Source organism: Helicoverpa armigera, chromosome 13, assembly GCF_030705265.1.
Source record: "Helicoverpa armigera isolate CAAS_96S chromosome 13, ASM3070526v1, whole genome shotgun sequence".
In the NCBI taxonomy this organism is placed as follows: Eukaryota; Metazoa; Arthropoda; class Insecta; order Lepidoptera; family Noctuidae; genus Helicoverpa; species Helicoverpa armigera.
This window is the reverse complement of record NC_087132.1, coordinates 9,987,209-10,059,297: the sequence shown is the minus strand read 5'-3', so window position 1 is coordinate 10,059,297 and position 72,089 is coordinate 9,987,209. Positions and strand designations below refer to the sequence as shown.

The 72,089-nt window shown below is 35.0% G+C and overlaps 2 protein-coding genes and 1 long non-coding RNA gene across 6 annotated transcripts in view; 2 read left to right on the top strand and 1 right to left on the bottom strand.

Moving 5' to 3' along the window:
• Nucleotides 1-4,252, bottom strand: part of LOC110373336 (CUGBP Elav-like family member 1) — a 376,248-nt gene extending 371,996 nt beyond the window's left edge. For all 3 annotated transcript variants that reach the window (XM_021330583.3, XM_021330594.3, XM_049840472.2), the window contains exon 1: nucleotides 4,050-4,252. The gene's annotated coding sequence lies outside the window, so the exon portion shown is untranslated. The remainder of the gene's footprint in view (nucleotides 1-4,049) is intronic.
• Nucleotides 4,253-41,537: 37,285 nt separating this feature from the next.
• On the top strand, nucleotides 41,538-60,360 carry LOC110373358 (sodium- and chloride-dependent neutral and basic amino acid transporter B(0+)). Of its 2 annotated transcripts, XM_021330620.3 has the most exons (11): nucleotides 41,538-41,718; nucleotides 52,457-52,700; nucleotides 54,508-54,650; nucleotides 55,052-55,092; nucleotides 55,898-55,990; nucleotides 56,815-57,078; nucleotides 57,548-57,755; nucleotides 58,628-58,844; nucleotides 59,179-59,435; nucleotides 59,757-60,066; nucleotides 60,184-60,360. In XM_021330620.3, the coding sequence occupies exons 1-11, from the start codon at nucleotides 41,635-41,637 to the stop codon at nucleotides 60,216-60,218; spliced, it is 1,896 nt and encodes a 631-aa protein (XP_021186295.3). In that variant the 5' UTR covers nucleotides 41,538-41,634; the 3' UTR covers nucleotides 60,219-60,360. The 2 variants fall into 2 exon arrangements, with proteins under 2 accessions (XP_021186295.3, XP_021186294.3); XM_021330619.3 differs by having other exon boundaries at nucleotides 59,757-60,360.
• Nucleotides 53,740-54,407, top strand: LOC135117721 (uncharacterized). Its single transcript, XR_010277077.1, has 2 exons — nucleotides 53,740-53,829; nucleotides 54,195-54,407. It is a non-coding gene; the product is annotated as an uncharacterized LOC135117721 (long non-coding RNA).
• Nucleotides 60,361-72,089: the final 11,729 nt, after the last annotated feature.

Here is a 72,089-nt window from a genome sequence, read left to right as displayed (position 1 = left end):
TGCTTGGCGGAATACCAGCTGAAGTTCGCGAAACTTACAGAATTCAGGCCAGCTTTTAATTTGTGGAAAATTCCAAGAAGACACAAAGTTGGGATTGGATTGAACTATTTCATTGCCATTAAGTGAGTTATTGTAATTAGCAGAGGGAGGTTCAATGACCTTTGCCACGTGGAGAGTATAACTCATCCTTGAAAGTTTCTGAGAGAAAATTCTTAAGGTAAAATCATTTATGCACATTCTTTCATTTATTTAAATAAAAGTGTGTTATAGATTTTTACTGAAGCTGTGTTACGGCACACTTTAGAACAGAATAGGCTAATGATGATTTTGTAAAGCATATACGTTTAATTTTCAAAGTAAACACATGTTTTCAGAAAAAACGGCCGTTTATTTATACGATAGTAAAGTGTCTTGTATTATTACGAAAATCAATGATGATGTGATAAGATACATTGAACTTTTGTTATAAAAGTTCAATACGTCTTCGCACTATACATTCAGTATTCATATTTATGCCTTCAACAATGTTTTGAAACCCACAGGATTAAGAATTTGGTACACAGCCAACAATTCGGTCACTTACTGAATCGTTTTAATTAAAATGCATCTCAACTAATTCCAGTTTTTGTTACAAAATTAACTCTTTAAGACTTGAGATGATGGAAAAAACACAATTTTTCAATGAAAATTATAGAAGCAGGTGTTTTTCAAATTGCATTGTTTTCAATGTGACCGCAACCTATTTATAAGATTAAAATAATTTTCTAAGAAAAAAATGTTTGTGATCTGAGATTTCTGCATTTATTTCGTTGACTATTTTTTCAAACTCAGGTTTTTAATGTGGTCTACGTCTAATTTATTAGTGTAGGATTTATGCTCGGTGCATTAAAACTGTCTGGGGAAGTGAAGATACATCTGTTAATCTAACGCATTCGAGCGTTGGGTATCTGGTACATTCTAATTTTTTATATCAACATATCACTAAAGCAACAAAACAAATCTAGCATCAACGAAAGCTATTTCACGCAAGTGAATAATAAAAAGTAAATGAATTTTTCAAATCGGGACAGCAGTTTCTATGATTTGTGCGTTCAACCAAAAAAAATTGTTAAGTGCAGCTGCATATTGATTCCCCGTGCAGTTAAGATACATAGATTTGCATACAGTCATATGACTTACAACCACAGGTACATACTCAATATCATCTTCATCAATATCACTAGTTACTTATCAATATGTTTTATACAAATGTTTCGTATGATATAACATAACCAGCGATCAAGGAATAAAGATAAAGATAGACGGCCACGACAGAAATGCGTTGACCTATGTGACGGGCGACGATAACCTGCAGGTCGGTTGGACTTGCTAATGGAGCTTGCATATTGGTTTTTTGCATAAGCATATTCATACTGTTAATTATTGATTCTACTTGATTCAAAATCGGAGAGTACGGAAAATTCTCCTGTCATATCGGATTGCCGTTCCAACGGCATAAGGGAAAAGGGAGTGCACAGCGTTTGCGTATGCATTAGATAATTATATCCTGCGCACCACATGTTTGGTGGATCTCGATCGTCCAGACCATACAGGCTCATAATTATTTTTGATACAAGTAACATAGAATGGGCATCTGAGTCCCTACCTCAGAATCTACCCGGAACCACCGACACCCGGTGTACTTTCTGGTAACGACTGCTAAAGATTTACCAGCGTCAGGTATGGGCCGAGACCAATAAGTTTGACAAGCCTTCCGAAACGAAGAAAAACTCTTCATGACATGATGGACCACGGACTGACTCGCGCCACATTGCTTTATCTTATGAAAGTCGAAGATTCACGAAATTATATTAGAATCAGTATGACAAACAGTTTAGTCCCCGATTAATTACTGGAAACGAATGACTCAGTTTTCATTCATTAGTTAAGGTGAGCTTTCTTGCCAAAGTCAACAGAAGACATGGGCCTAAAGATTGATATAGTGAGCTGTAATTATTGAAATAGGTTTATTACTTTTAAGGTAGCAACAAAATTAAGAGAAATACTGCCAGAATTTCTAGATAGGTAGAGTATAAAAAAATATCAATCATCACCCTATACATATTCATACATTTAATTAAAAGGCTCAGGCAAGGTTCCAAGGAGTGGGTCTCACGGAGAAGAACCACCAAGAAACTCTACTAGAGATTCTATTTATGCGATGCAAGTATTTAAAATAATTTTCTTACAATAAAGATTTCAATTAGGTGATGTTATACATATACAAAAAAAAATGTATTTACTTAAATTGAAGCATAGGGTTCAAGATGTCCTGCAAAAATATAGTAGTCCATTTAGTTTCAAAGATGTGTGATATACAAAGTGGCATCAAAGTACATAATTATGTGTATATTTCCAACCCTTAGACGAACAAAGCAGACGAAGAAAACTTGAACCAACTATCACATATAATTACCCATCCATAAACTACTATTTAAGAGAGAACAAATGGCTGGAAGTAAAATTAGTATTATGAATAGTCAATAGTTTTAATGTAATGCCGCCATAATGGCCCACTTTGGGCTCACTTGCAGGTTTGCGCGGGAAAATATACACGTGACGACGCAACTGTGTCTATGGAGTATGTATTTATTGTCTTTGGTATATGAATATTTTAAAGGAGGCTTAATAACAGTTTTCATGTTTCTGCTGATATAGCAAAGTGGTAGTAAAGTAACTTTACTGGTTTGAAGTTGGATACAAGTGACAGCGTATAAACTATTACACAGCGTACAGCGTGTAAGCTATTGCGCATGCGTGAGGCATCCAATACTTATAGTAACTTCAGAACGGTAAAGTTAAATGATGAGAAGTCTATAAAGGAAGTTGTTATTATAGGTAAGGGTTGTTGAGACAGAAAAATGAAAAAATGAAAAATGAAAAACTGAAAAATGGATCCTTGGAATCAGGTACCCCTGATTCTACCTACACTAGTTTCCATTAGCGGTTTACCTACGATCCGAGCTCCTTCGCGCACCTGGACAAAAAGTAGCCTATATATTATTTCCTCGATAAATGGCTATCGAATGCTGAAAGTAGTTCAGAAATTTAACATCTGTTGTAACCACTAAATAACAGATCCATAGTAGGAAGATAACCTTGATAAATTTAGGTCGATTTTCGTGAAATATTGATAACCAACCTTCGAATTTTGTTATAATTACAGGTTACGTTGTTATGAATAACTTTATTCCTAAATTCAAGAAAGGCCATGATTCTATTTAAGATATATAATAACTACAGGCTGATAAACACCCTCATGGCTGTTTGCACCAAATGACCTCGGACAGTTCTTCACGCACCTGATTAAAACCTATTTTATGTCCTCCAACATAGACTTCAAAATCAAAACTTTCTTATGAGACAGTGCTTTAAGTTTTATTGTTGTTATAAGTAGGTCAAAATAATTAAATGTATTATGCATGAGTGTAGTATGTATTCTCCTTTACAACTATATAAGTATGCATTAGATACGCCGTTTTAAGTTTTAAAGGTCAATAGAGGGTAACTTATTAATTAATTAATTAATATTTATTTAAAGTATTAGAAAACTAATAATAAAAAACTAATAGTAAAAAGTAAAATTGACCGGCCAACTATCTAAATGTAGGTACGCAAAATAATGTTAATACTTCAAATTAACTTGTCAACACTTCACTCAATACATAACCATTTCATAAAAAAGTCATATAAAAGTCACATCACCTTTCGCATAAAAACATTCTGAACTAACACGACTCCCTATCAAAACTTACTAACTTAGATAACTATTTAACTAGAACTAACTTCTGAACTATCAAAAATGTTGATCCACTTTTTATATTACATCACTGACAATTCTACTATCCACATTTTAATATAACAACGTAATAAGCAATATAAGCATCAATAATAAAGGAATTAAGAACAAATATCGCTCTAAAAACTACACATAACGACAATAAAACTACATAATACAGTGAAAGCTATACAAAACAATAATAAAAATTAGCATTATACTCCGCACTCACCTCTTGAATCAGATAAACATGTACCTACACACACAAACACAATTTGCACTATAACACACCACGTAATTAGCACGAAACCCGTTGAAAAGTTTCGCTAATCAGCCGAATTGTTACCGAACTTTCCCTACCACGTGTTGCGTCGTACGCGGGAAAAACAATTTTATTTCATGAGCACCGTTCGTCCGGCCCTCTTTCCCGCAAGTAACTGACAACTGAGTGACCGTATTTTCTTGTACATATACATATAAACAATTTATTTTCATAGCGCATCGATGCGACTAATGTATGGACGGCGTCGGATTTTTGATTTTAGAAATGATGATGCTATTTTGGTTTCGCTGTGACGCGACTGTCGGCGTTTGTGTGGATAGTTTTGATGGTTTTTTAGTATCAGATTTATTGAATTAGGTTATTAAGATTTGTATTTTTTTTTTGTGGGAAGTAATTCTTTGATAAATAAACGTTTGGCTACATTTGTAATACATATAGTTTGTTTTTAATGCTATTTACTAAATTAGAAAGCTTTTTTATTTTATTTGTTTACTTACACGTAAATATTAATTCTTGCAAAAAGTTTTTTTATTACTATCAATAATTAAAAAACTTTTTATGTAAATATTTTAATTTACAAGTCAAAAGATTTAGAGTATCTAAAATATTTTTAGGAAAATATACCCATACCTAAACATAATGTATACATATTTAATCATAGTTTTACAACCTTTTAACATGACCATTATTTTTATTTATTTACCTACAAAACTTGGACAATAAAAAATAATATGACATACATCAAAAAGGGTCAATTTCAAAAGCTCCTTTTGAAAATAAAGGGACATACAGACACGCGAAGAGCACATTATCTCTACAACAATAAAAAACACAATAGAGGCATTATTACCCAATATTGGGTTAACAATAAGCAGTTCATTTATTGTAAATGACAATAAAATACTACATTTTTCAAATATGATTAGAAAAATAAATCGGTATATAATAATTGCGGTAGAAAATTAAGGACATGACAGAAAAAAAAAAAATAATAAAACCATACCAAATTTTATAACCATTTTTTGTTGATCGATATCGATCTATGATTACTAGTGATCGATCTGGGAATGGCTGAAGTCTACAACACGTCAAGTTCCCAACAACCAAACACCTTAAAGCTTGATATTTAAGACTGGTAAAAATGTATTGTTCAAAATTTTTATCGGTTTTTACCTCGTATTTTACTCTACAGACTTTTACTTCGTTAGTCTATTACAAAGGGTTTAAACCTAAACAACTGAAAGTGAGCTTGTACCAACGTAATGGATGACATACCTGTGTGTCTCGTAAAAAACAATCTCAAAAAACAAAAACAACTCCACGTTTGCACACCCAAAATAATCTTTTAACACACGCCAAAAATTGAGGAAGACATTTTTAAGCCGGGTGCACACTCCAATTTTTCGTCCCCCGCAAACAAAACAAAACTCTTCTACATAATTATGTTCCGTCAGTGTACCCCTAGCTTTACAAAGGTAGCTAAAAGCAAATGACCAAATCGATAGACGGCCTTAAATAATTGATACGGCAGTGGACGTTGGCTCGGAATTTACTTTTACATGTCTTATCGACCCGACTAGTTTCGATATAATTGCTGTAAGTTTCGTGAGGGGAGGCAAAATCATTAATATGACAGTCTATGTTAAAAGTTTTACTATAAATCATTTGGTATTAGGTGCGACAGACTTGTTTTTTTTATGTCGATTAATCATAAATCTTTGTCAAGTAAATGGTGGAGCTTAAGTGCAGGACTCGCAATTAGGGTCTCTATGAACCGTATTTTATTCGTGTTCATATTATTTTATTCATGCGTGAATGCGTTATATAGTACATAGAAAATACCTTGGATTGTAAAATACGAGCACATTTTTACACTCTAAAAACCGAATGCAAGTATAAGTAGTGATGTTTTTTTTAATCACTACGAATTGGCACTTTCTCACAAAAACAATCTGCATTTAAATTCAGAACACTGCAAGAAAAATGCACCAGCAAACAACAGTGTAAATTCAATTAATTCTAACAACGAGCAAATTGGAGGACATCCAGACTTTAGTTGTCACAAACAATACCGATTCAAATTAAAACACGAAAGCTCATTATGCTTATTAGTTTCCATTTCTTTATTTGAAGCAACCTTCAATACAATGGTCATATCGAACGACTGTCCGTTTGAAACAAAGGGTTGTGCGAGTCGAGTATCGATATAATTCTATAAATAGAGCTGCTAGTTGCATTCTACGGGCTTCTAACAATGAGCATCGATAAGTAAGACGTACATGTTTGTAGGGCATGCGATGACACAGAAAATGAAGATGTGAATGTGGTATGTTAGGTAGTAATATGATATTGTATCTGTTAGTGGATTTTATTTGAAGAAGAAGTTATCAGTCGTTACAAATAGTTCGAATCCAGAAAGTCTGACAAAGGGGTATTGGGTTGCCCTGGTACCAGGGTTGAGGAGGTCAAATAGGCAGTCGCTCCTTGTAAAACACTAGTAGCGTCGTCAGTGATTTAGTTTTGAAAGCCATCATTGTGAGGATTATGTGACATGATCACAAGCCTTCTTTTAATGTTACGTTTTTGACTTATAACGTGAAAAAAATGTTCAAGCCTAAGTTATTATGTCACGAATATCGATTATATTTTTATTGTATAGCAACATTTATTACTCAAAGAAAAAAAAACAGAAACTTTATCTTCAAATGTAGTACAAAGTTCACAGCAATATATGAAATTCCCTGGATTGAGTCGACGTACGGCAGAGCGTTTGTTGAAAGCTCCGACAAGTAAAAGGTCAAAAAGTATTGAAAGGATTCGTCGAAGTAGCATGTCGGCTTTTAAATTCATATGCTTCTATTGCCAGTCAATTTTATTAGCCTAGTAACATGCTTTTGTGGAAACTTCTAGGAAGTAAGTACGGAGAATTTACTCACCTTACTTAAGTAATATTAAGCGTAATATGCAAGGTTAACTATGGCGTTTTGTTTACCGTCTGCTTTGAAGACAACAAACACTGAAATGTGTTTAATTTATAGTTAACTAAATAATTTAAAAAAATATCTATTTATCACATCAAACACTACTACATAGCTTCTGTTTAACTGGAAGCCGACTCCAATGTAGATAAGAAAAGGCTTGGCAAATGATAATGATGTAATATGTAACATATATCTACTTAGATTGAAATATAATATTACAGGTATATTTGTAAGAGTGGAGGCAAAACCTCTCAAGACGCAGGTAAAGTCAGGAGATACAGCTAGTTAAGCAAACAATGACAATCAGGACTCCCTGCGTGCGGTTATAAGCCACCGCAATGGCTTGTGGTCTATTCGACAACATAGCCAATATTGCATCTATAGACTTCTGATGACAAACACCTTGACTACTGTGGATATTAGATAGGAAAGGGTAAGTCTGGTTCTCTTTTTTTATTTAACATGCCTCGCTATATTTACTTACGCCTTCTTTTTAAAATAATATTCGAAATCTTCTTCATATCGTAAACCTTTTTTTTTTTAAACTAGCCGTATTCCCGCGTTTAGTGGGAACTATTGTCTGTACCGGGATAAAATAATACCTATAGCCTTTGTTACTCGGGAAAAGTGTAGCTTCCCACAGTGAAAGAATTTAAAAAATCAGTCCAGTAGTTCTTAGATCTATCTTCGATTCTTAGATCTATCAACAAACAAACAAAAATGCAAAGTTTTCTTCTATATAAAATTAGTATAGAAAAACAAGGATTCCACATTATAATGTTATTAATTAACACGTATGTTCAATTAAATATACACCTAAAACTAGGTCATTTGCTAATGTCGTTACGGGCTATTACTCTGAAAATAATTCATTCATATTTAGCCTATATTGCTTGAATATTTTGTTCTGCAGTTCTGGCTAACTGCCAAGAGTGTGTTGGTGCATGGTCACTTTATAACTGGCATCTCGGAAACTATCTTGTGCTGGAAATAAAAAATATAACCTTGATTTTAATCTGTGATTATGATCGTTGCAAATGGTAGCTGCTGCATGTTTTTCAAATGTTGACGACTTTTCATAGCCTGATAACTAGACTTACTAAACGGGTGGGTTACCCAGGTAACTGGGTTGAGGAGGACAGATAGGCAGTCGGTCCATGGAAAACACAGGTATGAAGCTGCATCTGGTTAGACTGGAAGCTATATTCCCAATATAGTTGGAAAAAGACTAGAGACATGATGATGACCCCTTCAACTTGTTCAGCGGGAGGAAGTATCAGATTTTTACTGGTAAAACCCACCTCTGTTCCTTCTGGAGCCCTTTGTGTACCAGAGCCAAATGATAACTCTTTCGAACAGTACCGCAGCACCAGTTTTTATTCCCCACCATGTTATTCCACGCACCTAGAAATTAAAAAAAAAGGTAATTTATCAGATGTTTTAGCTCGAATTCTAGCGCTGTTACTGTCATTTCATATGCAAATTCAGTTTTAAAGCTCATAATTATCTGTTAGTGACACACACATTTTGTAAACACATACAATATATTACTCATTTATATTACATAACAATTAAATATAAGTTCTGTCGCACTATATTTCACTATTTACCTAAAACGTTACAACACTGAAAAATAGAATTCTTTGTCCTCATAAAGCCGCGTACGCACGTACGAACAAATTTGTTGCGTTACATGATATGCAACAACTTGGTTCGCACGTGCGTACCACTATCGAACATCGAACACTCTGTTCGTCAAACATGTTCGCGGCGATCCTTGTAGTGTGTTCTGTATGGACGGTGTTCGAAGCGCTTTAATAACTTCACAATCGACCACTTCCAACGGCGCCGTCATGGCTACTAAGATAGAGTTCACGACTGTTGTTCGCGAACTCGACTCGAACTATGTTTGCGTTCGTGTTCGAATATGCCGTCCATACGTACGAACCAAATGTTCGGGTCTGGTGTTTGTGTTCGCTATGTTCGTGTTCGTACGTGCGTACGCGCCTTAATATACGAGTATTATGTGTGGGACAATATTTAATGTTTGCGACATAGAACAGTTATTTGCATAAACGTTCAATATCAACTGAAAATAAAGCTGTTCTATTTGCTTTTTTTATATTGAAAATTCAGAGTAGTCTCATGTTAAAGTGCGGAAATAAAACAACGATTGTACATTTTAAACGTTTATACCAAAATCTTTAATAACTGTTTAGTTGGTTGTGGTCCCGGGTTCACTGTAGGTTTTAGAAACTTTCACGAAGCAGGCCGAAATCTGAAAGTTGGATTTGTTACACAGTCATGCCTGTTAGGGTACTAGAACAAGGAGCCAATTCTTCTTAAGTAAATTTTTTCTTAGATAACTTTCATTTTTACTTGTGTTTAATAAAATCTGTTAAGCAGTATTGTTATAGAATTTACCCACTATTGAAAAATCAGCCTTAACTATTTACACTAGTCTGTATAAATTCTGTACCTATAGACATTTACAATGTAAGCTCATACATACAAACACTGATTCATCGTCAGAACGAAGCCCGTTGTAGATGGAAATTATGACATAAAGTATCTGTGAACTTGCCATTTGCATAACTTTAGGAATATTTTACGATCTTGCATGTGACTGTACCTATGACTGTAAGCTGCATGTGAGTGTATCTATGACTCTAAGCTGCATGTTTGGTTTCGTAAAAGACGGTGAATATATGCATTTAGATTTTAGGTTGTCTGCTGTCACAGTTTAGAAGAAAAGTTTGGTATTGTCACGCTTGAAATAGGTACTTTTTTCTTTGTAGGTAGGGAAATAAATAACCCGATGGTTCACTGGTAGAGAATACCATTATTTGTGGCATTAAGTACACTAATGTAAACATTTTTATACAATTTGTCTATAAATAAATACAATCTTAATGGTTATTGACTAAAAAAAGATATGGTTTCAGGGAAAACTTTCGTACATGTTAGTTCATATTTTAACACCTGCTCTATAAACCCAAACTTTTGAAATAAACTATGATGATGATAGTTTTAGAAAGATTCAATAGCAGGTTGGCATTTGGATTTCTATCTCATTGATATCAATAAAATTTGTTATCACACTATTAAACATACTTTACTGTTTAACAGTTCATATTTTCACACACTATTGAACAAATAAATGTTATTACTACACATGAGGTGCCGGTTGTTTGGAAAGCTACTACTTGAATTGAAAACAAAGTACAAATGGAACATGAGTGCATTTTAGTAAGCTTTCCCTACAGTCCCGTCTATAGAGAAACAAGTATTTTTTATGGATTCAGCCCTAAAAATATAAACATATAGGTATCTCTGAACTTAACTCTGTCAGAAAAATATCCCGAACCTAATGTCATGTCCCACTATTTGTCGAGTAATCACTTCCTACACACAACCCATAGAAAAAAGCCCTCCAATATTTTTTCCGTAACACATTATTTTAGAGGAAACACAGGGTGGTTGAAAAACGATCGGGAGACGGGACACAGCGATCAGGAGAAACAACATCCTGTTGGCACATGGCCAGCAATCTCGATTGATAAATACTTCAGTTAGAATTGTAAAGTACGTGCAAGCTTTGCTTGGAAACGAAATTATTTCTATCACAGCGCATTTTGTGTTCATTGACAGGTCATTTGTCTGTGTTTGCAAATGAAGGGGGTTAAATTTGAATGAAAACAAAAATAACTAAAAGTTTGTATTTGTTAGGTAAATCACAATATGACGGAGGCTGCACCATATAGTGTTGCCTTTTTGTAAGGGCAGCATTACTGCTAAAAACGAAATCCAAGATTCACAATCCAGTCTTGCGAAAAGTGGTGACTTTTTAGGATGTGGTTTAGTTTAGTGCAAAGGGAAAATATCTGATGGATGGCAATAAACTCTCATAATTTACGACTGATGAAACACCATAGAATAACATTAAAGAAACCTGCAAAACAACGAAGTTTCCTACCGAAACTTTCACGAACAATCATTTTAAGAAAAACAAAATCTTCCTTTCAAAAAGAATCCCAGACAATATTCTTCAACCTGACAAAACATAAGCGCCGTTTTTATTTCTGTCTAGATGCTAGATTTAAGCCTAGTATATGTGCGATACATTTTTGTCAACGTACCTACTGATTTGTAACAGTGGGCCGTTTTGGCGGGAGGCCAAATGACACTCAATTTCGAATGAGTGACGTAGGCACACTCCTCCGAGTAGATTATTATCATATGGGATCGTAGAAATTAGACAGAGGTGTCACAAACATGTTGTGTTCATAAATATCGGTCAAAGGTCTATTTAATATAAACCTACTAAACGAATTTCTCTATATGAATGAGCGTTTGTTTCTTACGCTTTCTTTGGACAATCGTGGAACCAGAATTGATATATTAATTTATAGATAAATAGAGCTGTAGACAAAAATACATTTTATACAGGTACGTCAAGAAATTTCCTGATTTTTTTTTTTATTTTAAGTTAATATTAAGTTTAATTTATTTACTTTAAATTATGTATAAATGCATAGAAGGCACAAAATTTTGCCAAATATAATATTCCCCTCAATTGTTTTTTCAAAAATCAGACAGGAAGAAAAAATGCAGGACAAGTGTTCAAAATATCGAACTAAAAATGCATGATGGATGTCATTCAGGCATTCACCTCTTGTGCTTCTTGGTTCACTAACCGATACCTATTTCTGTCCAAATTCATACCCAAAACGAAAATAAATATTGGCAAATATGAAATAGTTCTGTTCAAATTCGACGAGGTAAATAGTCGTGCAGTATCAAAATTTTATATTTTATGTTCCAATATATTTTTTAGGCATGAATGAATTCCTAGAAATGAATTTTTAGAGGTAGACTCAATTAAAGCTCACAGATTAATCGGGCTTTGAGAGTCTTTGTATAAGAGACTTCGTTATTTTTAAACGGTTTTATTTAGCTCACCCCGTTTGTTATTTTATTTATTATTTATTCATTGTTGGGTCAAATTTAGAAATTGAAATTTCAGTGCCTTCCTGTTGTCAGATTGATCTGAAATTTGGTACACAAATTTATTTCCGATGACATTACAATATAGTACTATCAATAACATTGCAAATCCAAGATGGCCGCCGGTACAAAATGGCGGATAACGTAGGTTTTATCAATCCCATCGATGTGGGTACCAAATGAAAGTGCTCAACCAGTAGAATACAATGTACTATATAAAATTCAAATCCAAGATGGCGGCCTCTACAAAATGGCGGATAACTTAGGTTTTATCAATCCCATCAACATGGGTATCAAATGAAAAGTCTCAACAAGTAGAATACAATATACTATGCAAAATTGAAATCTAAGATGGCCGCCGCTACCAAATGGCTGATAACAATTTTTAAACGGTTTTATTTAGCTCATCCCGTTTGTTTTATTCTTGGGTCAAATTTAGTAATTCAAATTTCACCCTCTTCCTGTCAACCGATTAATCTGAAATTTTGTATACACCTTTAATTCCGATGACAATACAATATAGTAATATCAATAACATTGTAAATCTAATATGGCCGCCGGCACAAAATGGCGGATTACATATTTTTCCACAACCCCCTTAATATGGGTATCAAATGAAAGGGCTACACAAGTAGAATACTGTCAGCAACCTCAGCGGGGCCCAACAGGGCCAAGGCCTGCCTGGGCTGCGGGATTGTTCGAAAGAGTTACCGTGGCCCTGGTACCTACATAAAAGGCCTACGACGAAACATAACTATTTTTAGTCAGTAAGAGTCTGGCACTCCCTTACCGCTGCTGACCCAGGGAGGTGTCACTTGATGATATTTGGCGTCGTGAAAAAAATTGACTTTTTAAAAAATTAGATTGTAATAAATTATCAGGTAAGGGACCGTGTAATAATGATGCACTAAATGAATTAGATAGAATGAGGAATATTCGGTAGGCATTTTCATTAAATACTAAAAACTAGAAAATAAAAAATCGGTAAAAAAACTTTTAAGTCAAACGGTTTTATCTTATGTGCACTGAAAACTAGAAAATAAAAAAATAGTTACTTACCTGTCAACCTACGTAGGTAATCTTGGTCATATTAGACTAAAATAAAAACGTGGGGCCCCTCTGAAATCCTACCTACGGCAAAGCCTATCTTTATACTTTGGTAGATCATGAGCTCGGCGTTCGCTGGTGAAGCCGCTACGGCTGATTATTATTGATTGTCAAAATCTCCAGTTACGATTATAGTAAGTCGATGCAATCCACACCTATTATACCTCTAGAAGAAAGTACTACAGCAATAGTTAATGGGCCCCACGTTTTTATTTTAGTCTAATATGACCAAGATTACCTACGTAGGTTGACAGGTAAGTAACTATTTTTTTTATTTTCTAGTTTTCAGTGCACATAAGATAAAACCGTTTGACTTAAAAGTTTTTTTACCGATTTTTTTTTAAAACATAAATACATATATCATCTGCCCCTTGCTATCAATATACAAAAAATATTTAAATGTAGTATTTTTATATGGGGCTATGATACGATATATTATAGTTTGGCTACGTGACTACTTTATGCCTCGTATCGTAAAAATATAATCAAAAATGTTGTGCCAAAGATTTATCATCAAAAGATTCTTAGAGATGATGAGGTAGATTTTTATCTGCTTTGGAATGACCTGAATTAACTAATTTTGGAGGTTAGTTGTCCCAGATGTTGATTTCAAAGTCTGGATGTAGCCAAATAAATCATAATTTTGATTGGCTGAGCACATTATTACTAGGGACTTCAGTCTAACCAAAATAGTTATCAGTGTTTACATGAATCGGTACAGCAATAAATTATCTATCAATATCTGGAGTATTTTTTGATTTCAGTATACTTTGTGACTAAATAAATATCTAGCTACTAAACCCAATTCAAAATGTATTTTCTCGTAATATTCAACTTCATATTACACATTTCTAGCTAAAACAAAAACATTACGGCGAAATATCAAAATTCTCAGTTATTTTAGTGTTTCACATCACAAAGGAACAGCTAGAAATTTTACCGCGATAAAATTCTTAGAAGAGAGCTAAAATTATTCTTGTATAGTTTCTTAACGCACGGGCTATGTATTTTTATATAAAACTTACTGATGATATTATGTGAAGAATTTTGGAAAATAATGTGAGCTAAAAGTTTGATTTTCATTTATCTAGTCTCTGCAAAAAAGACATTTATGACAAATAGGCTTCGTGACCCAATATGGGGCATCAGATTCCAGTTACTCGTATTTTTACAAACCCTCATAAGTAAGTTAAAAAAATGCCTGCAAAAAGCCACTCATAATTGCAGATAATTACATTGTTCAATACTCAGCTTAATTTCGGTCTATAATTATAATAGCCCATTCACAATGGAACAAGTTAAGCAATATTCCACATTTTCCTTGAAGATGGAAATTGCCGTAAATAACCATTGAGTGGCGACGAGAGGGCGTGAGTGCGCCGTCATTTTATAAAGTCCCCAGTCTAGAGGATAATCGGTCTTCAGATGCCTTGAATTGAATGTTTAGCGTAAAACAATTGTAAGTACATTTTACGTTGAAATTCCATCTGAAGTACGTCTTACCTTACTTACTTAAAATTGTTCAATGTATTCTTAAAATTGTTGAATGTATTTTTGGCCCTTAAGCTCTTATTTTTAGTAAGTCGTAGAAATAATACTGTGATTTGTTTCTTTGTTATTAACTTGGTCAAAGTTAAGCTTTGTGTAATCAACATTTTGGCTTGAGGCAAGCTTTGTTTAAGTCCAACTTATGGGACACCATTTTTTAAATTAAAATTTGAAGTATTTTTTTCCCATTTAATTGTCAATAACAGAGTAGGTGCCTGTTATTTTTAGTTTCGCCGAATGTTTTATGCAATATGTTCAGAAAATAATATATTATGCACGACTCATTATACCCAAAAACTTCCGTACACAGCAGGCCAATTTACACAAAACAATATGTCTTCTAAAATCGAAACATTTGTTCATTTGAAACTCAGAGGTCGTTATGGTCTACCTAAAGCATAAATTCATTGTAACACAAATCGTTTTCGCTCGGTGCGCCTTCGAAAATGGTCTTTAACGTCTACGGGGCTTTGTGTAAATAATGTTCTTTAAAATTTATCGCCATAATAAATGTTGGGCTACCCCTTTTTCTATGAAAATAAGTTTAAATTTACTGGACAGTAAGGTCAAGTTATATTTGTTTTCATATTGTTCGATATTTGCGTGATTTCTGTTTATTGTCAATGTTTTGCAAAGTTTTTTGATTTATTGAAATATGTTGGTGGGGTTTGTATTCAAAAAAGTTGGTTTATATTTTATGTGCGACAATGATAAAAATGGAGCAAATGAAAATGTTATTTCGTAGTTTTTGATTTTATTTTTCATTTTTGTGTCAGAAGTATGATTAAATATTTGTCAATCATTTTATTTTTTTAACATGAAGCAATATATACTTCCTATTATATGATAGACGCTTGTATTATATGATAGAAATATCATCATCCTTCTCATCCGCGTTTTTGCAAAAGTCAATCTCGCCCCAACTAGGTGCGTGTGTAACATATTCGTAGATAATTTAGATAATAAACCTTATTAAACCCAGTAGGGTTGGGTTTTGTTATAGATGTTATCACGCCCTAATCATTGTCAACCCTCTTTTAGGGATATTTTGATGTCAATATCAGGGTCCGAGCCAAAACTTGTTACAATGAGATTGTTTGCAACTTTTCTCTGGCGTAAATTTTAATAACAAGTCTGATATGGAAATAAGGACCACATATTGTCCGTTTTTGGGCATTTGAGATGATTAGGATATTTTATCTAAATTTTAGGATGATACGTACTATTATTTCTACACTACACAATAGTCGTAGAGTTGTTTTCGTTTATTGTTATGTCTCGACTGTGATTAGAACATAATATATTATTCTATTCATAAGCCAAACTGCCTGACAACTGACTGTATCTGGATGGCAAAGATCAGATTGGCAGTTTACTTTTTTTCTTTCCACTGCATCTGTTCAAAGTGAAAGCTAAGCCCAAACATAGTTGGGAATCTTACATTTTCACAATGTTTCACAAGTCAAAATGTCAAAAATAAACTTCCAAATCAGCAGTTTCTTCTAAAAAAACAGACATTCTTTCGCCTTTAATTTAAACTTTGCCATACTTTAAACCCCAGCTCTACACAGCCACACAAAATAAATCAAAGAAAGTACGAATTTTGCAAGCATAATCTTCAATAAGAAAAAAATGTCCAAATAAAGTCGACGGGCCACCCCAAGCCCGTTTTTATCTGTTCAGTTGAGACCATCTAGCCGTCGAGAACCCGGTCCTCTGCAAAATTTAATCCCGGGATAAAGAGTATCGCTAGCCAGTATTCGTTGGTATATTTTTGGGTATATTCCCCGGGTTATATCCCGTCGAGTGGTCACATGGGGGATTTGCTAGCGGTACCCTCGTACCCCCCTCGCTGCAAATTTTCTTCTCGCAATTGCCGTTTTTATTTTGTCGGAGTGAACTTAATCTACATATTTGTGCAACTGTACGGGCTTTTGACTGGTTTATTTTTGTTTTTCTGGTGTCATTTTCTCTCCTTTGGGCGAATATGATATGAATTGAGTTGTTCGCGACGCTTTGGTTAATTGCAATGCGAAACAAAAATTGTAATTTCAGAGCTACGAAAATACATAAAATCCGGTATATTTATTACTTGTCAAATAATTATTATTTAAGCATCTCACGATTCGACAAATATAAATACTAAATTCAAACATAAAAGAAAAGTTACAAACTGAAAACCAACACAAAGTCTAGAACTTCTAGATCAAAGCAAGTAAATAAATCAGCAACATCAGAAATCAAATTTTAATTATATATTTCAAGTTCAAAACCTGCCGATTAGATCATACAAGGCCGAGTTGTATTTGCAATGGGATCTGCGAAACGCGACTAGAAAGATCAAATTGCTTAAATTTGCCGAGCGCTCCCGAAGTTTACCGAAATGACACGAAGTTCCCTGCGTCTTGTTTGTACATAATTATGAAAAGCTCTCACTTAACGTGGTTAGTGTAATGTGCTGATTGTTTTGTATTAGCCCTTGTTTAGTTTTGGGTTTAGTTTTCGTTGGTACCTACATTGTCACAAAATTACAATTTAATAAGCACTCACTATGTGAGCACATTCAAATGGACTTCCCAAAAGGATAAGGTTCTCAATTCGGATGTTTGTTTGGTTTTGGGTTGAATTTTCTTAAATGATGATAGTGAGTATCAATATAGGTAATACATACATAAATTTTAATTATGTAGGTAACGGCCCTCTGATTACTTATTATTTTATCTAATAATAAAAAAGTAGAACATTAATCAATTTGTATCCCTAATTATTATGTTTCAAGGCAAAAAGTTTACAAACTAGCTGACGTTTCTATAAACAAAGTTAGCACACAGCTGAGACCAGATTTTAGCAGCGGCCAACACCAAATTTAGCTAATACACCAACTGCTAAAACTTCGGGTAATATCAAAAGTTTTCTGTAAACGCGGCCAAAGTTTACTTATGTATGCCTAAACTCTGTGTAGTTCAAACTTACCCACTGACGAAAAAGAGGTTAAGTTGTATAAGGTTTGCCACGTGAGGGCTTAATTTCTAGATTACGTACAGTAAAAGTAGACTATGTTTCGAGTTCCTACCAGCAGCTTAGTTCTGCTTGTATTTTTTTGGGTACCTAGTAGGTATATAACTTTTGCAAGTTTGTTTCCCTGACCGAGCAAATCTCTGGAACAAAAAATGTTTCAGTGTTAGCTGTTGCCGATATCCCATGTATCTTCATACATGGTTTCTTCTAGTTTTCATTCAAGTCTGTGAAGTGTTTCTCACAGGATGCAAGTGTCGACAACAATACTTTACGAAAACAATTTTCATAGATTCTCTTGCAAAACCTTAAATCCAATACAAATAGGTTTTAAAAACTTCAGTAATAAACGAAAGGTCCTAAAATCTTTTAAATCATAAACACCATACAAAATAACAAAAAGATTCGAACACCCATTCATTCAGACTCACTCGGAACCAATTTCGCTGCTAAAGCTTCACATATTTAGCGCAGTCTTACTCCTCAGAACATGGAAGCCTATCTAGTTGTTGGGCTGAAGCCCAGTGGAATGATGTCGTCTGAATTCTGGCTAGCACAACACTCAGGTAAATAAGTCTGCCAGTAAGTGAGCCCACACAATAGCGTCAGGCTAATTTATTAGACAGCGCTTAAGGACACTGGGGGTATGAAAGTAGCGGGTAGGGAAGAGGTAGCGGTTTGGTTGGATATTAAGAGAATAATGAGATTTTACACTGACAAAAACTTTCAAGTCTTTGGAGAATAATACCTACCTGCCTTATGGCATCTCCGCTCATTTTTCTTCTTTCGTGTTACGGGTAGTTAGAAGTCAGAAAGTCTGATAACCAGTCTTACCAAGAGGTAAGAGAGGGTTGTTCGGGTAGCTGGGTTGAGGAGGTCAGATAGGCAAGCGCTCTAAGTAAAACACCGGTAGGTATCCAGCTATATTCGGTTATGCTGAAAGTTGGGAAAAGGCTAGGTATATGAATATTCTTGCGAATTTTATTGCGAAAGTTATCAATGTAACTGTATCCACGTTCCTTAGTAGTAATGTTATGTCAATGTGTTTCTCATGTGGCCAAAATATTAGCCAAAAAGTAAACCACATCTTAATAAATAATTATCCAATCTTCAACCTCCAGAGCCTCATGGCCCCACAACATAGGGTAGTTGGTGAAATTTACACCGTCTACCTTGTGGTGCTCTCTTAACAAGGTTTCTAACAAACACTGAGTGGAAATTATATGAATTCACCGCCTCGGTTATTAATACTAGTTATCTATAGGCAACGTGCTTCTTGCAAACGTTATTAATTTTGTGGGCTTATTTATAATTAGCAATAATGTGCCTGAATGGGGGCGGGAGGTGATCGAACTTAAGTCTGCGGGGGTATTATGTTACTGTTTTGGTTGTACCAGTAGGTCTTAAAGTTAGGAAGTTACAAGCTTATTTTTTATGTAACTTATGGAGAGTCACTATAAAGATATAGAGATGTACTTGAATAACTTTGCCAGAAGTCAACCATTTGACGCCATGCACACTCTCGTGTACTTACCTAGTAGCTAACTTTGAAGTGTCTTTGCTATGTGACAACGATTGTCATAATTTTAGTATAAGACTATTGTAACTATGATTTCAATCAAACATTTCTTTTCACGCTGTTGGCTAAGCAGGCAGTCATTAACTTCTGTAATGCAGATTTGAAGCCGAAAAATCCAAAAGTTGATTTACATAATGATGCCTCAACAATGTCTCCACAATTCATGAATAATACACGAACAGCACAAAATAGAGTAACAAGCGAAATAATTTCTAAGGATTCCCATTAATTAGAGAGGATACCGAAAATGCGAGAGCTCTTGAATCCCTCAATGATTTCCCCTTGCTCATCATTATATATCACCCCTTTTTAGAGGGTAGTTTTAGAATCAATAAATAAGAGGCTTATATCGGGCTTGTTGCAATAATGGGGTGGAATATCGAAGTCGAAGTATTAACACGTATTAATTAAGTGAATGTTTACAATGTACCAGACATTAGTTAGTTTGGACATTAACTTGTTGGAAATAGCGAATGTAATTTAATGATTTTGCGGTGTTATGTTCCTTGACTGATCGTTTTGTTAAGCAAATTCAAGGTATGATATTTTTATCAGGCGTTTGAAAACTAAATGCTTGCCCACTAGAACTTTGTCTATGAAATGAAATTTCTTGATTTCACCATTTTTCGAGGTTCCCACCTCGAAAAATTCGGATGACCTTTCTCACTGCGTCTATTGCCAGACTTAAACTAACTAAATACCCTCTTCATATTTGTGTATCAGAGCCGCGGTCACTCTTGAAGGTAACATTACCTAGACATTACATCCTGCCAGGATGCAACCCAGGACATAAAAAAGCTCTTCTATCATCAGTGAAGTAAACCCATTATGTAGGTAATTTTCCTGCCATATCTTTGTCAATAAAATAATTAGTAAGTATCACATTAAATCCACCTCAGATTTAGATCGGATATTGGCTGTCGGTACCAGGAGAGCAGGAAAGCAGATTAGTAATCTTATGACGTAATCAGTATCCATTGAGTGACGTATTAACACCTGAAGCCTTTGAGTTAAGCTGTCGTCTGTCTACGGGCTAATCTATTTCCTGAGGTCTTAGTAATGAATTTATGGGCTACAAACCTGATCCCTGCGGTTTTACCTGGGTCCCTAGAGAACTGATAAATACACCTAGATAAAGAGTAGCATATAGGCATATAATTTTGAGTACCAGTACCTATAACCAAGAGGTATTGGGTTGCCCGGGTTACTGAGTAGAGGAGGTCAGACAGGCAGTCGCTTCTTGTAAGAGACTGGTACTCAGCCGCATCCGGTTAGACTGGTAGCCGACCCCAATATAGTTGGAAAAAGCGGCTGCGAAATAACAAAACCCAGTATCTGCACAAAACCAAATTTTATAGGAGAGCCGAAAAACGATTTCATATCTTTGACAGCTTGCCGTTTCAATAATATTAGTCGTACCGTCCTGGGAGTGATTGCAAAATTTGAGGGGGATAACAGGGTTTAAAAAAAAAGTGTTTTAATGCGTCTATCACCAAGTATGTATGTAGAGGAGCAGTTACTAATAAAAAAATTGTTTTCTTAGTTCTAACTGTTTGAGAGTGACAATTTCAAAACCTAGTAAGATCACTTGCTTTGTTTTCGTCTAGTTCTAAAATATACTGAATGGGGACAAAATGCAAATTAATAGACCTAGTAAAATCACTTGCTTTGATTTCATTTAGGTCTGAATTTACTGAGTAGAAACTAAATGCACTTTTATAAACCTAGAAAAAAGAAAAAACAATAGAAAAATAACAATAAATAGTGATAAGCAGTTTTAATGAAAAAGATTTAAAAAAATAGATAATCGGAAACCAAACACTACTTTTTCTCAGTAATAAAAAAAGAATCACTCAAAATATTATAAAAAAATTGTCCACATGAAACGAAATCAACTGAATTATTATTGATCGGTAAACTTTGCCACAACTCCCTTCATCATTTTCATTGGCATAAGCTGTAGTAATAATTATACTATGCCTTCCTTTTTACTTTCTTTAATGCCTCTTGGAATATTTTTTAAGATTGGCATGGTCAAGGGATTGTGTTTTTTCATAACGTTCGGTACGGCCGCGGGCCGTACACTACCTGAACGTGCCCTAAAGTGTGATAGCCATTAGGCTAATCCGGGGGTACCGCACGATCTCCCGCGAAGCAGCTAGCCTACTAGCCGGACTGCCACCGTGGGATCTGGAGGCGAGAGTCTTCTTGCGCCTGTACGACTGGCGCGAGGAGGCACAGCGCCGGGGGGAAACCCTGTTGCCGCGGCAAGTTGTCGAGCAGCGGGCGGAGCTCCGGCGCGATCTCATGGTGGCCTGGAGGGAGCGACTGTCGCAACCCAGTGCAGGGCACGCCACCATAGTGGCGGTAAGTCCCCTCTTTGAGGAGTGGCTCGGGAGGAGTCAAGGCGCCCTCACGTATCGCATGACGCAGGTCCTCACCGGACACGGTTGTTTCGGGAGGTACCTGCATCGAATCGGTCGTGAGGAGGCGCCCGGGTGTCACCACTGTGCGGATAGCCCCGAGGACACGGTGGACCACACAGTCCAGGAGTGCCCTGCGTGGGAAGGGCACCGCTGGGTTCTCGTCGAGGCTTTAGGCGGCGGCGACCTCTCGCGTCTGGCCCTGGTTCAGGCCATGGTCCGGGGCGAGAGGGAATGGGATGCCGTCGCCTCCTTCGGCGAAGCAGTCATGCTCGAGAAGGAGGTGGCGGAACGTCAGAGAATTCGCACCTCTCATCCCGGCCGCCGCGCTGGACCAGGTAGACACCACGGGCGCCGGGTGTCGCGATATGACTCCCGGCCACCGTAGGCGTGGGTCTGTGGGCGGTGAGTTCGGGTGGCTGGGCATCCATCAGTCTGCTTAGACGACAGACCCGTGTCGACGGCGCGCGTTGTTCCACGCTCCTCAAAGAGATGTCAGCAACCCCAGTGGGGCCCAGTAGGGCCAAGGTCTGCTGGGGCTGCGGGTTGTTCGAAAGAGATACCGCGGCCCTGGCACATAAAAGGCCCACGACGGAACACGACGGTTTTTAGTCAGTAAGAGTCTGACACTCCCTCACCGCTGCTAACCCACAGAGAGAGGGTTCATTTGATGATTTTTGACGTCGTTAAAAAAAATGCCTTTTGTTCATAAAAACCTTGGAAAACAAACAATCTTGACAATATTATACACTGAAGCGTACTTAAATTTCACCATGTTGTTCTTTTAAAGCACTCAAGATCAATTTCGACCTATAAAACTGATTTTTACTCATTTTTAGAGACAAAAACACGCACTTGCAACGACTTCTTCTCACTTACTAAAGTTGCGCGGGAGTTTTGACGTTTATTACAACCATTTCATTGACTTAGTATCTACATGAACCATTTTATATCCAAGTAACTACAAGCACTAACTAGGTTTTTAAAATGGTTGATGTTAGATACTATGTTTTAATCTTGTAATTTTTGCATTTTGAATACGTTTACTGTAGATACTAGGTTTCCGACTTTGTGTAACTTCGTTATTGTCAAATTTTTGGGAGTTTTTGCTATCCTAGTATGTGGAGAGTGGTCTATAAGGTCGAAAAATGCAAAAACACGCTTTTTTAAAAAATTGACAGATACTAGGTTTTGAAATTGCACAGCCGAAAGGCTTTGAAGATGGGAGATGATGATATATAATTTTGTATAGGTATATGCTGTGTTACAGCCATGTTTAATATTAAATACTTATCAAAGAACACACAAAGTCAAACAGCTTTAATTCCATCATGTTCCACCAATAAAACTCACACACAACTCGAAATTTCTAATACATCAAGTCGTGAAATATTTATCTTTTACACGTAGGGAGTAATTAGAAACTTTGGCACCCTACTTAGAAGTTCGTGCGTTATAAAGTGGAGTATTTAAGCTGAGATTAATTAGTGAATTTACCCCTTCGACTAAAAACGATGACGTAGATCAAGGAATATGGAAGTGACATGCATAATTGATGGTAACTATACCCTTATGGGACTAATTGAGGTGTTACCATGTCTTTAATGTGACCAATTATAAGTCCCGAGTAATTATGGGTTACTAGCTTCTGTCGGAGGTTTTACACGTGTCCCGTGGGATCTACTCCGTGTTCCCGGATATAAAAAAGCTTAAATCCTATCTTGATAAATGAGCTATATAACAGGAAATGTTTTTCGTCTCAGTTATTGATTTAAAATAAACAATTTAACTCTTCTTCGTATCTTCACTTTAAAAAATAAACGTAATTAAGTATTTTGGATATAAATATGCTACAATCGAATACAATGATACTTTGTGTACTTCTATGTCGCATAGTTTAATGGCATTGATATATTTTAAAACAAACAATAAATAACACAAAAAAAAACAACTTTGAAACAATAAAACTAAACCACGGGAACACTTACAATCCCAGTTCCCACTCAAATACTAACAAAGAAATTAACCTTTTTGCGTCTATTCCAGTACGAAGTGTCAAAACGTTAAGTGCGAATGTTCGCCTAAGATAAGACTCACACAGTACTGCTTTTTGTCTCATAATGCCAGTCTTAACATGTGAACCTTTGTATTAAATCGTCGGCTTGTGAGCTTAGTAAAGCAAGGATCTATGTTTAAATAATGGTTATTCGTTAGCACTTAGAGCACACGACACACTTTTAGTCGCCCGATAGTTGTTGATTTCTGATACGAATATTAGACACTAGCTTTTTTCTCGCGGTTTCACCCGTACTGGGATAAAATATAACTTATGTTACCTACTCGGGAAGTGTAGCTTTCCAACAGTGAAATATTTTTTCAAAGCGGTGTAGAAGTTTTGAGTTTATTCATTAAGTATAAACTTAAAATACCTCTTTATAATCTTAGTATAGACTTAAATGAAACTTCTTTTACAGATTTTATCTAAAAAAATTAAGGAAGCTCTTTGTAACACCTTAGTCTGCCCGTGACCATGGATGTTGTAACGGCCGATAGTTGGTTTGGACTCATAAATCAGTATGAAGGTGAATGGAAGTACAAACGTAACAATGATCAGGTATTTGTCCGGTGTCAGACCGATTAAGAACTTTGATTGTATTCATGATTTTCTAGAAATATGTTTTTGTTGCAATCACCGAGCCAACAGTCGGCCGACTGTTTAGTTTTCAGTGTGCGTATAGGCTAAAGTTCGTGTTAAGTTTCCTGCTTTATTTGACTTACAAGGAGTAGGATTTGTTGTGAATATCCTTCTTTATTATCGTGTTTTAGTTTGGTTTTGGTGATACGATTATGTTGTTAGTTTTATTTTTAGTTTACACGTTTCGTAAATAAAGCATGAGTTGTCTATGGCAATTCTTAGGGGGCTAGTCAGAAGCCGAAAAGTCTGACAACCATACTTACCAAGGGGTATCGGGTTGCCCGGGTAACTTTACTGAGGGGTTCAGATAGGCAATCGCTCATTGTAAAACACTGGTACTCAGGTACATACGGTAAGATTAGAAGCCCATCTCAACATAGTTTTTAAAAGACTAGAATTGTCTTTATGGATGCAGTTCTTAGAACTATAACAGTTATGTAAATTGTCATCCTATGTTAACGACCAAATGCAACTGCCCAATCTAAGCACAGTCTTAACGAAGACACGAATTCCACCCAAGCGATGACACGGTATGTAACCAAATACGTACATATATAATTAATAGACATCCCACAATTAATTACCCTCCCGACACCTGCAATTATGCATACATACAAGTACACATAACTGGCAAATCTGTCCACAATGTATGGGGTTCGTTCCCATTTGCTCTACAAATTCCTTCCCAACGGATCCAAAGTTGGGAAAAGTATCCCCAACCTAGTTGGAAAAAGTATCCCCAACATAGTTGGCTAAAGTATACCCAACATAGTTGGGAAAAGGCTCGAAAGAGGATGATGATGGGTCTAAAGCAAAAAAAAATCCTTCCCCCGAGCTCCAACAGATTTTAACTAAAGACAACACAGAAATGTAGAGACGTTAATTTAATAAATTTTGGAGCCATGTGGAAGAAATTCGAAGGTATATTTTAAATTTTGATCTACAACATTTTAGACGCAAGTAGAAGAAATATATGAAAACTTTGCCACCAGAAAACAATGGGTTTGGAGTAAACGGAAACAAGCCGACAATGTACACTACATATAATTATATAAAACACGCAACTAATTAGAACAAGCCATGCCACAACAATGCGTGAGACATAATAATGTGACAATAGCGTGTGTGCATACGTCACTGCTTACGTCATCATTCGCGTGGAGAGCTATCAATCAGTATTAAGTATTCGTTACGTCATATATCATAGTGGTAGTGATGACAGATTTAGGCCAGTGGTTCAGGATTTTGATCCTTCGCCTGTCGTGTCTGTGGTGTCCTTAGGTCGCGTGCTCGGATAAAAAGTAGCCTATGTCCTTTTACAGGATCTAGAATTATCTGAGTTCCTAATATCACCTTAGTGGGTTCTTAAAATATAGGGAAGACCGTGACATATAAACAGACGCTGTTTCTTCTGCATTTTTATTATTAGCTCAGTTCCATCTCTACTTTTTTAAGGTGAGATTTTTCTACCATATCATGTTGAGCTGTTAGAAAATGTAGAACCATTTACCAGCAAACATCCTGTTATAATTTGTCAAAAATCTGTAGCTCCCAATTCCCATTAACTACTACCCAAAACAACACCCAAAACCAAACAAAATATTCTAAAACAAACTTCAAAAAGTTGAAACTCCATTATAAGGGTTAACGTGAGTAGAAGAATATCCCTTGTCTGTATTTGATTGAGGTTCAAGCTATTAGCAGATTGGATGGCCAAGTACATCAATCAATGTTCGGTATTGACCGAGTCTTCGTGATTTATTGTGAGAATGCATTGTTTTTTTAACGTTTCAGTCTGTAATGACAGGTTGGAGCCCCATGGTTTGGGTGGGATTATTGAAGGGTTAAGTCCCTTTTTGCCGTCAGTTTGTTTCTTTAAGACAATTTTGGGTTAGTAGTAGCTTGATAATGTTGCAGTTTATAAAAATTGTGTAAGGACATCACACGCAGTCCCGAGAGGTTTTAGTGGTTCCGAATCAAAATAAGTTCCTCTTTATTTGATAATTCAATAATAATAAAAAAATCATATGAATCCAGTTATCTTCGGATAAAAGTGGGCTTAGGGAATAAAAGAGACGCTAGAATAAATTTTGGATAAATAATAGGAGGCACTTTGAAATCACTTGCAACAAAGACCATACAACTTAAAGTTAACCTCATCCAACAAAAGCTTTTAAGACCCCATAAATAAACTGAAACACCTGCAAACCTATTAACAATTATTGATCCCGAAACTGCGTACTATCACATGATAGCATCTCACGTCTGAGACGTATTGTCCTAAACTCTATTGTGGGGTAACTTTGGGATTGTTCTAAGGAGAATTAATAGAACTTTCCACGTTCAGCAAGCGCCTGGAGCCCTATTGTACCCCTGATTTATCGGCCAAGAACAATGATAAATCAAATCGGAATTGCTCTGGCGTTCTTCGAATTACCTTGGTTTGGTTGCGAAGAAGGTGGGTTGCAGGTTTTGAACTTCATTTTCGAAATGAGGTTGCCTGTTTTGTGCAAAGGGATTAGCACCAAGTTTGTTAGTGAAGACTAGTGTTTATCTTAGAAAATAAGTTATATTAGTAAAATAAGGTCAATTTTCACTGACTACATAATCGACCGTCATTCTTCAAAAAAAGAAATGTTTACTTTGAAAATTGTTTATTATCAATTCATAGTAAATAGTGGTTTTCAGAAAGCTGACGTACCTATATTGTGGTCAGTAAACTTGGATCTCAGTGTTTTGTCATTTATCCCGGCACAAATAAAAGCCTAGCTTTTTTTTCAAAAGCTTCACAAAGTATTATCATAATAGATTTGATATTTTCCTCATAAAGACGTAATATAAGACAAAGGGGACATATAACGTTTATCGTTTAACTAAGGGTGTATGCACACGTACAATATTTATGTAGATAAGTTGAACACTGCTACTTCCCTCCTAATCGTTGAAAATTGCACTCATGGGAAATTTTTGGATAGGGAGCTTTTTTCGTACATTTTTCTCATTTACGTAGTACAGTCAACGTCAGGTCAGTGGTAACAGTTTTATAGGAAAACCGTACTTATTACTATTGAGTTAAGGTGCATGACAGTTACCACTGATGTGCAGTCTACCGTACACATATGAAAATTTGAGATGTATCAAGGTGACTTTTTTACTTTTGAATATGGTATTTATTCTAGAAAAAGAATTGGTCCATTTACTTGCGAAAAAAACAAGTTAACAACAATGCAAGAAATACTTCATATTCTAAAATATTCCTAGGTATAACAATGTCATAAGCCAGACGAAACTATGCTGAAAAATGTTTCAGCCAAACGTGAGATAATCAAACATACATACAGGTCAAACTGACAACCTCCTTTTTTGAAGTCGGTGAATAATTTTAATAAACTTCAGTCTTTCATTGTTTCCGTTTGTCTACATTACTACTCATATCATAATTTAATATAGATACTTTAATATAAATCGGAGATGCAACAGACATTTGGCCGAACAACCGGAAACCGGATGTCCGGTCGAAACTAAAATCCGGAGAGCTTTATTCATTTTACATAAATAGTGTTTCCTGTGCGGTGGCTTGTTAATAAGGTTATGAAGCTTGTTTTTTAAATGCCTGAAATGGAGAAGTCGGTTCGAAAATAAGTTAGTATCAGTTGAAGGTAAGACTGCAACAGGTGCAATTTGTTAATTTTAGTACTTATAGATGGAAAAGCAAAGACGCGATAGTAAAAGACTAATCACAATTATTTTAATGATACTTGTGTTTAGATACATTCCGAAAATCTTATACACATGGTACGTATACTTTACTTTTTACTTTTGTTACTACATAAAACTGCCTCTTTAGCTCCAGTACTGGGATTCTATAAAACTCGATCAACAACTCGCATTTCACTTCGATTCGTAATGTCATTTCATACTTTAGGGGAGGTAGGGGAGGGATGGGCACTTTTTCACAATTTATTGCATAAAAAATCAGATTTTACAGATCATTATCAACTTTTATTGCCATTTCTTATATTCGGCTAGATATAATGAAAGAGCTTTCCTAAAAATTTATCAGTTAATTTTATCAGTTTTGACACAGAATTTTAGCTAAATATGATGTTTTAGTTATAATTTGTTATTGTAAGGAATTTGAGGCAGCTTTTAAGTATAAAATAAACAGAAATCTCTAAATTCGTGCTGTGAATATAATCTATGCTTACCCTACGAAAAAAAATACTGACAGCGCCAATTTGCCTTTCTTGCTGATTTTGAGGAAACCTTATATATTTTTTTACTACGGCCGGATTGTTCAGAGCTTCCACTACTTCATTTATGCAACGAGATGCAGACGGTTGCGATAAATAAGTTCTGATGCCCTCTTTAATAACCTTCTGGTAACCGCCACTAGCCAAGAATGATAAAGTAACATAGTATCTGTGAAACAATAAATCAATAAAAAATGTAATACCTACTTTATCTGGATTTAGTGAAAACAAAATTGAGACCAATTTGGTTATTTTCATGCTTAAGAGAATACCAATATTATAACTGAAGTACAGAGTCTTTTGAAAACATATCAGCTGGCGGGGAAACCACATAAAGGGAATACTCCTTATTAAGAACTAAGTGTTTTTCTTATTATTGTGTGCTTGATTACAATTTTTCAACTATAAACTGTGTCAATACTTACTTTTACACGAGTTGTAAGTCCTTTGCCTCGACGTTTTGTGGGCTTTATCAGGGGCAGTAAATCAGACTCCAGTTGGTCAATTAGCTCCTTTGACAATCTATATATGCTCACATAGTCATCATCGCGAGTTAATAAAGATAAACTACGAATTCTAGCAGATTGTTGACGCTTTTCTAAATTATCTAAAGCATGAGCTTCTTCTAATAAAGATTTAAGCAAAAACATTCTAGCCATCGTTAAAGGTAGGCACTTAATCACTTTAAAACACTTAGAACTTTATTTAAACACTATTTTAAATAGTCTCTAGATCAAGTTGGCAACGGTACCTGAAACAAGATTCTATAAAGGATTTTTCGCGCAGATTTATAACCTCACAAATTTTCACTGACGAAGAAGAGCAAAAATTTACAAATTATATATTACATGGTATGTCCAAGCCTCCCTACCATAGGGAGCATTGGACACTTTGACTTAGTTTATGAAAAAAATCGGTAAAAACTTTTAAGTTAAACGGTTTTATCTTATGTGCACTGAAAACTAGAAAATAAAAAATAGTTACTTACCTGTCAACCTACGTAGGTGGTCCCGGTCATATTAGACTAAAACAAAAACGTGGGGCCCATTAACTATTGCTGTAGTACTCTCTTCTAAAGGTATAATAGGTGTGGATTGCATCGACTTACTATAATTGTAACTGGAGATTTTGACAATCAATAATTAATAATAGAAAATACACATACCTTTCATTAGTTTTCTCTTTATAACGATCCGAAACCGCAACAAAATATTTAAGTACTTTTACGAGTGTTTGTTCTTGACAACTCACAGAAATGACAGATAGTCTATGGATGAACACCGTTACCAGTCGGTAACGTAAACTACCCAATAAAAAAAAACAAAACTATGATCAGAAATCAGAATAAAAGGACCCCTTTATTCTGATTTGATCATGTCTCCCAACTGCCCATCTCTCCCTACCTCCCTATAGATAGACAGATTTTGACAGATCTGTCAAAATCTCGACTTTGATTTAGTTCAACTTGTCAACACGCTCGATAGTGTAGCGCTAGTGTAGTTTGACAATGTCAATCACGAAACTTTAAGGTAGAATTCCGTGGGTCGCGATTGTCGCAGCCGCGCGCGACAAAAGTCAACCTATGAAAATGTATGGCACCGCTGCCGAGGGCTGCGACAGTCGCGCGCGGACGACGAATTTCGTGAGCCGCTCGCGGCCGTACGCTTCTCAACATGGTCTAGCGCTTAATAACATCTATAGAATTTTAGTAAAACCAGAATTAAATTTTTGACAATGCCGCGAGCAGCTTACGAAATTCGTCGGCCGCGCGCGACTGTCACGGGCCTCGACAACGGTGCCATACATTTTCATAGGTTGACTATTGTCGCGTCCACGGAATTCTACCTTTAGATCGAAGTCGAAGTGAGAGTGATGTCGAAGTGAGTTGTGATATTTTATAGAATCGACATGCAGGCCTACACTTATAAGGATTAACTACCGCCATTCAAAGAAGTCGTTAAATGTACCCAAATAAATATAATTACGCAATTTACTAAAGACCCCGAAACTAAAAACCATTTATGAATAATTAAACGCCACTCTAGCCGTAGATTTTTATAAAAAAGGTAAATAAACTGTCGATAGGACCCCTCCAGCGTCCACGTTTGGCCCCTACTCTCAACATTCCGGTCACGTCCCATACTTCTTTCTGAACGGAATTGCTCCCAATAATCTCGTAAACCAATTGAATTGAAACCTTTTTGGGTTCGTAACACGCCACATTTTGGCACGAGCCGTGTCGAAGCAGTGATTCTCCAAGAAAATCTGAAAATCTTTCTGTGCTGTACACTTTGTATGGATGGTGGGACCTCGTGTTCAGGAACGGTGCGGCTAAGGCTTTTACATCAATTTTCGTATTACCAATGGATTAAATCCAAGGGTTATCCCCCTAAGGAAAGTTTCCGATTGGATTGGAAGCTTGTCGTGAATCAACGTTATAAAATTTGTATTCAGGTGTGTGCTTTACTTTCTCAGGACGTTAGTTGGGGTGATTTTTTAAAACTGCTCGCTATGTTTCTTGTGTATCGACGTATGAAGGATTTATGGTTTGTGTCGGGAATTGGTAATGAGCGTTTCTTTCTACACTTTGCAGCGAGGTGCTAAGAAGCGGTGCATTGCTCGTAAAAGTTTTTTGAAATTCGAAACAGGTTTTGGGTCGTTGTTCACATTGTTACCGCTTTGGATGCTGGAAAATTTTAAAGTATTTTGATTTTGTAGCTCCAACTAAACTATAAATACTTGACAGACTAGTTCATATTACAACATTAGTCATAAAAACAAACTATTTCAAACACAAAAAGCCACTTAACATTGCCAAATCCAACCGTTGTTGTTTTTATACCGTTATCAATCTACCTCACAAAAATAATTTGATGCCAAATTATCAAACTAATAGATTAGTTGCCAGCAAAAAGGGCGTATAACCTTCTAAAAACGTCTAATATCTAAGGGGAAGTCGGTTCAATGGTCATGGTGTATCACGGGAGATTCCGAGGTCGACTTGTGCTCGACCGTGACGGGGTCACCGGGGTCATTGGGGTCACGAGGATTGATGACATTATTGTAATTTGTGTACCTGTATTGTGGGATTTTTTCGGCGGTTTTCTTGTCTTGAATAAAAATAGATTGAGGAAAACATGACTATGTGTTAAAACTATCAGTTGCGTTCTCTTACTTTAAATTGACAACTAGATTAAAAAATAACGCTGTTTATATTCTGAACTTATTACAATAGGTAAGTATAGTATTCGGTTTGTTACTAGTAACCTTCAAAATCTTAGAATACCGTTTTGTATCTAGACACTGCAATCGTTTACATATCTCAACAACCAGCACAGTATGTATATTTACTTAATTACAAAAATATAAATAAAATAAACTGCACCAATTACAGTGCAACTTGAAGTTAATTCCATTAAAGCATTAAAATACAGCAAATTATAGCAAAGTAATATAGGTATCGCGTGTATATTACCTCTAAGAGCGCGCGCAGACGGCAAATTTTTAGTCGCCCGATAGTTAATTTGGGCTCATAAATCAGTATGAAGAAGATTTTTTTTGTGCTTTTAATTTTTGATTGTAGATTTTTAGTTGAAGAAAGTTATTTTTAAGTTTGCAGATATAGTTTGTATTATTTATTTAATTGTTTAACAAAAAAGATCAATGGAATTACATACGTGATAAAAATATTTATTTGGTATTAGACCGACTAAACATTTTGATTGATTCACGATTTTCTAAAAATATGTTTTTGTTGCCAAGGGCCGACTAAATAGTCTGCAGTAGCTAAGCCTGTAAAGTTTTCAGTCGGTCTGATATCGATCGAATACGTAATCGTTGTTACGTGGATACTTTCATTCATCTTCATACAGATTTAATAGCAAAACTAGCCAAGTGCAAGTCGGAATTGCGCACGAAGGGTTCCGTACCATTATTTAGAAAATGAGCAAAAAAATGAAGTTTGTTGTGTGGGCCCACCAAAATATCTATTTTATTCTAGTTTAAGCGTCCCGTTTTACCCTTTGGTTACCGAACCCTAAAAATCAACTATCGGCCGACTAAAAGTTCGTAGTGTGCGCACACTCTTAGTCGATAATAACTTAGACTAAGCTTTAAATTTCTTTGTGCTTAGTACTTAGACTGGACTTTTAGCATTATAACTTAGTGTCATGCAAGGGAAAGAGCTTGATTGAACCATTTTTGTTCTTATCCAAGTACATTTGTTGAAGGTTATGTGTTTTATATTGTAATATGTTGATTGTGGACACGCTTTGAAAGCTTGTTAAATGTTTTAGAGTAAATGGTACCTAACATTAACTAACTGTATGGGATAACGTCGTCTAGACTGACATCATAAAACTATAGAGTTGATCTTAGGAACTACTAAATTCTTCAGTGATAGCTAGCTCATTTGTTAAGGAAAGCTCGGGAAAGGTCAAACATGATTCCAGAAGCTAGTTATTAATTAGATTTATTTAAAATATAATATGCCAAAATTACTTTGATACTGTCACATCTTTTTTGACTTTCGTATTACGAACACATATTTTACTGTTTACCACACGACACTTTATCTATCTATCCGATTTATCCCAAAAGAAGTGATTTTGTTTTATTTAAGGGTTTCTGCTAGAGAAACAACAGGTTGTTGAAATAAAGTAGAACTGATTTCACATGAAATATTTACACTAATCTGTTACTAGCTTAGAAGCCGACCTTAGTAAAAGTGTAGGCGGATGAATAATTATCACGGAGAACAAATTGACTAGTGGAGGTTCCGTAATGGAAAATCGCCTAAGAAAGTAGCGCGCCAAAATGTCGATGAGCGTTGGACGAGGAACGTTTATGTTTTTGCTCTTATACATATGTCTTCTTTGGGACCCTACTATTTATTGTAATTCCAAAAATCGTTTTTCAGATGTCTCAAAGAACCCGATCGCTTCATTAGTTCATTCGTAACTGATCATTTTGACCGTATCAATTTGATCTAGAAGAAGGCGTCTGACCTACCTTCATTATGGCATCTCCGCTTACCTTTCTTTAATCCGTGATCTCTCTATGGCTTTAAGATTGGCTGTAAGAGAACCCAATAGTGGGTTAAGCTCGCCGTTGTACATAAACTGTCATGATTCTTTATATATATTTATTGTTAAGTGTGCAATAAAGAATAAATGAATAATCCGTGATAACTATTCACATTTATACTCCACGCGTGAACTGTCTCACCACCTTTCTAGATAAGTGAATGGTCCATTACCCACCCTTGTAAACTGGTGATGTAAACCTTATTAATGTATTGTTTCATTGATTGCTCGTGCAAAAGCAACGCTTGACGCGGTCGGTCCGTGGATGGGTGACCATCTTATCATAAGGAACGACGTGTTTTGGAAAGCACGATAAATCGTAGTTCCCGGCTGTCATTGAACATCTTCGAAAATCGGTACGGATAGTCAGCAGTAAGTCTGACAACCATTCTTACCCCTTGGTTGCATGGGTGACTGGGTTAAGGAGGTGATACAAGCAGTCGCTTCTTGTACAACACCGGAACTCAGCTGCATCCGGAACTGGAAAGCGACCCCAACACAGTTAGGAAAAGGCTCGGGAGCTGATACTCTACAGATACCTATTAGCATTGACTCACCACCTTAATAGAGTGAAATATAATAAATTGAATGGTCCATCTTTACATACTACACACTACACACTACACACATATACATACTACACACGCAGGCGCATGTATGTAAGATGCACCATTCACTTTATTTTATTTCGCTCTTATTATTCTCTTATTATTCATTTGATAAGTAGATGATTCCATTCTATTCTATTATATTCATCGGCCACCCCCCAGTGAACTGCTGCAAACCTTATTAATGCCCGTGGCATTGTCTGTTTGAATGCTTTACTTCTAGCTTACGCAGAACTCACACTAGAAGTATAATAATATTACTCGTACACTCTACACTCTACATATTTCTACAGAGATATAAGAATAGTGAATAATACAGATAGCTCGCTGATGCGATAGTTTAAGGCTTCAACATTCCACTGTTCCTCATGTCATAGTATTCTGCGTAATAAGCCTTGCAATACCCTTAATCTAAGGTTCTACTTTTACTGATAAATGAGTCATAAAAAAAAAACATTTCAATTCTTGATCTGTTCAGTACATAATTTGGCAACTAGCAATAAGTAATTGGCAATTTATGCAATAATATGTATATTATAATAAGTGCAAGACGCAGGCCGCTTCCAACAGGCATTTTAACCGTCTTCCCAAAAAAAGAGGAACATATCGAGTTGGATGTTTTTTTGCAAATCTATGGAGGAAGGCTGTTTTCAACAGTGGACGTTCTACAGCTGAAATTATTATGATGATAACTTATTATTCTTACTACTATGCGGAAACAAGCTGTTCACAAGAACCCACGTCATCACCAATTTATTTGCGATTAGAAACATCGCTTACAGTACTATTGTTATCGATATTACAAAGAAATATGAAAGAAAAAACTATTAATCATTACGAATATAAATGGTCTGGCTTCAGTTATTGTTTTAAATAGGTGTTAATATGTATGTCTAAGTTTAAATGTTTCCATTTAATAACAACTTTATTTATATAATACCGTATCTCGGAGTACGGTTATAATAATCAATATAGTATTAAAAAAGGGAATATTAGATAAGGGGATATAGGACGTCCACCAACAAGGTGTACAGACGACCTTATAAAGGTCGCCGGAAGACGCTGGATGCAGGTCGCCTCCAACAGGAATCTGTGGAGATCTAAGGGGGAGGCCTATATTGAGCAGTGGACGTCCTATGGCTGAGATGATGGAGATGATAATGAGCTACATTATAAATGCCTTTCTTTGTGGAAATCTCACTTTAATAAAATCTCTAAACATTTCACCGTACTCATTGGTTGATAAAGTATATTGGTAACAAATTAAAATGTAACTGATATACCTAATAATCATAGAACTACGTATTCTTACTTCAAAGTAATCATGTTACAAGTAGGAACAAAATCTTTTCAGTAAGTACACACTTTACGTCGCAAACATTTGCACAGATGATTAACATAGCATTACACACCACGTTATATTTTATTTGTGACTCACGCGGTTACTGTTTGCCGAATCTATTGTGTTATCTTTGCCTTCAAAAAAATGTTCAAACGCAAACGCGCGCGTTTACGTTCTGAAAATCCTGTCAGTAAATATTTATTGCGTTTGTTTCTTTGTTTTGAACAAATGTTGTACACAATGTGAGTATGTCTACAATGATTTGGAAATAATGTAAGGAATTATATTGTTTGTCAATAAGCAAATAACCACTTTAAAGGAAACGGAAAAATACTTTACGTGCTTTTCAATCAATAAAAAGTATTGATAATAATTATGAAATTCACATTATCCTACATAGAACCTCGTGATCTTGAAAATACACAAAAATTTTGGCCAACTAAAAATGAGTAGATACTTGTCGCTGCGAGTCTACTAGGTACTACAAATGTTTTCCCACAAAAGTTGCATGTTCATCATCCTCCGAGGCCTTTTCCCAACTATGTTGGGGTCGGCTTCCAGTCTAACCGGATGTAGCTGAGTACCAGCGCTTTACAAGGAGCGACTGCCCTATCTGACCTACTCAATCCAATACCCCTTGGTTAGACTGCATGTTGAACATTTAAATAATTATTAGAAATGGTCGGAGACAATTTGTGGCTAGAGTGAGTAGACCAGAAGAAATACTTGTGAGTGTCACAGTGCCGTACATCACCTGTGGAGTCTCTCCTTAAAAAAACGTCCAGCATATATAAAATAATTTGATAGGAAAATAATGCTCAAAGGATGCAACTATGCTCTAGTACTTTGTACGTTGACTAAGTTTTATATAATCAGACGAAGATTCCTAAAGACTGACCGTAAATGAGTGACCGTTCACTCACACTTGTCACCACTAATCACACAACGATGATAATATGACAACAATATTATGAGACACTCAAAACATAGTAGTTAATCATCTATTATGTTTTAGTTCTATTGTAAAACATTGTGTGTGGGTATAGTAGTAAATTATATCGATAAGTGCTGGTTATATTTTGTCACTTTAATCTCTAGCATTATTATGAAGGAAAGGGTTTTTCCAAGGTCCGTCCAGAGATGACTTAACGTATTAGAAGTAGGTACATCCTATCTAAGATAAAGATTGGGAAATGATACTATCAACCTATTTCTATAGACTCTTTGAACAAGTTACAGCAGAATATGAGAGGTTTATCGTAAAGGACAGTGAAAAAAAAAAGAAAAAAGTTCATTAGTAACATCAAAAACTTAAGCATAACTTATTTTTGAATGGAGCCCCCTTTTAAGCATACAGAGCCTGTGTTAGGAGACTCCGCTCTTTCGTATCAATATGTTTCATAACATTGAAAAACAAGACGTTAGAATAATTAATCTTAATCTAGTTACTTACATAAATCGCATATTGACCTGAAAAAAAACATGTCTAGGTACTGAATTTGTAAGTAAAAATATCCCCCCAAAATTGATGGCCAAACTGAACACCATTTTCAACTGAAACAAAAACCACCATTTAATCCTAAGTAAAGATAATTAATAGTTCTAACCTAATTATGAACCCTTAAGAGATATCGTGTCTCAAACAATAATACATGATTAACAAGCAAATCTAGGACAAGACAGAACCTGTTGTTACTTCACTAATGAGTGGCTTTATACAATGTCAATGTCTTTATAGTTGTACCTACAGTATTATGTAATGCAAATTAGCTTCAGCCTACGACTTCGTTTGTATGGACTTGAGATAAACTGTATGCCTACTTACTACTACGTGTTAATCCATTTTATCGAGGGTTAAGTTAATGAATTATGAGGGTTAATTAATGTAAATATTATGTAAATACTTCAAATAACAATAAATAAAAATCTTCAGCAAAGTTAAGTTCAATATAGTCTTATACTCAAGGCAAAAGTACAGGTAAAAAAATATGATAAAGTGTAAGCAGATCATTGAGAATGGGTGAAAGAAATAATCGCAAGGAAAATAGGACCCACGTGAGACTAAACCTACCAGGTATACCTTATTTCTAAGTTATCCAGCTAAAGGTATATTAATGATGAAATAATAAAAGAATTGTAATTTGAAAAGTATAAAATCAATCGGGATTTTATCAATCAGGAAATATGTCCGTCCATAGGGAAACATTATAGCAAACCGTAGCTGCTGTCATGACCACGTGAAACACTTATAAAACGCCATAAGCCTTTTGGACAACCATCGCTCCATTCAGTGAAAGTTGTACTTTAAACCAGACATAAGTAAAGATAATGACAAATAATGTACGTGATGAGCCTATAATATTAGTAATCTTGGGTCAAAGGCCTCATCTTTGTTATAGCAATGGCAACATTTGATTTTGAACACAAAATATGGATGGATACTACTTAAAAACAAAAAAAGGGTTCTAACCAACTTCAATGCGAGGGTTTTTAGTCAGAGTGTATATTTGTGCGCAATTATCTCCCGTGTGGCTGAACCGATTTTCATGTGGTTTACGGTCCACAAATAACAGGTGTACCTAAGTGTGATAAAAGAAATACGTAAAACATAATTCTGCTCTCCCTGCAGCTTGAAGCTTATGATGTCTAAAATACAGACTTTAAATTAATTATAACTTGCAGAATTAAACTAATATTTCTTAAAGTTAACATAAAGATGAGAACCTCATCTCTGCCGTCGGTCAATGTTCCCACAAATTAAAAAACGCTACGTCAACCACAGTTAAATTTAAAACAAAAAACATGAGAAAAACCAGTGAATAAAATTTTAGTCACTAAATATTATATTATTTTATGTTGTGGCCTTTTTTTACACGCTGAGGTAAATTATTTCACAAAAACAAAAATAGTAACTAACATAAGAGTTTATTCATGAAAACGTTTATAATTTTTTTTTGTATTCTTTCGAAGTGAATTGTTAGACAGACATTCTCAATACTTAATGCAGTGCTGGGAAAAAGAATTACGAATTTATCATCACAATAGTCATTTATTGACATTATTGTTTACATATTAAACCAAGAAAAAAATCAACATGCACATAAAAAACAGTTGGCCCTTTCCAAAGTGAATTTCTCTTTCACTTTATACATATGTTCTGTCATTGATATCATAAAATCTTATACCAAAATCTCTATTTTGATATAGCTACTTATACTTCAAGGCTTCATATAGGAACTTGGTCTTAAGTAACGGGCTCAAATGACCATGACGCTAAAATGCCTATAATAAATCTATGTTTTCCGTCATAATGCAACAGGAAATTGAGCCATAGCCCCGTCTTAATGTACTTAACTACGGCTACTACCTATCATAAAATGGCAAAGATGTTTTGACTCAGAGTGCAGACTACAGACTAAACAGTTGGCCAAAAGTTGACCCGACAGTTGTTAAAAAAACCGGCCAAGTGCGAGTCGGACTCGCGCTCGACGGGTTCCGTGCCATTATTTAAAATTAGCAAAAAATCACGTTTGTTGTATGGGAGCCCCCCAAAATATTTATGTTATTCTAGTTTTCAGTTTTTAGTTAAATTTCAACTCTCTATCATGGTTCATGAGACACAGCCTGGTGACAGACGGACGGGCGGACGGACGGACATAAAAATGAAAAGAGAATATTGGTTCCATTCAAAGTTTTAAGTCGGTCTGATACCGTCTAAATATGTACTTGATCTTTGTAATGTGCGTACTACCTCTTTCTATTCATCTTTATACCTACTGATTTATGAGCCCAAACAAACTATCGGCCGACCGAAAGTTTGTAGTGTACTCTTAAGGCAATAAAAAACTAAGAGAACGTTTCCGTAATAATCAGGAGAATTAACGTTCACGTTGGATAATACAAAATTCGTGCATAAGAAGCTAAAATAACATTAATTTTACATCTACTAACTTTGTTATTGACAAACAAATAATTCCGAAAAATTTTATTTTTATATAAATTATACCAGAATTCTATGATCCTTGATGATGCAGCTAACTGTTTTAACACACCAATAAATTGTATTTCCCGTGTATTGTATCTAGGTGTTAAAAAATCCTTGTTAAAAATTTACAATTTTACTTCAAAAATATATTTAATTGCTATAAAATAACTGTGTGTATGCAGATACATGAGGTCATCAGTAACTGTTATAATTAGAGAGGAGCATGACTAAAGATGATAGTACTAGTGTTTTCAAGGTTTTTTATGATCATCATCCTGTGGTAGTGTACCTAGTGTAATTTATATTTTTATCACACGACAAACTCTGTTTACATAGTCATATAAAATCGTTATCGTTTTCGTAATCGTTTATTTTAAATTGGCACACTTTTGGATCCCAGTATCCACTAACAAGTACCATATCTATACTTATCTATACTTTAAGATGGTTAATAAAGAAAAAACATTCTGTTAGTTTGTTTGTACCCTAGAGGCTCCGAAACTACTAAACCGTTTTAAAGAATATTTGAGTGTTGTTACACTCTTCCCGAGTAACGTAGGCTATATTTTATCCAGTTACGGGCAGCAGTTTTCAAGGGACGAGAGTGATACAAAAAAATGGATTATCTATAACACCCAAAAAGTTTATATTCTACGTGATATTTTTGAGATCATTGAACTTGTGTATGATTTAATTAGGTGTACTAATTATGCGGCCCACAAATTAATCAGGAACTCCTGAACTAATTTCAGTAATTAGCGGGAATAATATTGTGTCAAAAGCATTACTAGTATTATCAGAACAAAGCCGTTTCAGTGCCTAAATGGAGGTTTGTGCAAAAAATATGATATTTCACAAATTGTAAATTATTTTACTATTTTGCTTATAGGCTACCTGGCTACCTTTATTTATACAGTAAGCACAGACATACATACATTGAGTGAAAGTTCAATGGAAACGTTAATTAGTTTTCTTAATTTTTCAATCAATTTCGTTTTTTAAATTTAATAATTAATGAAAATAAAAGCAATTTACATAGATATTTACTTATTTACAATACATATAAAAACTATGCTAAAAAAAAATGAACTAAAAAGCGTCAAAAAATTCATCCCCATCGCTGTCGACTGGGAGCGTACCCAAGAGGCTGGCAGCGTTACCTCGTTGGTTTGCCATGCTGATCCGTATAGGTAATTGAACGAGCTGCATAAATTAATCAATATTTTTATTTAATAATTTCTTATACGGAAGTAGACCGAAAGTTTCTTACACTGCTAATTTAACGATATAAGACCCTTTCAAGATATAGTGATGTGCAGTGACCATATCGATGGTAATTGCTCCGTGTTTTTATTTTTACCAGTCCGAAGTTAATTTCCATAACTGAGTAGTGTTGTGCGCGGTGTACCGTGGCATGCTCTGACATGGCTAGTGATGGGAATTGTCGATAGCTTGGGGGACTATTTATTTTTGTAGTAAATAATACTTATTGTCAGTTTGTAACAATTTTATTGTTGCCACAACATTTAGTAAATACAAAAATATAAACTTATAAAATGCTTTGAAAGACATGTTATTCTAAAATATTTCATTCAATTTTTAATTTAAATAATTAATAAAATTCTAATACTATTTATGTAAAAATACAGTCTTTACACTTTAACAAAACACTAAGTCGCATAATTTTTACTATTAATATTGTACAATCATAACAAACCGTGACCCATTACAATTAACAACTCAATAAAAAGGAAACGTTACTCACAAAACACCTCGTCACTACAAAAATATTATCGATACCATTGCGCATCACTCGAGCGCACCTTCCGACTGAGTTCAGTGTTACGTGCAAGGCGCATGCGCGCGATCGTGTTCTAAATTCATTTAATAATTAAATTAATTTTTATATGGCAGTGGTGACCCGACCGTGTGGTGATTTCCATTGTGTTAGAGGCAAATCATGCATAGGACGGACTTCTAAATCTAGCTGGGTAATATCTCTTTTCATACATACATTTGACCTTGTTTGGTGTTTACGAAGTGACTTGTAAATTGTAATTGAAGACTCAGGTTTACGAGAAGTTGTAAAAAATTGTTTGCAAAAAAAGGTGTAAAATATTATTGAGTAGATCGTTTTTCTTTTAAAACCGTTTCTAGGACAAGGACTTTGTCGTAACGTAGAGAAGCCGATTATACGTTTCTGTTTGTATATAGTGATGTTAATTTGTATTTATAGCTGTCTATAGCGTTTGGTCATTGAATGAAAACTACTATGACATGATATTACAATAGTAGACTGTAAATTGTTACCTCGTAAATATTGCAAATAATAATTGGTCTCTGTTTCTGAATGAAATTTCTTTGACTTACCTTTTGAACATTTTTGACCCTCTAATTTGAAAATGTGAAAACATATTAAGTAGGTTTTAAAGTACATATGTCAATAAAATACACAACTAAGAGCATGTTTAACGATCTATCACCGTTTGCTCATTTTGCCTAGATATGCAGCAACCTGCAAGAATGTACATACTTATTTCGTGTTACCTAATAGCGATTTATTTGCGTAAAGTTATTTTTTATGTAACATCTTATGTAGGTAGTGCATGTTCTATCAAAATTTTTGGGTGACTTTTTTAGGAAGTTCCCTTCCTGCATGAATATTTTATCGATGTTAAATATCGATATTACTTCTACAATCTATTTATTTCACAGTTGATGAGAACAAGAAAAAAATGAATAATCTAGTATTAAATCTATCTATGACGTAGTTTAATATCCATTACAAAGGCACTGTTTATTCCTCAAGGAATGGAATTCCTTAGATTCTATGGAAAAGTAAGAATAAAAATAATATAAATATATTTGTAAGATCTTCATTCAAATACCATTACTGTGCCCTTCACACAGTCATATTAGTATAAGAACTTATATAAATTGGTTAGCATATTCTGCTGAACACACATTTACACAATATTTGTTGATATAAGTAGGTCTTTTTTTATCACTGGATGAAGTCTATATGTGTGTGTATCTGTCCTTATTTCCATGTTTTTCTGTTCTGTTGAATCTCAAAAACAATGATTGATGCTTTTTTTATAATAGTACTCCTAGACAATACATGTCTTGTTGACCTCTTGTGCATAAATATAGGCCGTCTTCCCGGGACGCGGGTGAAACAGCGAGAAAAAGCTAGCATAAGATAAACTGTCAAAAAATAGTTTTTTCTTAAAACAATTAAATTGCGTCTTTGTAAGTATTTTTGTTAACTTTGATAAATATTTCAATAAAAACTGTCGGAAAAACATAAACCTTCATTTTGAACAACTCCGTCCGTTGACAAAAACTGAATAGGTAGTACATAGATAAACTCAGGAGTGTACACTGATTCATACAAAGGCAAGTTCATGGGCACGTACACAAGTAGATAGGTATGGCTCACCCGCTTACGTGAGATAAAACATCTATTATATCTAAATAAATAAATATCGGGACATCTTTCATACATGGTCGGCTACTCCTATTCATCATCATCCTCCGAGCCTTTTCCCAATCATGTTGGGGTCGGCTTTCAGTCTAACCGGATTCAGCTGAGTACCAGTGCTTTACAAGAAGCGACTGCCTATCTGACCTCCTCAACCCAGTAACCCGGGCAACCCGATACCCTTTGGTTACACTGGTGTCAGACTTACTTTCTTCTGACTACCCGTAACGACTGCCAAGGATGTTCAATGACAGCCGGGACCTACAGTTTAACGTCGGCTACTCCTATTGTAAATTATATAGGTATTAGCTTGTGTTATGGAGGCTAACTCACGATGCCTTCGAATGAAAACCTGGTTAGTGAAAGAGTCAAATTAGCAGAAGGAAGATAAGCACAGAATGTTCTTTGCGATAAAATCCTCCTAGAGACGCAATAAAAAAATAAAAATAAAAACTTTTTCAGAGGTTAAGGACGAGGGTATGTAGGTACTTATTTATGTAATATAGGTAACTAACTTAACTCGTAATACAATAGAAACACAATAATATACTTAACACATCTTGTAAAGGATGTCTCATGTTTTTGTTCTCACAATTCCGGATTCCCCAAGGTCCGTATTTTCTTACCACCACGGCCAAGGTGAGGTAAGACGATTACATTTTCATTCTAACTCCATCAAAAATTCATTATATGAGTTATTTTTTAGATGAACGAAGTAGCTTCTTGCTTAATTTTGACCTTGCGGTTAGGTTAATGAGATTTCAGTACAAAAACGTGTGTAAAATTGCGAAATCAACAATTAGATATATAATAATTTTATTACTTAAAAGTCGTGGTGGTAAACAGCTCTAGTTGTAACAATATAATAGTATTTAATGCCAATAAGAAGGTACATAGACAATCCAAACAAAAATGAATCCCTTCATGGCAATGGAATTATAACATACTAGCTTCCGCTCGCGGCTTCGCCTGCGTGGTGAGTTGATAAAAAGTAGCCTATGTGTTAATCCAGAGTATCACCTATCTACATACCAAACAATCAAATCGTTCCAGCCGTTTTTGCGTGAAAGAATAACAAACATACATCCATACATTCTCACAAACTTTCACATTTATAATATTTTATTTTTTATTCATCCTGTTAGGATAATTTAATCTATGTTATTTCTTTTGTCATACGAAATTCTAGAAGATGTTTTAGTTCTATTTTTATTTTTCTATAATGCCAGACATAAAGCTAGTTATTACAGCATACCGTGTGAATTTACACCTATTGTTTATTTCTTTCATGATTTATCAAAGTCATGGTCATCTCAAATCTACCTGTACATAAAATGTAATTGTTCGCATGGTTTTATTTTTATAGCTAATTAGTTATTAATTAGCAGTTGGTTAATAATATGAAAAATAATTCATTTACAATTCTACAATACATATAACTCATTTCAATCAAAATAAGTCATTTATTTACAGTCTTGGATAATAAATAAATATATGTCTGTAACTATAATAATGTAAATATTTTAATTAAATAAAGCAAGTTCCACTAAAAAAAAAAGTTCAAGAGAACAAGGAAAAATAGAATAATCTAGTATTCTATATATTTATATCGCAGTAGGTATAATATCTATTATAAAGGCACTGCTTACTCTTCAAGGCATGGAATTCCTTAGATTCTATAGGAAAGTTAGAATAAAAATAAAATAAATCTATTTATAAGATCTTCATTCAAGTAGGTAACATTCTAACCTAACATAATAACCAGTTAGTTAATAATATTAAAAATATTGAATTTACAATTCTAAAATACATTTTATCAAAATAACTCATTTCAACTCAACAAAGTCGTTTATTTATTTTTCTATGTAAACGGCAATATGAAAAAGTTTCATCAATGTTATATATCAAGTTCCTATGGGATTCGTATATTTCCGGGATGAAAAATAACACACAACACTCCAGGGTAATTTTGTATTTCCAAAATACACATTTTTTCAATTGCAATGCAAGCTCTGGAGATTATTTCCTACGTGCTTATAATGAATTACATGTTTATCATATACTAGCTGTGTCTTGGGGTTTCACCCACGTCCCAGTGGAACTACTTCCCTTAAAAGATAAAGGAATACCTTTATCTTTTAAGGGAAGCTTATCGACCGATTACCGAAACGCCATTCAATTTTGAAGACTTTTTATAATTTTTTCTTTGTTACACTTGCATTTTAACATCGTCAAAAACACTTAAACTTATTTAGGTTAGACAGTCAAGCTTTCTCATTGGTGATTGGTATCCAGAGATCGTCTTAAACATGACTTACTTTGCCTCTTTCTACTCGTAATATTACAACTTATAGAAAAAGTAGATATAAAATTAGCAGATTGTAGATATTAGTTTTTGCATAGAACCCTACTACGGTTTATTCCACTCAAAAAAAGTGCCCTCAGACTACCTGGGTGCGTATCACCTGGGTGATCAGAACATAATAAGCCGTTACTGCTCCTGATTGTCAGTCAGAACTAACATCTTGACATTCTTTCCAAGACATGGCTGACTCACGACCGACCAGTCATTTGTCAGAGCAATCGTGGTAAGCGCAACTCAATCGCGATCAAGTCCAAACAATATCGAACGGTGTCCATTACCTACTATCTTCAATCAAAGGTCAAAATCGCCAATAACTGGACTACAATGACGTCACGCCAGTACTTATATGTATATACCCAGTGGTGCCCAGCAGGGCCAAGGCCTGCCGGGGCTGCGGGATTGTTCGAAAAAGTTACCGCGGCCCTGGTACATAAAAGGTCTTCGACGGAACATGACGGTTTTTAGTCAGTAAGAGTCCGACACTCCCTCACCGCTGCTAGCCCACAGCGGGAGGGGTCATTTGATGATTTTTGACGTCGCTCTACTATATAAACTTACATAAGAAAATGTGCGTGAAAACATTATAGCAGAAAGCAGTAAATCATCGACGGTCTATACTTACTAATGAGTGATTGTCGAATGAATCGCGTGCGCAGTCTTTTCACTCTCTAACCATTAGAGCATTACTTTTTATTTCCTAACTATTCCAAATGACTAAGTAATGCACGTAATTAATGTTAGGAAAATAACTGTTAATGTGATATAATGTAAAGATATAATTTATCTTGGGATGTGTTGTTTGATTACCTTAATGGTCTTCAGGTAAGGTATGTTTTTTTCTTAAATATTCAATATACCTGCCAGCGGTTTCACCCGTATCCTATGTGTCCGATTTGTTCCTCATTTTTCGATGTGTTGGAGACCAACTTATGCCCATCTAGACCTCGTTCTTTTTCTTCCGTACCCTGGCCTGGACAACCAGATTTCCTAGTAGAAGTTAGTGTATACTTATATTGCAGTATTAAGTACAGTAGGTACTTTTGAATACATATTGCATAGCTTGTGTAATTATTATTTTTATAACTATGATGTTATACCTAATTATTGCACCTGACGTTCATTAATATCATCATTAGTTGAAGAATCTATAGGTATGTGAGGTAATTACTAGGTAGATAGGTATTTTTTGTAAAAAAATAAGTTGTCATGGAAAAATTGCAGTCATACTACATTCATTGTAAGCAAGCACAAAGTATATATGTACTGGCGTCAATATAAATATCCGCTTTGACTTAAACTACATATCCATGTAAGAAATTGAAAGTTCTCAAAAATTTTGTCGAGTCACGTATATTTGTGTTTCATAAGAATTTGTATTAAGTAATAGCATACAGTATTAATATATTTCATCATCATAAAAATAGTCTCAATATTATAGTCACTATAGTTTAGTACAATATACTTGCAAAATCCAGCAATTTCACACTTTTAACAAAACTTTACTTCTCAAAACCGACAATCCTACAAAGCGCCTACAATCTGAGAATGTGAAAACACTATGAAAACTTAAAACATTGTCAATTCAAAGAATGTATTGTTTAGTAGCATAGCAACGGATATTTTTGTTTACATACCTCTTACTTTTGTGTCGTATTCTTCAGTTGTGAATGACAACAATGAAAACGCGAAGTGTGAACGACTTCTGTGTATAACGCATAATGATTTACCCTGAAGCTACTGAAGGAACTTAGTTCCACTTACGAACCTAGCCTTTTTCAAACTGCGCTGGGGTCGGCTTTCAGTGTAACAGTATGCAAGAGTACTTACCAGTATATGGCTACTGCCTATCTGACCTCCTCAACTGAGTTATCTGGGAAACCGTAGAAAACTCTTTGATAAAATTTGTTGATAGTTTCTGGCTTCTGACTGAGCATAACGAATGCCAAAGATGCTTAAATGACATCATCACCTATTTATTAGAACTATCTTCCGAAACACGGTAGAACTCGTTACGACAAGATCACCCATCCTCCGACCGACATTGCGAAGTGTTGCTTGACCTTATGATCTATTGGCTCGTGTAGCTATTACTATTATTTATATTTTAATTTATTTCTTTGTGCTAATTGACATATACATATTTACCAGTATGTTAACGTATTTTTAATGTGATATGATGAGATACGCAAGTTATAAATTAGTCACATATGAATTAATGTTTTGACTTACACTACATATAAGCTCAAAGTATACATCATAATTATTATAGTAATTCAGTATGAAAATATTGTTATAGTAGACGACTTAGTATTAACAATAATGTTTTGGTTTAATGGCATACTTAACTGTAGTACTAGCACATAGCTCAAGTAGTGTAATAACATTCAACAATGATCATTTATATGTCTACTGTTATCTGCACATATGTAATTGTGATAATGAAAATTGTATGCATTTTTTTCTTTATAATAGGTATTTCATTATTCCTTGACTTGACTGCCTCGTTGGTCTAGTGGTCGCGCGGCTGCTGTGCTTGAGGTCTTGGGTTCGATTCCCGGGTCGGGCCGAAATAGCTTTGTGGGTTTTCTTAAAACTTTCACGAAGCAGCCCGTAGTCTGGAACTTGGTGATTGATTCACCCGTGCATCGGAGAGCACGTAAATGTCGGTCCTGCGCCTGATCTCTTTCCGGTCGTGTCGGATTGCCGTCCCATCGGGTTATGAGAGTGAAGGAATCTCTTGCCCTATAATTTATGTCCTGCGCAGCTGGCTGATCTCCTTAAATGAGAACACCCGCCGTGGCCGTCTCGCGGTTTCACCCGCGTGGAACCTCTGCCCTTAATCGGTTAAAATATTACCTATATAACTCGGGAACAGAGTAGCTAACCATCAGTGAAAGACTTTTTCAAATTGGGTCAGTAGTTTCGGAGCCTTTATGGTACATATGTACGTGCAAGAAAAAAAACCCCTTTAAATACTATTATCAAAGTATAGATTATTATAAAAATATACCGATATTTTTTTATTACTTAAGAAATCACGATATATGAGCGTGTCTCACTCACATGTTGGCGTTTCTATCTTCTAATTTAAATAAATACGATGCTGTAATTACTATAAGCTATATAGCTAATGAAATAAGTAATAATAATCAGTGGTTATTACAGAACAATAAATAATGCTGGTTGTCAGCTTGAAAGCAAATGGAACAATCTACATATTTGTTATAAAAGGCATATTTACAGCATTCTTACATGAATGAACCTGCTATTCTAAGAATTGTGTCTATGGAGTTTCTTGTCGGTTCTTCTCCATGACACCCATTCTTTGGAACCGCGCAACTAGCCTGACATTTTTCTTTTCTATTCTCAAGCACCTGTAATAGATCTTTGTGAAATAAAAAAACCTTTGACTTTGATTCAACTAGAACTATATAAAAAAGAAACTATGTTAGATAGCCCATTTCTTGAGGAAGATTTTGGCCTAATTGTTATCCGGGTACGCAGACTAATTTCCACGGGACGCGGGTGGAACCGCTGCCGATAACTAGTTATGGAATAAACCACGAACATACCGCGAATCACTTTTATAAAACACTCGACTTACATTCCAAGTTGGTAATAAAAGAAAAACAAAAGAACTGCTACATAGTACTTCGAACAAAAACAAAATAAATTGTTACGTCAGTATAGTTCCGACGATTTACACTGTTTTTCAAACATAGAAAGGTATCCGACGTATCTACGTACTATAAATCAGTGGTTAACGGAAATGTTAATTATCGGGAGCAATTATGTACTTTATTGTTATGTAATAAGAATTGAAGTTCAATGACTCTTGACCGCGAATGCGAACGCAGTGTGCAGTTTTTGATCAAGTTCTAAGATTTTTTTGTGATATTTTTATGAATAAGTTTTGATCTTCATGGTTTGATTACATTTATCAATGAGGGAAAAACATGAATGTCACATAATTTCACCAATTTTCAACAAATGAGGAGATTTGCAGTCTAGTGTTGGCTATTATTAAATGGTTTCTAAAGTTTAGCTTGAAATGGTAACATTTTTACTATAGGTACATGGGGTGCTTATTCTGCAATTGCTAAGATACTTTTTTAGGGTTCCGTAGCCAAAATGGCAAAAACGGAACCCTTATAGTTTCGTCATGTCCGTCTGTCCGTCTGTCCGTCTGTCCGTCTGTCACAGCCGATTTACTCGGAAACTATAAGTACTACAGTGATGAAATTTGATGGGAATATGTGTTGTATGAACCGCTACAAAAATATGACACTAAATAGTAAAAAAAAGAATTGGGGGTGGGGCCCCCCATACATGTAACTGAGGGATGAAATTTTTTTTTTCGATGTACATACCCGTGTGGGGTATCAATGGAAAGGTCTTTTAAAATGATATAAAGTTTTCTAAAAAACATTTTTCTTAAAGTGAACGGTTTTTGAGATATCAGCTCTCAAAGTCGTAAAAAGTATGTCCCCCCCCCCTCTATTTTTATAACTACGGGGTATAAAATTCTAAAAAAAATAGAGGTGATGCATGCTAATTAACTCTTTCAACGATTTTTGGTTTGATCAAAGTATCTCTTATAGTTTTTGAGATAGGTTGATTTAACTGTAATTTACGGAACCCTTCGTGCACGAGTCCGACTCGCACTTGGCCGGTTTTTCTTACTTATCATGCAGCAGAAACTAACCTAAACTACCAACTTAGTTAAAATATTTTTATTGATAACAAGCTTTGGCCCGCGGCTTCGCTCCCGTCAACTGACTTCTCTACTTTACCCTATTTTTTTTTCATAAGAACCTTCTCCTGACAATAACAAACACAACAAAAAAAGAATTAGCCAAATTGGTCCAGGCGTTGTTGAGTTATGCGCTTACCAACACATTTTGCGATTCATTTTTATATTATAGATAATATGTCTGTATGTTTTTTTTAATCCGTTGGTAAACGGCAGGATGTTGTTACCTATTACACAAAACATTCTTATGCACTTATTTAAAATATGAAACGTAGCTTTTTATATAAAATTGCGCAGAATTGCTTTATTTTTAAACATTTCTTCACTTTAGTCGGTTTATTATTTCTAGAATGCACAATTTACCTTCAATAAAATATGCATTGTTAACATTTTATTATAATTTAGTAAATTCATTCGTTAATTTTAATATAAGTACCTTAGGTATGTAATGTTATGTTTACCTCATATATTTTTGTGTTATCATCTCCTAAATATTTTCAGTTAGTCTGTTTAGATACTATTTCTGACTGACCCGATATTTCTGAAACTGGAAGCCGACCGAACAAAATAGTTGGGAAAAGGCTCGGGAGATGATGACATTTAAATATTTCTAGTAAAACAATCCTGTTTATAGTTTTATTTTTCTTTTTTATTGGTTACTTTAATTCTAATCAGAGACAAAGTAATCAAAATTAGGCCATTTTATTCTAGACTCCCAGACCAAACATCTATTAAAAAATCGGCAATCTTCTGTCACCCAAACTGCTTACATAACCCGTGCCTACGCGATCACGTAATCGATCACCTGTCATCGGAACTATGACGAAACGAGAGACTCATTACAGTGTAACAGACCAATTGACAGATGAACCAGTGGACTGAAGAACCGGGTTTGTGGCGCAATTGTTTTGCTGGAGAAATAAGGTTCTTTAAGTTCTTCTTTTTGTGGTAAACGTCAGACTGACGAAAGTTAAGTAATGTAAATTTGAAGGTTGATAAATGTCCGATTTGGTTAACACACTGTCCGGAATTGGTTACCTGTGACTTTGTACTGACTAACATGTATAAACAAAACCCTTTATGAGTGCTTAAGACATATACGCCTCGGCAAACGTAGTGTAGGACGTCCTCAGGCACAGTGGAGTGATGACTTGCGCAAGACGGCTGGCAGGAGCTGGATGCGAGAAGCCGAAAATAGATCTCAGTGGCGTGCACTTGGAGAGGCCTATGTCCAGCAGTGGACTGCGATAGGCTGATGATGATGATGATGATGAAGACATATACTTTATGGCCAACTTTAGAGAGGTAAAGTAATTTGGTGAGAACTACACTGAAGGTATTGAAGTCGCCATGATGTGGCTGTTGTCTAGAATACAGTTTAGGTATCAAAATATGCATAAAAATTAAGGGTAAACTTAGTCCCTACCCCACATATTCAGCATCGCGACTCTTTTTTTCCCTCTAACATTAAACAGATAAAAAAAATAAACGGATATTCTTTGAAACCACAAAGAAATAGAAGCAAAAGAACCCTGTAAAAGTACAACGTACCTGAGTGCCCATTATAATGGCATTTGACTAATTAGAAAGATATGCCTGCTAGAGATGTCAAAGAGATTGGTTTTGCTCTAATTAGCACGCGCTACTGAGGAAGTTCAATTGTTATCACAATGTTAAGAACTTGACATTAATATGATATTTACACATAAGAAATACATCATTTTATTTAGTTGTAATACATGATTTTTATTTGTCCATAAATAGCATTTATTTATCATTTTTTTCGACGGAAAAGTGCTATTTGGCCCACCAAGTTATTATGTTGAAAAGTATCTATGTTCTATATATACATACATTTAAATTAAATAAAGGCATCCGCTACATAAAAATATCTTCGTAGCTGATCAACTAAAACTACTAAAGCCCGAGTTCTACTGAGAAAATAATCATCAGTTTTCTTAACAATGACTGTTTGAATGTGAAAATTCATAGTTGCCACTTTTTTTAAGACAACTAAACTTGGGATTAAGAAACATCCCAGCAAACCAAAACAACTTAATTAAAGCTAATTATCAATATTTATCCACATTACTACAAAATAAAAAACCTATCCTTTTCTCCTTACAGAACCTCAAAGCAGTATGCGACTTCATAAAAACACAGCTATGCACCATAGCAATATCTCTGACGCTGTTCAACTCAGTCCGACTGCCGAAAGAGGCGTTTAGACATGGAGCAGTTCCATACCTGGTGGTCTACTCCTCCTGGCTGCTGGTTGCTGGGTTGCCGACCACGTTACTGCAGCTGGCTATGGGGCAGTTGAGTCAGCAGGATTCAGTGGGAGTTTGGAGGGCTGTGCCTATATTAAGAGGTAAGAATTAAGGTCTTGATAATAATTTGGTTCTCTTAGGAAAGTAGATATTATGGTCCTCAATTGCTATTGCATATGTGGTTTTTGTCAATTAATTGAAGATCATTGAGGGAAAATGTGAAATCAAATATTATTATAACAGTTGTGTGTGTAAGTTTGTTACCTGTTCACGTTTAAAATGCTGGTCGAATTTTGACGAAACTTGGCAAATGTAGATTACAATTCAGAGTAACATAGAGGTTACTTATTTATTTGCGTGCGATAATAATTCCCTCAAGAAGTTAGTGAAACAGCTGGCGGAAACTAGTGTTGTCATAAAATAAGAAAAAAAACAATGTACATATCTGTGTAAGGGTACACAAAAATATCAAAACATTTAGGTGAGATGCAGAACAGTAATCAAATTACATTATTCTGTATTCGCGAGGCACTAGAATATTTAGATAGGCAACCTAGTCTAAAGTACATAAAGTATGCAAACCTAAGTATCATGTTATGCCAACAAATAGATAAACTCAGAGACCGCGTTGTGTTCGCTTCTGAATCCGATTACACTGTTGACGTGTGTAATGCAGTATTTTTTATGTAATTAACTTAGCACTTGTCATATTGTTGGTCCTTTTGTCCGCATCCTAGTACTTTTTTAAAATCTTTGTGCAATTTTCTAATATAGGTTGAAGTTCCGAATATTTCGTTAGTATAATTAAATGATATTTTTTTACCAATTTCCCAAAAAAGAATAGGTTTTGTAATACATATAATTTACATAATTAACATGTATTGTTTGAGCGTTTGTTATCTTTGAGAAATTATCTAATACATATAGGATTAACTGTTATGAATATTTCATTAATTTTATAACCTACCTTCCAAAAAGCGGAGGTTTCAACAGCTTTGTGTAATAACAGTTTTTTTAACTGAATCTTATTTTAAAATCTTTCAAACAATTTTTATCGCCCGCCATCCATTTGAACTATGTTTGCAACAAATCACGCGCAACTCAAACAAATAGCTACCGCGTATAATAAATCAAAATTAATTCTCACTTATAATACCACAAGAGCTTCAAAATTATCGGGTATTTTCCGATAGGTTCGTTGCAAACAAATGAAGGAGTCAAGTTTTTCAGGTTAAAAAGTAACGAGCGCGAAGCGCGAGTGATTTCCTGAAAACTTGACGACTTTATTTGTTGCAGGAACCTGAGGAAATGCCAGATAATTTTGAAGCTCGTGTGGTATTCGGGGGATTATTTTTCCGTCCCAAATGTCGGCCACAACCTGTCAGTTTGACGTAGCAACGACCAGAGAAAATATTCAAAAAAAATTATCAGTATAATACCATGTAGGTTGTACCACGTGACGTCGAATGGTGCAATTCTATTGGTCGATATTTGGGTCGGAAAAATAATCACTTATAATACCACAAGAGCTTCAAAATTATCGGGTATTTCCCGATAGGTTCGTTGCAAACAAATGAAGGAGTCAAGATTTTCAGGTTAAAAAATAACGAGCGCGAAGCGCGAGTGATTTTTCCTGAAAAACTTGACGACTTTATTTGTTTGCAGGGAACCTTGAGGGAAATGCCAGATAATTTTGAAGCTCGTGTGGTATTCGGGGGATTATTTTTCCGTCCCAAATGTCGGCCACAACCTGTCAGTTTGACGTAGCAACGACCAGAGAAAATATTCAAAAAAAATTATCAGTATAATACCATGTAGGTTGTACCACGTGACGTCGAATGGTGCAATTCTATTGGTCGATATTTGGGTCGGAAAAATAATCTTCATAAATCCTTTTGTTTTTTCCAGGTGTCGGCCATTTAAAAGTGATGACGTCATACGTTTGCTGTGTATACTACATGATGTATGTCGCGTTGTCGTCTGCTTATCTCGTTTGGATAGGCAAGGGGTCTTTTCCTTTGAAAGATTGCACTAAACTGCATATAACGCCGGTAAGCCGCTTTGTACTGTAAAATGTTTTGTAAAAGACTATTTTAATAAGCGGAAAGCTAAATGTTTTGTGGAAACAGGCTTACGTTTGAGAGGTTTTTGAGGTAAACATTTCGTTGAGACTCCAAATGTATGCATGCATTGTTTTGCATTTAGGATATTGAAAGATACTCAACTTGTTGATAATACTTGGTTTAAGTTATAAGAATCTTCAACAATTATAATAGTCCACTGAGCCTTCAAGTATGAATATAAATTTATTTTGTTATACAATACAATGATGACGAAAAAAGTCCATGTATTTTTGAAATATAAAATAAGATTAAAAATGCAGCATGTCAGATAAAGCAATTATGATACAATTTTATATTTTATTAAAGCCAATTTTTGTTTTACCTTTCAGCACGGATATGAAAATAAAATGAATGCAACCGAGTGTTTCAAGTAAGTTAAGTATATAATATTTATACTCCTATGATAAAGAGGTAGCATTTTTATTGATTTGTACCCTAATGCTCCAGAACTACTGAACCCATTTGAACAAATCTCTCATTGTTGGGTAGTTAGACTATCACCGAATAACAGGTTGAATTTTTACATATGTTAGTAGTTTTCACGGGACGAGGATGAAACCGAGGGAAAACAGCTTGTAATACATAAAATAAAAGATAGTAAAACTAGTCACTTATCTATTCGTACTTGTTTTCAACTTTTATTTCAATTTTATAGTGAACAATAGGAACACCACTGTCTGTACGAAGTAGGTACTTTATTTTCGATTTTTGTAGTCTAAATAACAAAACCAGTTTTTTATCGAAAACCTGTATAGAGTATCTTTTAAAGACTATTTTGATAATACTACTAACTTTCGCTTTTGAAAACCGCTTTCAATAATAATTTGTGTTATCATCACTGTTCAAATTAAATGGATATTACTACTGGTAGAATTAATGAAATAAGTACTACAATTTTAATGAAGAAGGAAAAAACTGAATACTCAGCAGAAAAATAATTTTCCGACTGCTGGTTTAATGTCCAGAAAAATATCGCTTAGTTCTAGAAAGAAAAGTGGTCCTATGAAGCCAAAAAAATGTTTTAATTGAAAAAAGTAATTTGCCATTTTCTTGGAGTATTAGAAATAGTTTTTCATGCAACCTAAATAGTTACTACCCAATTTTGGTTTCTAGAACTTGCTGAAATACCACATAACTATAAACATAATCCTAACAGATATTATTAAAACTTTCAGCTCAACATTTTTGGCGCCTTTCACTGAATATCCTCAATATCTTGGCATAATGGCGATTTTAATATTTCTTCTATGGTTCTTCGTGCCCATTCTGTAAGTAATAATACTCTTATTACAAGCCATATTTTCTTCTTCATCTGTTATAGGCCGTTTAAAGAAATATATTTCAGCCTAAAGTGAAAAGTTTGTAAAGAAAAGCGAATTTTGTTAAGAATAAATTGGCTAAAAAAGTTATACATAAAGTCGTGCTAGTTACACTACTTAGGTATATCTCAAGATTGGCTGAACCGCTGAAAGTTAGAGGGGAGATCCCGGGAATAGGATCTAGGATAGTTTTTATCACCGTCCGGCTAATTGAAGCAGTTATTTCAAGAGGTGGGTATAACCGCGGGCGGAAGCTACTTATTCATGAGTCACTATTACACAATTAATTTAATATTTATATTAAGCGTCTACAAACAGTTTTAAATTGGACTAAATTAAGTGTCGACATACTAAAATGTAGTTCATATGTTTCAGTGACAAACATTGCGTATAACAAACGATTCAATTAACACTATCCATGTAATTTACGTAAAAACACTGTGATCTAAAAACTAAAATATTCAGTCAAAATGGAAGTGTTTTTCAGTAAATAGGACACACTTTCCGCCTGTCGATTGATTGTTTGATATCAAATGCTTTTAACAAACATTAATAGATTCAGAGCTTAAAACTAAAATCTATTTGATGGATAGTACAGTTCAATTTATTTAATCTTTTTTATATTTTAAATACAGAAAAAAATACACTACTATACATATCTTTTTTAACTATATAACAATGACACAGAGGTTTTAATATTTAACTAAACTTTTTGGTCCTTCAATCCGATTTTGTTTCTTTAAAATGATAGCAACATGTCTTCTCATTTCCAGATTATACCGCCTCTACAAAACGCTAAAATCAACACTGGCCATTATAGCAATAATAATAATAGTCATTGCCGTACTGCTGTCCTTATTTCTTGGCAAGACCACAGTTCTTGATTCAATGTTCGAGTCTTGCGTGCAATGGACTTCACTATATCAGCCTTACATTTGGCACAGTTCGCTGGTACAAGCGTTAATGTCCACTCAAGTTGTTAGCGGTTACTTGACCAGCTCTGGCGGATCAGTTTACAGACATTCTGATGTTCGGTGGTAAGATTTGTTTACTTGTATGTATTTGTTACTGCAGTGCGAATGTGGGTCAGTTATGTAAGTGATTATGATATACTGTTTTTCCGGATGGGTGACATGTATTGAGTGACATGTAGTCACAAATATTGCTAGCGAAAAACGTACTTAGTCCTGATAAATGCCTCAATTTGACGGCTCACATGGCTTAGTGCTCGTCGCACCAATTTATGTAGTATGACATATATATTTTTGTAGCTATATGTTAAAGCCATATGCGATTGAATAATATGTACAAGCATCATGATACTAACGATTTTCCTATCCAGTATTCTTTTTATAAAACTTAATCTCAATAAGTACTGGCCCGATTTGAAAAAATATTTCATCATAATTATATGGCCTATTTATGACGGAAGACTACGGGATGAGGAATATATAAAAATGAAAATTAACTACTATACTATTAAATCTGATATGCAATATATTTCAGGACTTCAGCACTAGTTATAATGACGAGCATATTCTCTGGCTGGCTCTGGGTGTTACTCTGGGAGTCCATTGGCGGTAATGGCAGAAAAGATACCAGTTTCATATCAATTCTAGTCTTAATATACCAATCTTCTGTGTCTGAAAGAAGGAATAAGGAGTGGCCTCTGCTTGCATTTGGAGTCGTGTTTTTCTCTGGTATTATAAGTGTGGTATGTATTTCTTTTGATATTAACAATTAGCTGCATTACTGTCATGTTTCAATAAAATACACACAAATACGCCCCACATACACGTTTCTTTATAATATTAGTGTGATTGATGACAGACAAAAACGTTTATATAAAACTAGTTTAAAGACTTTTTTCGGAGATTAGAATCATGTTAGAAAGAGAATTAGTATTTTTAAGAGTGTGTAGTTTTACCAGCATCTTGAAAACCTTTACTATTGTATCTTTTCTTGATAAAGTAACATTGAAGATCTACTATGTACTATGATGGCATTAATACAAGCATAATAAACTACCATTTTCTATATAATATGAGCATAATAAAAAGTGATGTTTTATCTCTAGAATAGATAAAAGTTATACAAAGACTGCGGTAGCTGTAATTTGGCTTAAATTATTAATATCAACAGTCTAATCCAAACTCGTGGTCATAACTTTAACATAATAAGCGAGTACTTTACAAGAATATTTAACTTTAGAATAGATATTAATTCTAATTTGTAATTTTCAAAGTTTTTTATCTTTTACACCAGTATGTAAATTGGTTACATTGTAATTAAAAGTTGCAAAAGTGTGTTTTGACCTAGACAAAAGAGTTAGTATTGTTTTATACCATAGAGTAAACAACTTTTTGTTTCTACAAATGTAATGTTTATTTTATAAAGAAACGCGGTTAGGAAACTTACTTGCACCAATTATGCCATTATTTTGTAATTGTTTAATTAAAACCCTCGTTAAACATCTCAATTCAACTAATCAAAGAACTTTGAACCTTAAGTCAAAACAGTTAGAGTTAATATTTCATTACCAAAAAGACCAGATCAAGCGTACAAAAGGACCATTTTTCATTCCAGCTGATACTCCTATACCCAGTATACGACAGACTCCAAAGATTAACAGGAGACAACTGGCGTATCTTCGCCTGTGCAGCATCAGCTGTGGGCACAGCCCTCACGGTTGCTGTACTGGCTCGAGGGTTGGAAGTAGCCACTATGTTAGATGAGCTGATAGTACCAATGCTAGCGGTGTTCACTTCCGCAGTTGAGGTTGTTGGATTTGTGTTTATTTATGGTGAGTACTGCAGTTAAGGGTTAATATAATAGTCTAGTTATAAATAAAGTTTTAAACGAAAGTTACTTAAATCCTCTGCATCCAATGCTGTATCAGAAAAATCACTCAAAAGTTACATAACTACCGCTTAAGGGATATCCAGATCTTTAACATTCTTAGCCAATTAGTAATCATATACTTCGTGGTCCATATAAGTATACAGAATAGTACAAAACCACACCACAAAAAATCGCGAGGTTCGTATCATCTTTTGGACCAACTTGTGCATACAAGAATTCATGTCCATGCCATGACAACCAAATCAAGACTTTAACACAAGCTTCACATATTCCAGGTTGGTCGTACCTCACAGTGGACATCGAATTCCTCACCGGGGTAAAACTCCCGTACTTCTGGATAGCCACCTGGTGGTTGACCCCGGTCCTCTTCATAGGAGTATCAGGGTGGTGGCTAAGGGCCCTACTCCGGGTATCCTGGGGCAACGGGTTGACGCTGTGGCCTTTGTTGGCAGTCTTTGGGGTCATATTGGTGATAATGGTCATGTTGGCAGCCGTAGCTGTGGCTAAGGAAGAACAGTTTAATTTAGTTACTGTGAGTATGGTTACTGACTTAGCAAATATTTTTTGTGATAGGTAAACTGGGTAAATGGGTTGAGAAGGTCAGATAGACAGTCGCTCCATGTAAAATACTGGTACTTAGCTATATACGGAAAGACTGGAAGACGACTTCAATATAGTTGGAAAAAGGCCAGACAGATGATATTGAAAGTATGAAAATCATGCATAATGCATATCATATTTATGTTTGTTAATGCCTTATAGACAATCAAGTACAAGACATTCCTGGCCCTTTGTATTCAAGAGAAAATACTGAAGACAATAAATAAAGAGAAATTGTTTCATTCTATTTCAGAAAATATCATCAGCATTCCGCCCATCCCGGTTATGGGGTCCCGAAGAACCCATGGCGAGATACGTATGGATGTCACAACGATATATCAACGAAACTCTAAGCACTGAAAACGATACTAGCTCCGAACAAAACAACTACTCAACTATCATGTATAACAAAGAAATGGACAAAAAATACCAAGATGAACTCTTCAGAAACGATCTATACCAAAGGACCTATAATATTTACAACAAAAACGATATTATGAACCAAGAAAATAGCACTTATGGAGGAATAAGATCAATATATGGAACCCATTCAATACCTAGAGGTAAGAAAAAGAGTACAGATGAAAAATATCGAGCACCAAATATTTGTATTGCCAAAGGTAATTTAGGAGGCCCAATAGAATGTAGCTGTAATAGACATTTTACACTTAACGTTCCAGATTTGAGGAATAATGAAGTAACTACAAGTCTTTGAATACGTACAACGAAAGTAACCTAGTCGAATTATTTATTTAAAATTATGAACACTTGAACAAATATTTGTATGGGTAGGTTGTGATGGCAGCCGTTATATGACTAACACTTGAAGTGATGTTGAAATAAAAATATGAAATCTTTGTTGTTTTTATCTTTTATTGACCTGCTTTCTTCAAAGTCACATTAATATACCTAATAAGAATAGTATGCTATGACTTCACCTCCCTGAAAAGTAAGGAGGCTAGAACTTACACGGTCTCTTCAAAGCAAGAAGAGGAAATGACATTACCAAGGACCACAATACAACCTGTCTGCAAAGACAATAAATTCAAATTAAGAACCTACAAAAAAGTATCAAACACTTTTGAAATAAGAACACAAATTCAAATAAACATAACGTCTAAATGTAGAACGTTTTCATTGTTCCTATTTTGAAAAGGACCAGTAGGATGTAACTGACAAAAGAAACTTTTTTTTTTGGCTAAGAAAAAAGGGAATGATAATCGTTCACACAGTCAGAGACGGGTATGGGGGGAAAATGAGAAATGGACGAACTTTTTAACATAAATCTCGGACAAAAAGTATGAAAAGTATTACTTGAGAACCGTGCCCCTTGGTTTGAATGTAATATGTTTTTATGTATGAAACATTTGAATGTTGTTTGGGATGTTTCTTGTTGTTACATAACAGAAACATTGTCATAATGTTTTTTGTATTTTTTGCAGCGATATAATAAATTGCTGTAGGCGTTAGGGATCCATTAATCTATACCTACATTCAGTTACAAGCCTCCGTCACCATCACATAGATTGTTTTGGAGTATCGGTAGAAAGATAGCTACCTATTTCTGCCATTCTTGTTTAAGATTTTTCGCTGATAAAATAAAAAGCGTAAACAAAACCCAATACACAAAATTAACAATTAAAAGTTAATTTACAATGTAGATAATCTTAAATTCTAAAGGAAAGTGACCTAGCACAGAAAATACAAAGGTATACGTGCCTTAGTTAGCAATTTTAATGATAAGGCACGCGTGGCGCAACGTTTTGAGCTCTAATTTAATTGAATCACCTACCCTTAATGAAAATAATAAAGTTTATCACGATATAGCTTTAAGGTGCGGTTCTACTGCTGCTTTACTGCGATAGTCGATAAAAATGTTGGCAATATTTTGCTCGTATTAAAGCTGCAATGGAAGGTAAGATCTTTTTCATAATTTTTTTGTGCAATATTCCTAGTAGTTGAAAATGTGTAGGCACTTGTTAATTTGAAAAATAATTCAAAGTAACAAAACTTGTCTCTTTGTATAAATTTATTAATAAAAGATATTTCTTTGAAAAATGGATACGGCCATGGAATAACAGAAATCTAATTATTCTTTGTTATTGAGAATCATAAAATTAAAATTAGTGGTTAATAAATTAAAAAAGTCGCAACAACAAAACCAGCCCTTAAACAGATAACATAAAATTAAGGGTCGCTACCAGATGCCTGAATTTTTCAATATCTTGCTGGCAGCAAATGAGAATTTATTTGATAACCGCACTTGTACGCAGCTGGTGACGAATTATGGTTACTTAATCATGTTCTCCGGTATTTTCGGAGAGTTTTTAATGTAAATTAATACAATTATTTTGTGGAGACGAGGTTAGTAAAGTTTTTTGGTTGGTAGGTTTGGTTAGTGGGAGACAGTGCTGGATTTATTTTTGTTCAAACTCAACTTTGATTTTTAAGAGCAATGAAACTTGAGGTATCGAATTTTTGTTTCAATAGTTGGTCGTTTTTAAAACATTATTAGCTGGCCAGCATTTTATTTTGTTAATAAAAAGTGTCAAATACTTACCTATTGCGATCACGCAGTGTAGTATTTAATAGATATTTAACAAAAAATAACATCATTACCTGAAGCAGTGAAGTACTTAAATCAAGAGCTAAATGAAAACTGTATCCTCCGTACACACATCCATGCACAACATGAAACAAAACATTAGGTACATAGACATGAAAAAGAACCACACGCATAGCTATTGAATTCACAACCAAAATATAAAAGCAAAAAGCTCCATCAAACATTCACCAGAAAATTTTCTTATTAACGTCTGGAATGGGACCGATAAAGGACCGACTGATATAAATTGAATGATAATTTGTTCCATGTCGGAGGCATAGGGAAAAATCGCTTCCCAACGTTTCGAACAAGATAGATGCCCTTAGATAACGACCAGGCTATTCCTTACATCGAGCTTTTCAATTGGAAATATCGATTTCCAGAATCGATATGGAAAGTGCGGTTTGAGATGTTGGTGGCAAAGAAATGTACGCTAAATGGTTAATATGGAACGCTGCGATTCTTTCGATGGATTTTACTATCAAATGTAGTTACCGTTGACTGGTTCCGAAGCTAAAGTTATAAAACGCTCAATTTAAAGTAATATTTAATAGGTTTTTACAGGGAATATATTGCAAACTCTGGGAGTACTTAATCAATGATACTACCTATTAACACAAATACAACATTCTGAGGCTCAGAACCTCACAGACAATTTCAGGAAAACATACTATTTCTTTACGAGTAAAATTCAATACAACGCAACTACTACATAGAACTTAAAATTTTCCAAGAGATATCTCTACGATAAAAATCTCTAACGTAAAATTTTATAGCTAGAAGCAGCTATGCAGCTACACAGCACAGGTTAAATAATTACCTTAATATCGCAGATAAAAATGTAAGAGGAAGCCTTGCGGGAAGGTGCGGCGATGTTCGTAATAACCAGTGTATAAGAAATCTCGGGAGGCTCTGTGACTTACTGCCACATTTGTCGTTGTCGTGTGACCCACCTATCTGATTGTGGGAGCGCTAAAATGTTACTTTTTGTGTGCAGGAATTATTACGGTTTTTAGGGTTCCGTACCTCAAAAGGAAAAAACGGAACCCTTATAGGATCACTTTGTTGTCCGTCTGTCTGTCTGTCTGTCTGTCTGTCTGTCTGTCTGTCTGTCAAGACCCTTTATCTCAAGAACGCGTGGACGTATCAAGCTGAAATTCACATGAAGTACTCAGGTCTATTGTCCCTTTAAGCTGTGAAAATATCAAACTTCTAAGCCAAGCCAATCAAAAGATACAGCCGATTATGTCGATATTTTCAACAAATTTTCGACATTGGCAAAGGAATCAAAACCTACAGGATACTTCCCGTAAACTCAGAGTCTTGAAATTTGGCATGAAGCATTGTCATATAATGCAAATATAGGAAAAATTACGAAAATCTCATTTTTTTAGTTATATAATGTAAAAAAAAAATATTTTAATAAAATGAAACTTACTACCTTATTTCTCACAAACGAATAAAGGTATCAAATTGAAATTTATACCAAATACCAAGGTCTATTGTCCCTTAAGGCAGTGAAAAAATCAAACATCTAAGTTAACGCGATCAAAAGATACAGCAGTTATACCGACACCTTAGACGAATTTCCGTCACACGCTAGGGAATCAAAACCTACAAGGTACTTCCCGTGAACTCAGAATCTTGAAATTCGGCAAGAAGCAACGTTATATAGTACAGATAAAGGCAAAATTGCGAAAATGATAAATTTGAAGTTACATAAAATATTATCAAATCAAATCAATATTTTCCTTATTTCAATGGGGAATTTAAACGACCAAGTTTGACGGATTTGAGAAATCATTTCTTTGTAGTAAAAGAGTATACTCGCCGTTTATTTCCATTGTCATCAGGTCAGGATCTGATGATGGAAATCCTGAGAAATCGAGGGCAACTATCACAAATTGTAGGCATGCATAGGATTAAAACTTGATTCTCAGATGTATGTCTGGTGATACTATCAAACAGTGAAGGTTTAGAGCTTTCTTGATGGTGGAGACGTGAGAAAGTCGAGAGAACTCCTCAACGGTATGATTTAGTAACGTCGTGTTTGGGCTTATATTATTCGTATTGACGAGAACTTTTCACAAAAGTTAAAAATAAAAACTTTTTACAAAAAAAAAAAACAACTTCTAAAAACAACAAGAAAACTGTTTATATGCATCGGTCTAGATCTCGGTGGTAAAATAAATATAGATGCATCCTCTAGACACCGACTTCTAGACCGATGCACCTAACATCTTTTTAATTTCTTTCTTGCATTTGTTTTCTTGTTGCTTTTTTATATGTTTGAAGTTGGATTTGTTTGTAAAATGCTACAAAATAAAATAAAGCCGACTTTATAAAACAAAGAAAGGGACAGAATTACACTTTTGTCAAGGCTCTAGAAACATAAAGCCAGCAGCCCCGAATCCTACTCTCTAGCAGTCGTTGTTACAATTCGACAGTTACAAGTCGTCAGGCAGTTTAGAAAAAAACCTGAAACTGGGGCTCGTTAGGTGATTAATCCCTCAAAAATAAAAGATCCCATTAGTAGTGAATTCTCATCACCTAAAATAAAATAAGCTCCAACACAAGGTTACGTTATAAATTGTAAAGGAGTTCCCATAACTATATCTGATCTTTGCTATCGATCCCGCAATGGCAGTCAAACCTATCTATGTGGAAAGTTGCGGTTGGCGCGAGACTCGCTTTTTATCTATACAGGATTTGTACGGAACCCTCGGTGCGCGAGTCCGACTCGCACTTGGCCGGTTTATTTAGTTTGGTAAATGTTGATTTAGGGGCTAATGAATAAGTGAATTTAGAAAATCCACAGAAAATGAGCCTCTAGAATAAAAATTACAATAGAAGGCAATAGTCTCATCTTTCATTTGCCATCATCAGCCTAGCCTTTTCCTATATTGGGGTCAGCTTACTGTCCAACTGAATGCAGCCGAGTACTGGAGATTTACATGGAGCGGCTACCGAGGAAATCTTAAATCTGATACAAAACCTATTTCCATGTATGATCAATCAATGCGAAAACCGTATAAAGAACAATTACTTTAATAGTCCTGTATTTTTAGGTAATACCTTTACATAAGTGTACCTATCTTACTTACCTGTATCCTAGTGACAAAAAGCGTCATCTTACCGCTCCACCAGATAAAGTCATTATTAGTCGCTATTAATTCCCCACAACCTCTCCTTTCTTGCTCGTTTTTATCATATCGGACGCCGAGCCATTTTTTGTAAGCATCTGGGTAAATATCATAATGCTAGCAAAAATAGGCATCCTAGAGTGTGCGTAAAAACTTTTGATATATTACTTCGCGAAGAAAGTGGAATGACAAGGGATTTACTTCTTTTGTTTTGACTGACAGAATTTCGTAAGTCAAAAAATGTCTTGCTAAGATTCTGTGAATAATAATGTGAAAAAGATGAAATCTCTGATGCATTGAGCTTTGAGATTTGATGCCTAATTACGCCAGTATTCTTAAACTTACCCAAACTTTGGGCTTTGGTAATTTGGTAAATATGTTATTACTAGCTTCCTGAGGTAACAGCTTCCCGTAGCAGGATGGTGACACAAAACTACCGTATGTCCTGCTCCCGGGTCTAAGCTACCTTCCCTTTAATTTTCAGCTAAATTGCTCCAGCTTGTCATGCGTGATGGCGTAACTGCGTGATCTGCGTATGACTAAGCCCGAACCCCGTTTTAAATTGACAAACTCGCTGAACACTAGACAGTTATTTAATGACAAAAAAAACATACCAACCAACGCAATCAACTCCCTAATCAAAGCATTTAACTTAAGAACTAAGTTCACTAATATATTGCAGGTAAAATGCTGAACAGCAATTAAGAGTAAGGCGAACTAGACAGGTGGCTTCTTATTAAACTTGGTCCGGCAACGGGCGCAATTTATATAACTACAAGCTTCCACCCGCGTCTTCGCCCGCGTAGAGTCTGGTTATATCGCGTTTCCATGGGAATCCTTCAAAAGTCAGGGATAGAAACTAGCCTATGTTCTTTCTCAAAGTCAACTCTATCTCTGTGCCAAATTTTATTAAAATCAGATCAGTGGTTTAGACGCGAAAGCATGACAGACAGACAGAGTTACTTTCGCATTTATAATATTAGTAGGGATAGGGATATCATGTTACCTTATTAACGTAGGGTACTGGTGTTTTGTATCATGTTCGGAGTTTGAAGAGTTTCTTCGTGTTTAGGTGTAAATTATGTTAAAAGGGATAAGTTGGTGTTATGCTCGATTTTCTGGAATCAAGTTTGATAGCAGTTTAGTTGTTGTTCGTTAAATGGGGCCATATGTTTCATGTCGCAAAGTGAAGATCTTATTGCAATTCTGAGCGTTTACTTTTCTGGTCAGCTTGGCTTTAATAATAATATGATGATTTTTTGAGATTTATCCGTTGAAATAAAGGAAGCCATGAGAGATTGTTATTTCCACTAAGAGCTCTAATTTTCAACTCAAATTGAATAAATAAGTTTTGATGAGAAAATTATTGGTATACTGCAAAATAAATATAGGTACTTAGCACCAGATCACCTGGAAATAACATGAGATATATTTTTGAAAATTTATCAAAGCCTAGCACGTTTTAGTTTAGCGAACTAATTCAAAGTAACGTCATAGTATACAAGTACTTAGACTAACTTGGTGTTGGAACATTATACGTGTACGGTATACAGAAACTGCGGTATTTCGTATGATATGGAGAAACTTAAGCGCATTGGTGATAAGCGTTGGTAAGTTCGTAGCTTTGGTGGGAGACCAAAAACTGTAATTGTAGTTGTTTGTAGAGGCTAAGGATTTGATCTATACTCCTTTGTCGTAGGAATTTAACTATGGATAAACATTTTTGATATTTTTGATATGACCTACTATTGGGTATTGGGTTGTCAGGGTAATAATACACCGGTAGTCAGCTGCATCAGGATAGACTGGAAACTGACCCCAACATAGTTTTGGGAAAAAGGCTAGGCAACTGGGTTATAACTTTTAAATCATAATTTAAATCATTATTTACACATTTTTACAGACAGAATTTTACCTATTTTATTTTTGTTAACTTTGGGTAAAAATACAATTTATGTTGATTAAACAGAAGGTTATTTGTTTAAAAGTTCTTTTAATAATTTTCACCTTCACCTCTATAGGTGCCGACCCAAATTAGACCTATTAGGTATAGGTACTTTCCTATATGTTTTTATGAACTATCTTTAACAAATTAATTTATTACAACAAACGTTTTTTTTAATCTAAAACTCCCAGTTTCTATACAGCAGTTTTTCCTAAAGCCCTTTCATTTACTTTGATGTGGCTCTAGGCAGCTTTCAGCTCTGTCATGTCAAGCCTATCCTGTTATAATGAGCCAATTAGGTCTAAAATACATTAGTTATTTCGTAGAATCAGGGCTTCTGTTGTCTACTATAATTCTATCTGGAAGGATGGTATTAGTGAGTAAACAGAAAGCCTCTTAGGACTGTTTTGTTTTTCTAGGAAATCATTTCAGAGCTCAACTAATTAATAGAAAGGGTCCCTCATGTTTTTATATCCAAAACGTTTCATATTGTCATTTTATACTTTTAAGACGGTGTTTTAACAGTAAGGCATACAAAAAAAGTTATACCCTAGCGTCGTTAATTTCTAGATTACAGTTTTTAATAAATACAAATTATATGTCATACGTGGTGTTTATTTACTGTTGCACTTTTAGATACTGCCAAAAAAATGCATATGGCCTTCCTCGAACAAAACCAAACAAACAAAATAACACTTCAGCCTTAAACTACGACAGTATAGAGACATCAAAACCTATAGACCGAACACTAGTAACCGATAAACATTTAAAGGCTCATCATTAAGGCAGTCTAAACCACGGAGAACAAAATGACAAGTGGAGATACCATATCGAAAAATCACCTAAGAAAGTAACGCGCCAAAATGCGGGGGACAAGGAATGTTACTGTTTCCGCCTTTATACGCCTTCTATGGACCCGATCATTTTTAGTAATACCAAAACTCGTAGACTGATATCTTAAAATAGCCGAATGCCTGCTTAGTTCACTGGTAAGATCGTTTTGATCATGTCCACCGTACGAATTTGACCTACAAGAGGGCGCCTGACCTACCTGCTTTACGGCATCTCTGCTCAGCACCTAGTTAGCTCACGCGTAACTGATCGTTTTCGTCATGCCCACCGTACGAATTTGACCTACAAGAAGGTCAAAACCTACCTGCGCTATCGCATCTCTGCTCATCTTTCCTTACTCCGTGATCTAAACGCAGCACAGCCATGGTCGTCCTATCCGCTACAGCAATGAATAATTCGTTCGAAGTTCTACCGTACAACTTTGTACAAATGGCAGGGTGGGTGCCGTATTACAAACGGAACAAGTTATAAGTGACAGTATTAATTGGGGAAGTCAGTCCAGGAAACTAATTTTACCGCTTTTAATGGCCGGAGAAAACACAGAAGAATGAGGGGTTAGGAGAAGGTTGGGTGAAAAAGTTTTGTGTAGTGTTGTTCGTGGTTTTGTTGTTGCAGGTAGAAATATAAGGGTGGAAGTTTATTCAATTTGTTTTTAAAAATATGGCTTAGACTAAATTAGGTTTTATATGTATCTATGTAGTTTGGGATGATATTTAATTTTAATGAAGTCATAAATTATACTGATGTCCTACTTAGTGACTTTGTCCTGTACTATAGGAACTCGCTAGCGTTGTAGGACTCACGTGATGCATTACATGGAAAATAATTAAATAATAATTATTAGGTACTATTGTGTATATCATCAGATATGCTTTTGGAAACAATATGACCAACAAGATATACAACAGATGCGGTATATATATCTGCAACTGTCTTAGCAATAAAACTGGTTAGACTTACAACAAATATTTCCCAATGAAACCGAAGATAAATATTGAAGTGGATCTCTACAAACAATCACTAAAATTAAACGACCCAAAAACAAAAAACGAACAATCAAAAAAAATCGCCACTCGCTTATGTCATCAACTTGGTCACTTTGACAAAATTTACTGCGTTTTGCGCGATTGTTGCAATCCAACATTTCGGGTTATTCCCCTGCATCCATTCGTGGTTCGTTAACTTTGTTATACGAGTATTTGGTGCTTAGTTCATGATGCTGGGAGCGGTCAGTGCGGTACAAAAACTAGCTGGAAAAGGTTGGATTTGTGTGGCGTTAGTTTTTCGGCAGTGTAGTGTATCTGTTTACGGTTTGTTGGTATGGGGTCTGTTTTCCTGGCTGCAAGTGTTTTGTGTGTTAACGAGGTAATAAAGGAAAATATTTGGATTAAAAGCGCCATTATGTCACATACGTCTCATTTTTCCTTTCGGGCTATTTTACATAATTAAATTTCATCATTGTTAGAAAAGATTTTAAATAATATTAGAGAATACGTTACTATACGTGTCTAAAACTGCTCCTTCATAATTTTCCCATGAATTCCCACTAAGAATTTCCATGGAAACTAGATTTGAATGATTTACTAGCACTTAGATGGAAGCTGAGCAATATATTACAAGTGATCTATGAAATATCTGTGTCTGTATGTGATTTAGTATTGAACCATCTATCAGAGGTATCTGTCATATGCAAATTATAGCACAAGATATGTGATGCTAGATATTTCTCGTGAAATATTCGCTTGTTAGTGCTTATTAATGACATAAGCCGGATTAGGTGGTTTCACGCTAAAGGATAGGCTTGGTTTGCTACACATTTGACGTGGTAATTGTGCCAGTTGTCGTCTTTTTTACAGCTATCTATTTGAAAGCTGCCTTGATTGGCAATATTTCATCACAATAAGGATTGATCAAATCGCTTTAGGCTTCATAAAATAAAAATATGAATCGAGGCCCTCTCTTCCGGAAGTCGGTAAAAAATGCGTTTTGTGCCAACAAGGTTCCTATTCCTCACAATTGTCTTATTTTTATTCTTATTAAACATTCCAGATCTAATTGTTATAAAAAGGTAAAACCCTACAATAATTGCATGTCCTAGTTGAGGTCGAGAAAACGGAGATTATTTTTATGTTCTGTAATTTTATTATTTCCTACTAATGAACATTGGTTTGAAAAGTAAAAGGTAAAATAAATGGCTGCATTAAAATGTCATCAAGAAAATACATAGAGAACAAAATTGTTGAATAAAAAATTCGAACTCGTCTCATGAAGTTTCGTTCAAATATCTAAAATACATATCTAAAATGAGTACATAATATCCATGGACTTCAAACATACTGGATGGACTAAAACAAAGATACTGAAGAACTGAAAACCTCTTCCTTTTTTGAAGATGGTTAAAATTGGCCCCAAGGCCATCTTATAATACCTAAAATCCCTTAAAACTAGGCACACTTAACTGAGCTTTAAGTATAAGGTTTTAAAACTGCTTTATTAATGTAAGATCTCTCAGTCTCATCGATGTTCTAATCCTAGGGAAGTTCCGGTAATTAACGTTCTTTCCTAACGATGTTCACTTAAATTCTCCTTTTTTTCACATTTATATCCTCTTAGAAACGCTCAAAGGATTTCATTATTGCTCGTCCGTCTATTTTACCATTTTACCTCTTGCTGGAAGGGGTGAAATTAAGTGGTTGTAGATATGAGCAGGAAGGACTTATTACTATTTTAAATACGATATATGCCGTGTAAGTAAATACTGTGAGTATTTAGGTATATGTATAGTTAAATGTAGATATTTTTGGAAAATATTGGTCTTAAAAGAATACTCCACTGGAAACTTTTAGTCGGCCGATAGTTTGTTTGGGCTCACAAATCAGTATGAAGATGAAGGGTAGGATGCATATTACAAAGATCAAGTACTTCGCCGGTATCAGACCTTAGAGATCATAGTTTTCTTTACAAATAATTCGCAGCCGAATGCTGACTGTTTAGTCTGCAGTGTGCAATACAGTGCAAACCTCAGTCATAATAGACAATAGTTGAGAGATGTTGGTTGTTATAGTATTGTATATATCATCATATTATCACCACATTTAGAATGAAATATGAAATGAATATACACAAGTCATTCAGGCTTCCAAAATTCACAGAATGTTTGCCACTGACTGTAGAAGGTTACAAACGCAATATTTTAAAAGAAAAAATGTTTTTGTCTATCATTTTTCTTTTCCACTTTCATTACCTCATTTCCAAGTAAAGTGATCTACAAAATAAGTTTTGATCTAGCGAAATTAAATTACACCCCCAAATTCGAAACTCGTGTACCGAAAAAAAATCCTGAAAGCCATAATTGAATTCTTCAGTCTAAAAGCGTTCTTATTTTGAAGTTTAACTTGGAAAACTTGTAAACAAACATAAGCACCGTTGGTGTGGCGGATATCAGGAATTTGTACATCATATCCGGTGTGTACCGGGAACTTCCGACGGTGTGTGCTCCACATCCGGCGACGTAAAGCGCTAAGGCACGACGTGACGTAAGCAAAGGTTGAATTTATTTTTGGTACCTCATTTTGGTGAAGAATTTTAGGATAGTGGTTTTACTTTTGCGTTTTTAGTTAGGTTTCACTAAGCTTTTTAAAATTGTACTTTTAAAGAGTGATCTCTCGCAAGTCGTGACATAAACACTATTTCGGAAGGCCTATCAGCCTGCGGCTTTAACCAAAATAGTTAATGGTGCCTTAAAGAGCTCCAGAAGGAACATTGGTAGGTTTTATTCAGTAATTTTCCGACACTCCCATCTCAATACCCCGTTGCGAGATGGGTCATTTGGTTCTCATACGACAAAAAAAGAAACATATCTATCCCAAAACAATTGAACACTATTGCCGGACTTTCACAAAAAAAAAACTACAGGGCAAGCTTAAATACATTTATTAGATTACTTAGTCCAAAAACTTTGATTCTTAATTCTCGTCCGACGTTAGACGGGCGCAAATTGTGTTAACGTCGCGAGATCACAAGCTTTATCCGGATTTCATT

What these genes read in the sequence shown, in the direction of transcription:
- LOC110373358 (XM_021330619.3), top strand. Translation starts at nt 41,635, where the DNA reads ATGGCAGTGGTGACCCGACCGTGTGGTGATTTCCATTGTGTTAGAGGC. An exon ending in TGGTTCTTCGTGCCCATTCT is followed by an intron (nt 55,991 to 56,814) that starts GTAAGTAATAAT and finishes TCTCATTTCCAG; the next exon opens with ATTATACCGCCTCTACAAAA. An exon ending in AGACATTCTGATGTTCGGTG is followed by an intron (nt 57,079 to 57,547) that starts GTAAGATTTGTT and finishes AATATATTTCAG; the next exon opens with GACTTCAGCACTAGTTATAA.